Source organism: Pongo abelii, chromosome 1 (assembly GCF_028885655.2).
Source record: "Pongo abelii isolate AG06213 chromosome 1, NHGRI_mPonAbe1-v2.0_pri, whole genome shotgun sequence".
In the NCBI taxonomy this organism is placed as follows: Eukaryota; Metazoa; Chordata; class Mammalia; order Primates; family Hominidae; genus Pongo; species Pongo abelii.
In genome coordinates this window covers 210,224,884-210,296,972 of record NC_071985.2, presented here as the reverse complement: position 1 = coordinate 210,296,972, position 72,089 = coordinate 210,224,884, and the positions used below count along the sequence as shown (strand labels likewise).

The following is a 72,089-nucleotide window of genomic DNA, read 5'->3' as shown; positions in this document are numbered from 1 at the left end:
CCCATGCACTTAGTGTTAGTTTTGAACATAAGTTCTCACAAAGACTTGCTCATTATCCAAAAGACTCAGAGACCAAACAGTTTTCTATTCAGTGCCTTCATATATTTAAGATGGTTGTTGTCATCTTGTCTAATATGGGAAATCCCAATATTAAACGATTTCTTTCTTAGGGTCTGGAAGATTTTCTCACAATCTTCTAATTGAAACAGGAAATACCCACAGGAGTGGTAACTTAAATGCAAAGGCTTGGGTTCTGATATTTCCTGTCAGTTTCCTAATTATGTGATTTAGGGATATCACTCCCTTTGAGTCTGCTTTTCTTAGATGTCATCTGCTGCCCTCTTTCATAGGTTGTTTTTTTTTTTTTTTTTTTTTGAGACAGAGCTCTGTTGTCCAGACTGGAGTGCAGTGGCGCAGCGTCAGCTCACCGCAACCTCCACCTCCTGGGTTCGAGTGATTCTTATGCCTCAGCCTCCCAATTTGCTGGGATTATGACGTGCACCACCACACCAGGCTAATTTTTGTATTTTTAGTAGACATGAGGTTTTTGCCATGTTGGCCAGGCTGTTCCTGAACTCCTGGTCTCAAGTGATCTGCCCACCTCAGCCTCTCAAAAGTGCTGGGATTACAGGCGTCAGCCACTGTGTCTGGCCTGGGTTCTTATATCTCATGTCCTTCAGCAGCACCCATCTGTGGCATCAGCAGCTCAGGCCTGGCTTGACTCTCTTCTCTTCTTTCCTCAGCAGGGAGGGCTCTGCCTCAACTCCCTCCAGGGTGCAGCAGCAACTGTAACAGCAGGGAGTTAAGGCAGAAACAAATAGAATATGCCTTAAAAAGCTGATTAAAGACAAAATGAAAGCTGGTAAAAAAACAAAAACAAAAACAAAAAACTGGCCAAGGCTATTAAAATTGTTGAATTCACTATGAGTTATTATAAACTCTATAAAGAAGTAATCTAGTGAGTTAGCCATTAAATAAATAGGCTTGAAACCACCTCCCTGGGCCTTGATCTATAAAATGAAAACATAATAGCATCAATCTCATAGGGAAGTTCTAAGAATTAGATCTTTGAACAATGCCTGGTACTTGGAAAATACGCTACTATTGCTATTCCTAGGACCAGCAGGCACTATGATAGTTTGCTTCAATAACCTTCACAATACCTCAAGGATGTTAATTATTTTGCTCAAGATCACAAAGTTCTGACATATATCAGACTCCAAAGCCCATAAGTTAAAACACACACACACACACACACACCCTTTACTGCGAAACGTTAACACCAATAAAGTGCATGATGCTGCTCAGAGGCCTGAAGAAAAAAAGTGTATGAAACATACAGATTCATGAATAATTAGAATGCAAACATCCATGGAATCACCATTTGACTAAAAATAAAAACTCTGGCCATCCTGTGTCCCTTCCACCTTCCATACCACACGTCTGTCTCTCTCCTCTTTGAGCTTACCACTAGCCTGACTTGTGTGGAAATGTTGCTAGCTTTTCTTTTGTGTCCCATGTGGAATCATACTGTTATTTTTGTCTGGCTTCTTTGGTCAACATTATGTTTTTAAGATTCATCTATGTAGCACTGGTTAACTTTGTATAGAAATACACAATTATTGCATTATTTCTCACAGGGTCTGGAGCAACATCTATAGTCAAACATACTGATATTTCTATAGGAAGCATGGTCAATAAAAACTACGTGTAGCCTCATGTTCAGGTTTTGCCTCCAAATGAATTTTGTCTCAAACATGAATCTACGTTTGGGACTTCCTGACACCTGAGATATCAACAATCAGTATATTCCTCTTCCAGTGGACTTTTAAGAAACTTAATTCCTGAAAAAAAATTCAATATTTAAAGCAAACAAGCTTCAAAAATGTTCAAACCACCCTTTCTCACCTTGCAAACTTACATATTCTTGTCTCCTGTCTCAGAGGATGTTTTCTTTTCCAAGGTCAACTGGTTCTTCAGGGCCTTCCATCTCATTCACTCCCATCTTCTCTGGAGCCTTGGTACAAGTCATCATCCCCTCTCCAGTATCTTCAACATTTCCATTGGCCCTTCCGGGTTTTTTTTTTTTTTTAAAGCCCCCCAGCCCAGTCCCTTGTAGTTATCCCTATTTCCTCTCCTTCCTTTCTAAGCAAGTTTAAAAAAAAAAATTTTGAGCCAGGGTCTTGATCTGTTGCCCAGGCTGGAGTGCATTGGCACAATCACTGCTCACTGTGGCCTCAAATTCCTGAGCTCAAGCAACCCACCCACCTCAGCCTCCCAAAGGGCTGGGATTACAGGCATGAGCCACTGTGCCCAGCCACAAGCTTCTTAAGAGTAGCCCTCACTACTCCACTTTCTCACCTCCCACTTACTCCTCAATTCATTAGCATTCTGCTTTCCCCTACCATGGTTCCTTTGAAATTGCCTGGCAAAGGACCATCATATTGCAAAATACTGTGGACACATCTCAATCACCTTTCTCACACTCTGCTGTATTTGGTATTGTTAACCATTCCTCTCCTTGAATCTTCTCTCCTGTGGATTTATTGTTGTTGTTCCTGTTTTCCAACTTTCTTGGAGTTTTATCTATTGCCTTGACCTCTCACTGGAGCTTCAGAATACATGTACACGGACAGATTTCCAAATCCAACTTTCCAGTAACTCGAGACACATCTAATTGTGCTCAAATTTCTTAGTCACCTCTCTTGGGCCTAGGCCTCCTCCTGCATTCCTTATCAGTGAATAGTTACTATCTACCAGATAATCTAACTAGAAACCCGGTAGTGATGCCATACTCTTACCCTGCCTCCAAATCGATCCCCAATTCCTGCCTTTACTTAAATAAGTTCAAAATAGGAGGAAGATAATTCTCTCTTATCAGTTGAGCACTTTTTTTGTTTTAAGACAGTCTCAGCCGGGTGCGGTGGCTCACGCCTGTAATCCCAGCACTTTGGGAGGCCAAGATGGGTGGATCACCTGAGGTCATGAGTTCAAGACCAGCCTGGCCAACATGGTGAAACCCCGTCTCTACTAAAAATACAAAATTAGCCAGGTGTAGTGGCATGCGCCTGTAATTCCAACTACTCTGGAGGCTGAGGCAGGAGAATCACTTGAACCTGGGAGGCGGAGTTTGCAGGGTTGCAGCAAGCTGAGATTGCACCATTGCACTCCAGCCTGGGCAACAAGGGCGAAACTCCGTCTCAAAAAAAAAAAAAAAAAAAAAGGCCGGGCGCGGTGGCTCACGCCTGTAATCCCAGCACTTTGGGAGGCCGAGGCAGGTGGATCACAAGGTCATGAGATCAAGACCATTCCGGCTAACACAGTGAAACCCCATCTCTACTAAAAATACAAAAAAATTAGCCGGGCATTGTAGCGGGCGCCTGTAGTTCCAGCTACTCGGGAGGCTGAGGCAGGAGAACGGCATGAACCCGGGAGGTGTAGCTTGCAGTGAGCTAATATTGCACCACTGCACTCCAGCCTGGGCGACAAAGCAAGACTCCATCTCAAAAAAAAAAAAAAAAAAAAAAAACCCAGTCTCGCTATGTTGCTCAGGCTGAAGGGCAATGGCTATTCAGAGGCATGCACATTGCACACTACAGCCTCAAACTCCCAGGCTCAAGCAATCCTTCTGCCTCAGCTTCCAAGTGCCACTGGTGTGCATGACCACACCCGGTTTTAGTTGAGCAAGTACTGAGCACCTTATATATATGTTAAACATACTAGAATTCATCCTGGTGTAGATATTAAACTCCCTTTTAGAAAAATGTATGCATAGTGAATGATATATTTACATTTAGGTCAAAATGCTTTTGAAGAAATCACTATAGAGTATTAAAGTGTATCAGGAATCATAAATAGGTATTACTAAGTTGGCATGTCAAAGGTTAGCTTTATACCCTTAATAGGAAAGTAGCCTCAAATTCATCCTAAGTTTTGGCAACCAGCCTCCAAGGTGGCCCCGATGATTCTCACTTCATGGTATTCTAGCCCTGGGTAGTCTCCTCCCATACTGAAGAGGGTTGACCTGTGTGGTCAATGAGATACTGTGGAAATGGAGGCTTCCTATTCACTTTGTAGGGGAAGCCAGCTACATGAAAATATTCAGTATATGCAGAAGTCCACTTGCCTAGGAACTGAGGTGTAGTCATGCACGTGAGCCACCTTGAAAGCAAATCCTGCAACCCTCGTCAAGCCTTCAGATTAGTTTTTATTTTATTTTATTTTTTTGAAGACATGGTCTTCCTCTGTCACCCAGGCTGGAGTGCAGTGGCACAACCACAGCTCACTGAAGCCTCAACCTGTCAATCTGCTGGGCTCAAGCAGTCCTCCCGCCTGAGCCTCCCGAGCAGCTGGGACTACAAGCGTGTGCCACCATGCCTGGCTAATTTTTAAATTTTTTTGTAGAGACGGGGTTTCACTATTGTTGCCCAGGCTGGTCTTGAACTCCTGAGCTCAAGCGATTCTCCTACCTTGGCCTCCCAAAGTGCTGGGATTACAGATGTTAGTCACCGCACCCAGCCTGCAACCTCTTAAGAGTCAGAAACACTCAGCTAAGCCACTCTTGGATTCTTCACCCAGAGTAATTGTAGAGGATAATAAATGTTTGCTTTAAGCTGCTAAGTTTTAGGGGGGTAATTTGTTATGCAATAGGTAATGCATAAAAACCTGTCCAATATAACTCATGGAAATTTTGTCTTGCCATTTCATCTATTGGGGTGGGAAAAGATTGAAGGACTCTTAATTGTGAACAGTCAAAAGGTTGAAAATATGTTATAAGAAGCTGCTTTGAAGAGCAGCTCATAAATCAATCTTTGTAGGAAAGCTGACAATTTCCAAGTATGGGGTACAGAAGTTGGGCCTTAGAGTATACTAGGTAATTCATTTTCTTAAAACTGAGGACCAGACCAGGTACTCTGTACCTCCAGTAAAGATCAATGATCACAAGGGAGAGTCACACAGGAACTAATGGAAGAAGAAAACCCCAAACTCAGACTCCTGCTGCTCCCCTCTCCTTATTACTCGTCACATGCTTAGTTTTTTAGACCATTTCTGCCAAAGTAAACAACAGTAAATAACAGCTCAACTTACCTTTACATCTGTATTTCCTACTCCTTTCATTTCAGGCACCCATGAGTCAAACCAAACAGAACCAACCACCAGTCAAGAGAATTATGCCTTCTTAAAAACTAATCTATACCTCCTACCATACACCTATTTTTTATACAAATCACATTGTATTACACTTCAAATATCTCACTTGACTTCTAATTGTGAAGGCAGGGTCATGTTTTATGTTTTTGTATACCTGAGGCTTAACACAGCACCTAGGCATATTTCAGTAAATATAGCTGGTATACGTCCTGCCATTTGACTTCTGTATTTTAGTTCCTTCTGCTTTATTATCTTAGAACACGCCCTTCTCATATACCTCTGTATCTAGAATCCTGGCTTACTTCAAGTATCATCCCAAAGAAATATTCTAATTTCTACTACCACCTACCCCCATTGTCATCCTACCTCATATAAAACAGAAGTAATCCCTACCTCATCTGAACCCCCACAGAATCTAGATCTCCTACATTACATCTTAGTTGAATGAATAAAGAGATTGAGTTCAGGACTCCAGTCTCCTGGAAGTCTTCCTTGAATCTGCCCTCCTTTGTTCTATCCCAACATTCACTACAATGTATTAAATCATTTGTGTGCATCCTCCACCAGCATACCCTTCCTTCTCTGATGGCACCTAGAAAGGATCAACATGCTTGCAGAACACTATCAAAAACAGTGTTACCAGACTGACAGTATGGCCACTCTCACCTTAGAAATGCCTCTTTCAACTAAAAATGAATATTCTTTTTCTTTTTTGATAGCAGATATATCAATTTACATGAAGAGTTCGAAGGCTAGAACAATAAGCCCAGGTACATTAAGACTAATGGTAGAAAATCGGAGGTACCAAGGCCCTATGAAAACCAAAACCACTCCACCTTCTTTGCTGCTGGCCAGATTTTGGCAGCTGAACTCAGTTAAAGTTCATGTTCCTGTTTTCTTGATAGATGTCAAAATGTAATCTACAGTCTGCTATTCAGTATCACCTGGATGCCTGTCAGGAATGCAGACTCTCAAATGGTCCAGCCACCTTAGAAAATAGTTTCCCGATTCTTCAAAATGTTAGTTACCATATGACCCAATAATTCCACTCCTAGGTATATTCCCAACAGAAATGAAAACATACTTTCACACAAAATCTTGTACATAAATGTTCATAGCTGTATTACCCATAATAGCCAAAAAATGGAAACTGATGCAGGGACACAGAAAATGTGCTATATCCATACGATGGAGTATTATTCAGCCACAAAAAGGAATGAAGTACTGATACATGCTACAACATGGATGAACCTTGAACACTAAGTGAAAGACGCCAGGTACAGAAGTCTATAAAACGTATGAAATGTCCAGAAGATGTAAATTAAGGCAGAAAGTGGATTAACGGTTGCCAGATGCTGGTGGAGGGGAAAAGGGTGGAAGGGAGAGGGGGATGGGGAGTGACAGGTACAAGGTTTCTTTTTCAGCATGGTGAAAATGTCCTGAAATTAGAATGGTGATAGTGGAACAACTCTACATGCTAAAAAACAGTTAATTGGACAGTTTTAAAGTTTCAAACTACTTTTAAAAAAAGAGAAAATAAATTCAAATTCTCCAGGTTGACCCCAGACCTACTAAATCAAAATCTGCATTTTAACAAGATCCCTGGTGATTCCCATACACACTGAAGTTTGAGAAACAGTGATTTAAAAGACACATGGTCAAAATTGTTCCTCTGGTTAATCTCATTCACAGAATAGTTAACTTGATTTCACTAGGGTGAATTTTTTCTGCCACAATTGCTTGCTATATAATTCAATGCTCATATTGATTCTACAACTTCCGGTTTTTCCCTCAAAAATTTGCAAAGTTTTAGTACTGGGTGGAACCTGCACTGAACTAGGAGCAAAGCCTTGGCACTTTTTCTTTTTTCTTTTGAGACAGGGTCTCACTCTGTCACCCAGGCTGGAGTGCAGTGGCTTGTTCTCAGCTCACTGCAGCCTTGACCTCCCAGGATCAAGTGACCCTCCCACCTCTTAGCCTCCCAAGTAGCTGGGGTGAGAGGTGCACCATGCCCAGTTAACTTTTTGACTTTTTAGTAGAGATGGGGTTTTGCCACGTTGACCAGGCTGGTCTCGAACTCATTAGCTCAAGCAATCCTCCTGCCTGAGGCCTCCCAAAGTGCTAGGATTATAGGTGTGTGCCACCACATCCGGCACACATGTATTTTTTAATCCTCAACAGTACTAGGTATATAGAAGATGCTGTCACTTTAATTAAACCACCAGTTTTGAAGGGAGTGGCAATAACATACATAAAGTGAACAAAGAAGGTAGAGAATCTAATGGGAAATAAGACAAAAAAACTCACTCACTTCAGAAAAGTTTATTAAAGGTAAAATCAGATTTACAGAGTATAAAACAATAAGGGATAGAGGTGAAGAGGTTTCAAACAATGCGTACAACAGGAAGTAAATTACCTACCTGGGGTTCTCAGAGCACTTTTTCTTTACTTCTGCACGAAGCCTAATGTGTTTTTTAAAAAATCCTTGGAAAAGTCTCAGCAGTCATATATTCTCATGATTTAGCAGTTAAACAAAATGTCCACAATCCACAAAGAAAGCGGGGTGGACCTAAGTGACAGGGTACTAAATATATATATACAATGATAAGCTCTGCTTCCTCTGTTCCAGTTCTTTAAATTTTGTGTCTGTGTTTTTTGGGGAAACGGTTATCATGCAAAATGACTGTCTTGGAAGCAGGAGTTGAAGAAAGGAAATTTTGGGCTCTCTAAAAAGCCTTCTTGCCTCCTTGGTGCAGTAAGCAGCATGTCTTGTAAAAAGCCTAACTTCTACTAGACTTATAATCATATTATGCAATTGGTACTTTTTTAACTAAGCAAATTTTATAAAGAATTTGACATGTTTTGTGGGTACTTATAGCCAGGTACTGCACATAAATATCACACTCAAATTAAGAGTGCAGGCTCTGCAATCAGCCTGTATGGGTTCAAATATTGATCCCAGATCATAGTTATGCACACTTAGGCCAAGTTACTTAATTTTTCTGCCTTCGTTTGACAATAAGCTTTAGTATTAGTACTTACCTCAGAGAACAGTTATGAGAATTAAAAAAATACATGTACTTTAAAACAGTACCTGGCACACACAAAGTATTTAGTGTAGATGCACACACAAACAGAGCTTCTTTCATATAGAATGTGTCATATTCAGATTTACACACTAGTTATTAGTGTTAACGGGAAAATGGAATTAGCCTCATTTTATTAGATTTTGATTCCGTAAACTACAATTCTATCTGTATCATGTCAATAAAAATGAACTCCTTGAGCACACGAACTATATGCTAGTCTACCTTTGTATACTCCAGGATGGTGGAATGTGTCTTTTTACCACGTGAGGTGATACCATTAGTTTATTCCAGGGCCTGGCACTACACCTATTACATGGGTGTGTAATAAATGTGGAATAATTTATTTCTGGTAATTTATGGATTATCTACAAAACCAATATAAGTGGATGTTATTAGAGACCTTTAAAAACCTATAATTTTACTCATATTTGCTGCAAATAAGAGTAATGCAAATGTAATTCTGACTGGAACTTTGAGGCATTAAAGATTTTTTTCCTATATAGTGAGGAATAAAACTAAGACTCAATTGAAATAACTTTTTTAAAAAAAGGATTTGAGCACAACAGGACAACAAAAATTGGCACTTTGTACACTTCGGTGCAATTTCTGTCTTAGCTGCTGAGAAGCAGAGGAAAAGCACCACCTTGCTCAGAAACTACCTTCTCCATAATACTGAGAAACACACCGAGCCGGGGCAAGGCTTTTTGAAGCTAGGAATAAAGAAGTTGCCCATCTTTACTAATAGGAAACAACTGGTTTTAAGGTACCTAGTAAGAGTCTTTCTTCGAAACAGACATCTCACTTACCTTTTCAGTATACTTCCTAAAAACATTAAAGACAGATGTAAGGCTTAGCTGGTAATTTCCATGAACTCAGTCTTTTCCTCTGACTGTGGTGGAGCAGACACGATAAAGCAGGTTTGGAAATGCTAGAAATGAATTCCTACTTCCCCTTGTATTCTTCAGATCTCATTTTCCCCCAAATTTCTGCAGTGGTTGGCTTCCATTTCAGCATCAGTCACGAAATCTTGAAGGTCAGACACAGTAAACAGGGAAGGACATAAAATTAAGTGATTTGGGTGTAGTTTTGAGTCTCACAACTTTAACAGGGATGAGTCATACATTAAAGTATGTCGAAATAAATTACAAGTTCTGTTCCTTAATGAAAATCAACTCTTAGTCAAGCTAAAGGTTATTAGTTTGCTATAGTCTGAAATTCTGTATGTTCCTTTAATAAATGAAAAAAGATGTAATTCCCATGAAGACCAAACCCAAGTTGATCAATTCAGTGTGAGTCTTTGTCCTTGATTTATTTTGCAGTACAAATGTGTAAAGGAAAAAACAAAGGGAATAAAAAATACTAGTAGACTGTTCTAAGTGATTTTCCAATTTGCCAATCAAATTTGAAGTATTTTATTTACCTACCAATTAAGTCAGAAAAAAGGAAGTGAATGTTAAATGATTATTAGTAGTATAAGCTTTAAGTTTAAAAGATAAGGGTTATTTAATTCAACTGTTTTCTTGGTTATAGGAAATTAGCATTAAAATTAACTTCATTAAGATAGGAGAAAAAATATTGAATAATTCATCTGGACTTAGCCAGGAAATGTCTTTATACTTTGCAAAATTATAAATTGAAACCAAAATTTGATATACTTCTAGGTTAGCAAACAAAATTCTTTTTATTTGCTTTCTATAAATCATTAAACAGGTTTGCTGTACTCAATCAGTGACACTTCAACTCCCTTTGAAACCCAAGTGACAGAACTAGGTCACTACTTTGGGAATGGAATTGTGAGTAGCTAGATCAGAGAAACACTGAGACTGACAAAACTTGCTTTTTTGGAAAATGGAAGAAAAAGTCATCAGTATGCCATAAGAGTTAGAGCATTCTGACCATAAAATCAGGCAGTTATCCTTGCTGACTGGTCCTGGATTCCAAATGACACATTCCTTCTCAATGTATTCAATCCATCAGCAGCTCAGAAGCAATCCACACTGGAGACCATTTAAAAACGTGCATTTTGCAATAACCATTATCTATCTTAGCAGCTAGAAAGGCAAAACAAAAGTTAGCGTATCAAACTATCTTTAGGGGCTAGAGCAGAATATGAATTCATTAACAATAAATATAATTACTAGAAACAATGAAAATTGATCCAGAGGAATTTTAAGAAGAAAAAAAAAACCCTCAAAATGTCTATTATGCCAAGTATGGTCAAAGTATTCAAGTATCCTCCTCCCTCTCCACAACTTCTATTTTTTTCTCTCTTCTCTTTTTTCTTAAGGGGTGGGAGAGTCTTGCTATGTTGCCCAGGCTGGAGTGCAGTGGCTATTCACAAGTACAGTCATTGTGCACTACAGCCATGAAGGCCTGGGCTCAAGCCTCAGCCTCCCAACTAGCTGAGACTAGAGGAACATACCACCGTCCCTGACTTACAACTTCTATTTTCAGGTTAGCATTCCAGAAGTGTAAGAAATATAAAATATCATGGATGATATTCAGTATTCACTAAACTGGAAGGAGAGCCAATGAATTTACTTATACTGCCCAATTAAATAATCAACAATGAACTCAATACATCTTCAATCCCAGAAAAATCCATGAATGAAAACTGGACATAGCAACAATTGCTACTGATGCCAGACTGAAATAGCAAAGGGCAAGAAGAATTCATGCTACCTACTCTTCACTTTATAAAGAAAAATAAAGCAAAATTAAATTTAAAAAAGAAAAGGAATTGCATTTTTTTCTGAGGAAAAAAACTGAGAAATTAAGACAGAGTTTGCAAATATATGAATGCTGGGCTCAATGTTTCTTGGTTTGCAGTTAAAAAGAAACATTCACAATGAAAACAAATGTACATGTAAGTTACTTTCAAAGCAAAAAGATACTGCTTGGCCGGGCACGGTGGCTCATGCCTGTAGTCCCAGCTACTTAGGAGGCTGAGGCAGGAGACTCACTTGAACCCGGGAGGCAGAGGTTGCAGTGAGCCAAGGTCGCACCACTGCACTCCAGCCTGGAGGACTGAGTGAGACTCAGTCTCAAAACAAACCAAACAAATAAAACCAAAGTAAAAAGACACTGCTCAAAGCTAATCCGTGGGCAGTACCTGCATTAAAACTGTTATCTGCAAATAAGGCAAAAATAAATACTGTTTGTTGCAGAGTGGAAATACATCCTAGATTGGATTAAGCTAAGAAGTTTGAGAGTTGGCAACCACAGACTTCTGCTCTTAGACATCCTGGTTTGTAATATTTTGTTGTGACAGCCAACTTAAGTTGCAAAGTGTATATTTTGAAAATGATCATTCTTCCTCGCATTATAAATTTTCATAGTAAATCTTACCTTCGGGGTCAGTGGTAACACCTATAATACTTGTTTGTATTTAAAATCCTCTAATATCCAATACATTTAATCACAGCCTCACTGACATCTCAATTGCCCTTGAGACTCAAAACAGGGGGAACTTCTGAGAAATGTAATTATTATTCCTCTGTGCTTAGGTTGAAGACAACTTCATGATCTGGAGAATTAATTATTTTTTGTTTCTCTTCATGCCTGGTTTATAAGAAACTGAACATTGGACATGAGAAAAAGTAGAGGTCCTATCACTTTACAGGTGTTTTTATCATTCATTTGAAGTCTATTCCAAAGACATCAGTTATCCCACATATAAAGGTGCATATAAACTCTCACTTCAAAGTTAAACTACTCTGAGCTATTCATATTTGCATTCTTCTCTGATGGTGTAAATAATCAAGAACCAGACAAGTTACACCTTCATCGTTAACAGCCATATTTCTCTGGCCTATATAGCAAATCCAGTTACATTTTAAAGTGTGTGCATGGTTCTTTAAAATATTAATTTCAAACACATGAATAACATTATTGTTTTATTTAACCCAATATTCAGTGATCCCTGACTGGGTTGGGCTCAATAACATGTCTTTCAAAAACAAAAAAACACTAGACTCACATATATTTTTTGAGTAAAGCTGCTGGCTTTGTCTCCATACTTCCACTCTGTTCTCTTGACTCAGTTCTCAATTCAGGGCCACAGTCAAGAGCAAAACTGAACCTGTAGGCTAGTCCTTGGTAAAAGTAAGGCAAAATGGCAACTGACTTGGCAATCTCTCCCAATTTGGGGATGCCCCGGACATAGTAAGCAGAGAGTCAAATGTAAACTACGTCCTAAGAAAATGGCAATTTCTGTAGTCTCAGGTCATGAAAATGCATTTTTAAAAACTAATCAAGTGTCTGTTAAAATTATTTTAGTTGTGAAATGTTAACAATATCAGGATAAGGAGTTAGACAAAAAATCTTCAACATAATTTCCAGTTTTTTCCTATATATACTTTCTCAACAATCTAAAGCCACCAAAATTCTCTTCATGAAGGCTTATCCTATCTGTTGCCTAATGATGATGAAGGTGATCAGATTTGGGATTTACAGATGTTCTCCTCTGGAGACGCTTTTGCTCTGGGACTGATGGATACCAGTGCTATTAGTCATTTCTGCTACCTGCATAGAGAGCGTCTGGTGCAAATTTGTGCATCCAGCCTGGCTCCCCATTTTTCCCCAACTGCATGCTTAAGGAATGAAATGCTCATTTCATGTTAGTTGTAAGCAATCTACATACAAAGCATTATCAGGCTACAAATTACTTAGTATGTATTTTTATCATCTCCTACCTCCCTAATGCTGAACCCCACTCCATTCCCTGCAAACTTTTGTTTTAAATTTTAATTTGAGAAAATATTTTCCCTACATAATTGTCTTCTAACATCTGTGGACATTCTTCCCACTTTCTTTGAAAAAGATATTACATCATGCTTCTGGAAATTAAGGGGAAAAAATCAGTGTTGAAACCAGAGGTTGAAACTACAGGCAGATCTATAGTAGAAGTATGTATTACTTTTCATAAAAATTCTCACCCAAAAAGTCATACCAAAAGGGTTGAAAAATTTATCTGGTTACCACCCTCCTCCCTTTCTTCTTGCCTTTGGTCCCATGAGTGAGCCTTAGAAATCATGGTCACCAGCAGACTGCCAGGGACAAAGTGAATGGAAGTTACTTTTGAGAACGGGGATTCAGGCTGGGCATGCTGGCTCATGCCTGTACTCCCAGAACTTTGGGAGGCTGAGACGGGTGGATCACCTGAGGTCAAGAGCTCGAGACCAGCATGACCAACACAGTGAAACCCCATGTCTACTAAAAAGACAAAAATCAGCCAGGCATGGTGGCAGGCACCTGTAGTCCCAGCTACTCAGGAGGCTGAGGCAGGAGAACTGCTTGAACCTGAGACGTGGAAGTTGCAGTGAGCCAAGATTATGCCACTGCACTCCAGCCCGGGCGACAGAGTGAGACTCAGTCTCAAAAAAAAAAAAGAGAAGGCGGATTCCACCTTCCCTTTAGGTAGAGATGTGGCATGGAAGAAGTGACTGAAGCTACTGTAGTTTCATTGGCCAAAGGTTATAAATTTCTAGCCCAAACTTTCAAAGGAAAATGTCACCACTATCTTTTAATCATTGATAAATCAGTTATTGCCCTCTTCCTCTTTCATGAAAATACTAACATATGTACTCTAATACCATGATACAGCGCTATTAATCAGGTCCTTATTTTTCAATCTAAACTGAACTTTCAAGTAACTTTTTAAAAAATGCCAAAGCAAGGAAGAAGTGAGAAAATTTGTATTCGATATATAATCTGTGGGGGGAGTCACTTTCAAAATAAATGGACATTTTCATATGTCAATAGCCACACTTGTATTATTTACACCATTTCTCCTTGCTTTATGAAACAAAATTTATATATATCAGATGAAATTTCCTACTGACAACAAATTAATTTCAAAGATGCCTTACCATCTTTGTATTTTTTTAATTGACGAAACTTGTATATATTTACCATATGATGCTTACCATCTTTATTTCTGATTACTCTTAAGCAGCATCTTCTCCTTTCCTCCACTAACTTTTTTAAAAAGTAAATTCTTCAGTGGACTAATGGTTGCATCTGATTAGATACCTTGGGTGAAAGTCCTAATTTTATCTTGCTAACTTAGTTTACTATAATATAAACAGAATGTACAAAGTGGAATATTTTTAATATATTCTTAATCTCAACCTTTCCTAGAATTCCATCAAAGGCTTGTTCTGAAAGATATGATAAAGACAAATCAAAGCAGGAAGAGATCTAGGTTTGTAAAAATAAAGTTTAAAAAAAAAAGGAAGAGAGAATTTCTATTATGCATTTGCAGAAGCTCATGTTCTCACAGATTTTGCAGACATAGTCCTTTTCAATCATTTAACTAGGAAGTTTCTACTCCAAGTGAATAAAGTTTAAGCAAACTTCAAGTAACTCCAAGTAAAAGACATTGAAGATACCTAGTTTCCAAAGAACACTTGTTTGACAGAATTAATGACTAAATTAACCTTAAAATGTAAAAATCTGTGACATACCTTGTTAATATATTAAAATAAAGGCTGTTTTAAAGCAACTTTATGAAGCAAAAGAGTAAGTCACTTCCAAGGTTCCTTGGTCTTCTACAACTTCTAGGCATAGAAAAGAACTTACAAGGACATGCAAGGTTCACTGTGGTATGTCTGTCTCGGGTATGTGAGATATGATATGGGGCTTAAATCCAATAAGGGTTCTGGGGAAATAAGAAAGCATTTAGGGACAAAGCAGGCCTGATTCTGAAAAACTGAAACCATGTTTTAGATTCACGTTTGCTATTCACTTTACAATTAAGTAATTCAAGTCTTCTGGATAAAATTTCACACAGAAGGGAAATACTATGAAGTCCTAAGTATGTCCTAATGTAACATGAGATAACCTTTCTTGACCTTCGTGATTAAGGGAACTGATGCTCTATTTATAAAAATAAAAGAGAACTGAAATATAAATAACTGTTTTGGCTTAAACAATATCATTTAAATTGTTTTATAAACAATTTTTTTTCAGATTGAATATGCCAAGTATGCAACTAAACAATAAGAAAATTTTCACAACCCTAATGTTAGAAAATATTCCATTTTATACTTTTTACCTATGTCCTTCTTCAAGCCTGAGTGCTCCAATACATGCTAGTGGGAAAAAAAATCAAAATTAGCTTTAAAAGATTTTCAATACTATAAATAGAATCCCCAGGGGGAAAAAAGGCCAGAATAAAATAAACTCAAATATGTGACTGAAGTAACCCTTGAGACATACAAAATCAAACTGTATTACTTACCAAACCTCTACACCATCTCCTGACAGATATCCAGAAAAAAACTGGCAAATCTAAAATGTATCATAAATTGGCAGAGAACACTTTAATAGCCCTCCTCCTAAACAATATAATTCAAAATGGAAATTTCTAAAACAATTAAGTATCATTATTCTGAAGTGTCTTATATAATTTCTAAACTTATGAATACATTTCCAGAGTTTTCTGCTCCCAAGGATGCTAAAACCATTCAAAAAGAAAGGGGGAAAAAAAAGGAAGAAAAGCAAAAGTTAAAGCTTATATATAACGAGAAAAATCCAAAACAGATCATAGGGTAGAGAGAAGATGAGGGGAGAAGAAAGAAAGGGAAAGAGACAACACCAAAGTTAAAAAGCAAAGCAAAATAAAAACCTTTTATCTGTAGTACTTTGGGGCTCTATTTTATAAAGACTAGTTATTATGATTTGAATGATGGCTCAATGACTAAATACTTGCTGTAAACTTGAAAAAAAAAAATGGTGAATTAAACCTCCCTGCACCTCAGTGTCTTCATCTGTAAAGTGGAATTATTTTAAAGAACACCTAAAAAGTACTTTAAAAAATTTCAAGATGGCAATCCTCTCGCCTTGGCCTCCGAAAGTGCTGGGATTATACAGGTGTGAGCCTAAAAAGCAATTTAAACAGCACTTGGCACCTACTAAGCACTTAACAAATACTAGCTATTAGAATTAGACAGAGTATATATTTAAATAGTATTTTATACGCTACTATTTTTATTTTTGCAAGGGAAAAGCAGTGATCTCCCTGAGGGGCTCCCTGAATGGCTGGAATTTCAACTTCAGAGTTTGACAATGTATCTAATGATACTTAACTTTCAGAATAGCTTCAGGTACGTTCTGCAAAATACTCTCTTGACTAAGTAGCTGACCCAAATATGGCAGCACTCCTCTTGCCTGGCATCAATTAATACTACTTATATTAGAAAAGAGATGGAAGGCAGAATGCCCTTATATATAGTATCAGTACCTTTAATCATGGGTAAACTGAATGCTCAAGTTTGCTGTGGGGATAACCAAATCCACCAAGACATACTTAATTCAACCAACTTAATTTATTTTATTCCTTTCCTCTAAAAAACTCAAGCTCAAGCTTTTGTACATACAAAGAATCACACATATATCAATCACAAAATATGGAAAAGAAAGTATCCTGCAACGCTAAGGTCAGGGGTAATAGAAGCACACAACAGCAGATTAAATTTTAAAAATTTAAACCTTTAGAATAAACTTTCTGGTTTTTTTTTTTTTAGTTCTTAAATTCAAAACTCCCCACACAGTAAGTCTAACATAAAAAAATGTATTGTAACTAGCTCTAAAGAGCTAAATATGTATTTCTAGAGAAAGGTAAGAATGGGAAAAAAAAACCAGAAAGGTAAATTTTTAGTTGTAGTATCTATAGTTATCACAAACTAGCCATACAATTATCACTTAACCTTTCTGGGCCTCAGTTTTCTCACAGTAAAACAGGGATACTACTACCTAAATCAAGGTTATTGTGGATATAAAGATAATACAAAGCACCTAGCTTCGTGTGTCTGGCATATAATAGTACTCAATGAATGAGTACTATTCCTATAAATGGGGGAGGAAGGGTGTTGGATTAGATATCAAGTCTAAGGTCAAAATATCAAGAAGCCTTTCTTTCATACATTAATTTCCCCAGGAAGAGACAGCTAAGGCATAAACACCATAAGAAGGCACGTCTAACAGACTCCGTCTAAGGCAGTTTATCACCACAATTAAATAATTATTTTCAACAGTTTTACCTATAGCATGGATAACTACAGTGATATGCACATAGACCACAATAACATGACAGTACCTTTGCTTTCAGAAAACACAACAGAATACAATATGTACCCACCTATGCAATTTTTAGGAATAGAAACAACTGGGAAAACAACTGGGTTGTTTTCTGCCATTTGGTCTGTGAGCGTTCATGAAGTGGGATTTTGACAACTGTGAAACAAGAGACTGCTCTATAATAGTCAAGAGCAGGAAATCATCAGTTTTGCCCTCCAAACCTCTGAATGTAAACTCTCATATGGACTAATTCTAACCATTTTATATTTTCTATTTACAGATTTTGTTACCCACAGCATCCAGATACTAAGATTAGTCCAAATTTCCTGTCAAACTGTCACTTAAATGATTCCAAATACCCCCTGAAGAGGGCCACTGGTTGGAGCCTGTAAGTTATTTTGTACATGGCTCAACTATATATTTCTATTATTTCATCAGTGACAATACATTCCAATCTTTGTCTTAGGAAAATGAAATAACTGCCAAAATAATTGCTAAAAAGTAATGGGTTAAAGAAAGGTGGACCAAAGTATGGGGAAAAAAATCAGCATAACCTTCCTAAGGATGACAGAAAAGTCTTAGGCAGAATTGCAGACAGATTGGGAAATTAATAAAAGGTTTAAAGGAAACATAAGATGCCAAGGAAGTATATGAAAGGTCTCAAACTTCAAGAATTTAAACTTGACACCATGACATAGTAGGCACATGGGTGTCTGTGTGATGATTATGACAACTGTGTAGGACAAATAGGGTAGTATGAGGGATTGGGCAGGATGACGAGGAAGAGGAATAATAATCTAGGAACTGACTTTTAAAGCCCACAGCAGTGCTTCTTACCCTATTAAGTCTTGGATTTTGGAATATATTAAACAGACTAAATATGAATTAATTTTGTCTCCTTTAACAGAACATTAGCTCCATAGGAGAAAGCCTGTCTTACTCACTGACGTATTTTCAGTACCTAGAATATCTAACATAAAAATGACCTTCTAACATTCAATATAGTCTGAATCTGATATAAAAGCTGTTGTAATAAAATATAATTCACTTACAAAATACTGCTGAATTCCTAGAACCTTTTTAATGTAAGTTTTCTAATCAACTGATTACAACTCCAATCAAGTACTAAATTATAGCTGTTATTTCTTATGGCTGGTCTGGTATTTTTTTCTACATTGGTTCCAAGTCATTATCCTAAAATAAAGGTTAAAAACCACCACCTCAGGATACTGGATTAATGACTACAGATATTAAGAAAAAGACATCATAGAGAAGAGTCACCACGACTTAACAGAAAATTCAACAAAAGAACTATTAAGATTTCAATTGGTGGGATCAAAAGGTGCTTCTCAAACTCACAATTTTCATGGCTAAGCCTACAAGGTTTTGTTTCCTTTGCCAGATGTTCCCCCTGTATACCCGTGACAGCACAGCGCCAGCACCTGGAACACTGATATTCACTACATGTTTCTAAGTGAACAAATGTTTTTAACTGTCTTTTAACATTATCAAGTTTCACATGATCTACAGGCACATACGAGATTGTAGAGTGAAAGACTGGGGTTACAGATATGACTTGAGAGTATATTAAAATCCAGTAGAGCCCCAACCAATGGATGAAGCCCCTAATGAGGGACAAAAAGACATGGGAAGAGGTGTTATAGGGCCAACAAAATACACGGAATTATGGATGAAACAGAACCAGCAAAAGCTAGAACAGTTTGGAAGTTTATCCAACTGTGTCAAAAATAAAGGATCAAGAATAACAACCGGGAGGAAAAAAGGCAGCTGAAATGACCTGAAGATTACTGCTGCTATCACCCACTGGCTTTGACTGAACAGCAACTAAATTCTGTAACTAATCCCAGGCAGAACACAGCTAGATGGAACCCCAAAGCAACTGAGGCCACCTTGTAAGTCAGATAGATATCCATTTGAAATTCTGAAGTTGGTCTTGGTGCTAAATATAACTACAGCCAATCTGGCTTTCATTAATACCTTCCAGGTCATTAAGTAAGTCCCAGTTCTGATATTGCTGGCTATTTTCAATCAACAAGATATACATATGACCTGTCACTATTAGAGTACAAATTTTCTTGGCTGGGTGAGGTGGTTCATGCCTGTAATCCCAGCATTTTGGGAGGCCAAGGTGGGCGGATCACTTGAAGTCAGCAGTTCTGAGACCAGCCTGGTCAACATGGTGAAACTCCATCTCTATTAAAAATGCAAAAATTAGCCGTGCATGGTAGTGCACACCTGTAGTCCCAGCTTCTCGGGAGGCTGAGGCAGGAGAACTGCTTGAACCCAGGAGGCGGAGACTGCAGTGAGCCAAGATCAAGCCACTGCACTCCAGCCTTGGCGACAGAGCGAGACTCTGTCTCAAAAAAATAAAATAAAATAAATAAGACAATAGGTTTTCTCAAAGTTAACAGGAAACCAGGATGCCATTTAACTTTCCTTATGAATTCCACTACAGCCTTTCTCCAGGAATCAAAGTTAGTGAAAAACTACCAGGAAATAAATTCTGGTTATTCTTTTTTTTTTTTTTTTTTGGGACAGTCTTGCTCTGTCGCCCAGGCTGGAGTGCAGTGGCATGATCTCGGCTCACTGCAACCTCTGCCTCCCAGGTTCAAGTGATTCTCTTGCCTCAGCCTCCCGAGTAGCTGGGATTAGAGGCATGCACCATCATGCCTGGCTGATTTTTTGTATTTTTAGCAGAGATGGAGTTTCACTATGTTTTCCAGGCTGGTCTTGAACTCCTGACCTCATAATCCACCCACCTCGGCCTCCCAAAGTGCTGGGATTATAGGCATGAGCCACCGAATCTGGCCCTGTTTTAGCTTTCTTCTATGATGCATGCCTAGGCAAATCATAAAGTGAAATGGCAATGATGCCCCACTTCTTTTTTTTTTGGAGATGGAGTCTTGCTCTGTGGTCCAGGTTGGAGTGCAATGGTGCGATCTCGGCTCACTGCAATCTCCACCTCCTGGGCTCAAGAGATTCTCCTGCCTCAGCCTCCAGAGTAGCTGGGATTACAGGCGTCCGCCACCACACCTGGCTATTTTTTTGTATTTTTAGTAGAGACGGGGTTTCACCATGTTGGCCAGGCTGGTCTTGAACTCCTGACTTCAGGTAATCCACCCACTTCGGCCTCCAAAAATGCTGGGATTATAGGCATGAGCCACCACACCCGGCCTAACGCCTCACTTCTAAAACACACACACACAAACAGAAAGATAACAACTCAACTAGGGATAATTTGGAAGGATTTTTTTTTTTTTAAGGATGATTAACATAACACAAAACCATGGTTAATACATATGCATCCAGCATACTTCATTACCTTCCAGTAGCCACTTCAAAGATGTAATAGAAAGCCAGGGAAGGTACAAAACAGTGCAAAGGAAGTATTCACAGAAATAAAGTGGCTTTTGACTTCAAAGAATAAGAACTCCAATCTGGAGAGAAGAAGTTAAGGATAAAATTGAATTACACGTAAAACTGCAGTAAGTTGCAGATAAAATATCACAGCCTGGCTCAATTTTATTAAAAACAATTTGAAACAAATTCTGAAACACTCTAACTAGGAGATAATTGGAAACTGGCAAAAGTGTTGAATCACAAAATGTTTAGTAAATGTGTGACAAAAGTCACAAGCACAAAAAAAGCAGTTTGAGAAATTAGTAAAGTTTCAAAAAGGGCATTGTTCAACTAGTGAAGGCTTACTGACAGCACACAGTTTACAAAACGGAAGTTTCTGAGCTATTCAGAGGCTATCATTAATCTTAATATCACAACAGAAAATAATTTTTATTCTTATTTCTGGAATACCAGTTGTTGGCCCCACCTACAGTCCTGGGCTAGAGAAACTATTAGCATAACCAGCTAGTGAATAGTATCCCAGTTTTTCAAAGAAACCTAATGACATTTACCTGACTGCACAGAACAAGTAAAATCCAGAAGGCAGTACACAGTGGTGTTTAATATGAGTTCTGGGCCACGCACGGTGGCTCAAATCTATAATCCCAGCACTTTGGGAGGCTGAGGCAGGAGAATTGCTTTAAGCCTAGGAATTCGTGCCACTGCACTCCAGCCTGGGCGACAAAGTAAGATCCCATCTCGTAAAACAAACAAAAAATGAGTTCTGGTATCAGATCTACCTGGGTTCAATACTAGACGGGCGACTTCTAGTTGGCAGGCCTTAGACTAAAATATATGTGTCTAGTATCCATATTTATACTTACTTTACAGGGTTAGTATGAAGTTCAGTAAGTTAACATAAGGTATTTAAGACAATGGCAGCACGCTGGAAATACTCAGTATTAGTTAGCTTTTGAATGAAATTATAACCATTTCAATGTGTTAACCTCATTTTCTCATGCTAAAAGTTCCAGATAGCAGTTTATGGGTCTTAGAGCTCTTTTTGTTAAAGACGGGCTCTCGTTCTGTCATCCAGGCTGGAGTGCAGCAGCAAGTGGCACCATTACGGCTCACTGGAGCCTCAACCTCCCCAGCTCAAGTGATCCTCCCACCTCAGCTGGGACTATAGGTATGATCTACCACACCCAGCTAATTTTTGTATTTTTTGTAGAGATGGAGTTTCGCCATGTCGTCTAGGCTAGTCTCGAACTCCTGGGCTCAAGTAATCTGCCTGCATTGGCCTCACAAAGTGTTGGGATTACAGGTATAAGCCATTGTGCCTGGCTGGTCTTAGAACTCCTTAAAAAAGAAAATGTTTATGGGTGAAAAATAATAAATAAAGAATGAAGAGCTGAAAAGGCTGGTTTAGCCACCAGGCTAAACTATGTATTCTTAGGAGACATGTAGTCCTGAGTTTTGTTTTTGTTTTGTTTTTTAATAGGAGCTATTATCATTTATGTTTTCTTTCTAAAGAAATCAACTCATCAGTCACTGCTGTCAAATGTATTAATGTTCTATAATACAAAAAATGTATATCAGACACTAGATTAATCAGTTTCATAAGTCATAGTGAGGAATGGAAAAGCTTGATTTCATAGGGAACCTTACAAGTTACAGGAAATGGATTAAACTGTTATTTTTGGTAAATCTATTCCATTTTAACCAAGCAACATCTGTATGTCTGTTTTTCTTCAGGAAGGGAAGAAATGGTTCAGAAAAGTGATCATTAATGCAGTTCTGACCAAGGATTTCTCACATGAAGCCTTAAGTTTTCAGCAATGGAAAAATAAAAATATTAGGAAACCTACCTTCACCTTTGTTCCTTCAGATTCACACAATCACTCCACCTTTACATTTTAATATTTTCTTTAAATAAAATTTGAACTAGATAGGTGAAAATTCTTAAAAATCAAGTTACTTGATCATATCCCGTGAACATTAAGCTTTTTTAGTCAGCTAAAAAAAAAATCAGAATATACACATTTTACAAACTCTTCTGCTGTCCTAGAGTAATCTAAATCATATACATTATTCATGTATTGCAATTACAATCTGAATATTTTATTAGGAGCACAGGACACCTTTCAAACTTCCAATGGTGTTTCTGGAACATTTGGTGTGATGATTATCACTACTATTTATAAATCTTTTATTGTCTCCTACAATCTTCTCTAAATTATTTGAAGACAACGACCATAACTTACTAATTTTGTATTCCTAACTCCTGAAACAAATACACAATGGCCATGAAATTTAGAATGAATATCATATCAATTATCAATGTTAGGTATAAACTAGACTAAACATTTTCAATATATGGCTGACTTTGAACTAGTTATCTACATTTGGTTGATGATGTTTAAGATCAATCCATTTAATGATATCCCTTCCTAAGCATTAACAGGCTGCTCGAGATGTTACTGTACTTTCTGAAAAGAAAAGTTAATTACTTTTATAATACTTCTTAAGGACAAAAGCCAGGAGGGGAATTTCTGGAAATTCCTATTATCGTATCACACCATGAAGAAATAAACTAGCAATTGTCATAAAGGTCTTGCAATCCTCATTTCTAAGACAAAAAAACCCCATGTTACATCAATAAAAACAAGATTAGAATTAAGAATTTCCAACAATATTGCAAGCCATGATAAAGGTTTCTCAACAGAACTCAATTTGGGTTCTGTTATCTTATTAGAATTAAACATTTTTCTCAAATGTTTATTGGTAGGCAAGATCACATAAGTTATATACTAAGAATAATTCATGTTAAGTGTTCAGCTGGTGGAGTACTCACACTTCTTTATTCAAGGCTACATATATCTATATACACTTAAGCAATCTGCCACAGCCAGAATCTTTTTTTTTTTTTTTTTTTTTTTTTTTGAGACAGGGTCTCACCCTGTCATCCAGGCTGGAGGGCAGTGGCACAATCTCGGTTCACTGCAGCCTCTGCCTCCCAGATTCAAGTGATTCTCCCACCTCAGCCTCCTGAGTAGCTGGTGCTACAGGTGCACTCCACCACACTCGGCTAACTTTTGTGTTTTTTGGTAGAGATGGGGTTTCACCGTGTTGGCCAGGCTGGTCTTAAACTCCTGACCTCAAGTGACCTGCCTGCCTCAGCCTCCCAAAGTGCTGGGATTACAGGCATGAGCCACCATGCCTGGCCAACTACAATCTTTTGAATAAATTTTATGAAACATTTATCCTTGTTTTGACTTACTTTCCAGATTAAAAGATAAGCCGGCACAGTGGCTCACACCCGTATAATCCCAGCACTTTGGGAGGCTAAGGCGGGCAGATCACTTGAGACAACGAGTTCGTGACCAGCCTAGCCAACATGGTGAAACCCCATCTCTACTAAAAACACAAAAAATTAGCTGGGCATGGTGGTGCGCACCTGTAATCCCAGCTACTCGGGAGGCCAGGCAGAAGAATCGCTTGAACCAGGGAGGCAGAGGTTGCAGTGAGCCGAGATCGTGCCACTGCACTCCAGCCTGGCGAAAGAGCAAGACTCCGTCTCAAAAAAAAAAAAAAAAAAAAAAAGAGTTTTTAAAACCATCCTTCTTTCTGTATCAGAGAAGATAACATTTCCTAAAAGAATACATATGGAAAGCAGGTTCTCTACATCCACCAATTTTAGTGCCCAGCATAGTGGCTTCCGTTATGTGTAATTCTGTATCTTGCATACAAATGCAAACAGACACTCAGGTCTGATAAGTAAGCCTTTTAACAAACTCTTCTATAATGGCCTTGAAAAATATAGGACTAAGTCCCAGCGCACTGGCTCACGCCTGTAATCCCAGTACTTTGGGAGGTCGAGGCAGGCAGATCACCTGAGATAAGGAGTTCAAGACCAGCCTGCCCAACATGGGGAAACCTGTCTCTACTATAAATAAAAAAATTAGCCAGCTGTGGTGGTGCGCACCTGGAATCCCAGCTACTCAGGAGGCTGAGGCAGGAGAATCGATTGAACCTGGAAGGCAGAGGTTGCAGTGGGCCAAGATCATGCCACTGCACTCCAGCCTGGGCAACAGAGTGAGACCCTGTCTCAAAAAAAAAAAAAAAAAAAAAATGTATAGGACTGAAACCAAAAATTAGGTGATGGGATAGCTTAAAATATTTGCTTTTTGTTTTTGTTTTTTGAGATGATGTCTCACTATATTGCCGAGGCTGGTCTCCAGGGATCCTCCTGCAATCTTTTCTAGACAAGTATTAAGTTTACCTAGGTTAAAAACTTTTTTTGTTTTTTTTTTTGAGACAGGGTCTCACTCTGTCGCCCAAGTTGGAGTACAGGGGCCTGATCACAGCTCACTACAACCTCAACTTCCCGGCCTCAAGTGATCCTCCTACCTCAGCCTCCCAGGTCTGGGTCTACAGAGGTGTGTCATCATGCCCAGCTAGGTTTTCAAATTTTTTGTAGAGATGGAGTTTCGCCCTGTTGCCCAGGACAGTCTTGAACTTCTGGGCTCAAGCAATCCTCCCACCTTGGCCTCCCAAAATGCTGGGATTACAGGCATGAGCTACCACGCCCAGCCCAAAAGTGGCTTCCTAAAGACCAAAATCCAATACATTTTGGCTTAAATTTTTATAAATGATGAAAAAAGAGCAAAACAAATGACAATTATCAACATAAAACAAACAAAAAAGCCTAAGTAATCCTTAATTTCAGACAAAACTGTATTACTTTAAATTCTAATTAGGTTAGCTTTATTTTAGACATAAAGAGATTTTAAGTACCCATAAACTTTACCACTTAATTCTAACCTCACATTAGGTCTTTCTAATCTAGCAGTAAAGAATGTACACTTTAAGTCAGGCAGAAGAGGGTTTGAATCCTGGCCTTGCCACTTCATAGACAGGTGGCCAATAGCCACAAATATGTTACCTAACCTCAATCTTTGAGTTCCTTATATGTAAAGTAGGTAGGAATAATACCACCTACCTTGCAGGGTTGTAAACTACATGATATATACAGAATATAAAATGCCTCCTTAGTACAGAGCATGGTACATAGCACTTACACCATAGTAGGTGTTATTAATCTATCATTTTAAAAAAAGCTCACCATGAAAAAAGAAACAGCAGAATGTTTTCCACCCATACTTCATCTACACTATTTTTATTTTTCAAGATAAAATTCTAGAGCTGAAAATCAGACTTTAAAAAAAAATCACTGTTTTCAGGGATCATCTTATAGCTCCTATAAAGATGGATACATTTGTTGTCTCTATTATTCATGAGAATTTCCCAGCTGTTGATCTATGAAAATTGTTTTTATTTTATTTTTTGAGACAGAGTCTCACTCTGCAGCCCAAGCTGTAGTACAGTGGCGTGATCTCAGCTCACTGCAACCTCTGCCTCCAAGGCTCAAGCGATTCTCAGGCCTCAGCCTCCTGAGCAGCTGGGACTACAGGCGTGCGCCACCATGCCTGGCTAAATTTTTGTATTTTAGTAGAGACGGAGTTTCACCATGTTGCCCAGGGTGGTCCAGAACTCCTGAGCTCAGGTGACCCGCTGGCCTCGGCTTCTCAAAGTGCTGGGATTACAGGTGTGAGTGACAGTGCCCAGCTGAAAGTTGTTTTTAAAAAGTCGCCTTTAGGGCTGGGCATGGTGGCTCATGCCTGTAATCCCAGCACTTTGGGAGGCCGAGATTACTTGAGGTCAAGAGTTCCAGACCAGCCTGGCCAACATGGTGAAACCCTATCTCTACTAAAAATACAAAAATTGTTGGGGCGTGGTGGCAGGTGCCTGTAATCCCAGCTACTCGGGAGGCTGAGGCAGGGAGAGAATCGCTTGAACCCAGGAGGTGGAAGTTGCAGTTAGCTGAGATCACGCCACCGCACTCCAGCCTGGGTGACAGAGCTAGGCTCTGTCTCAAAAAAAAAAAAAAAAAAAAAAAAGTTAGGCCTGGCACAGTGGCTCACGCCTGTAATCCCAGCACTTTGGAAGGCCGAGGTGAGGGTTCACGAGGTCAGGAGCTCGAGATCAGTCTGACCAACATGGCAAAACCCCATCTCTTACTAAAAATACAAAAATTAGCCGGGCGTGGTGGCATGTGCCTGTAATCCCAGCTACTCAGGAGGCTGAGGCAGGAGAATCACTTGAACCTGGGAAGCGGACGTTGTAGTGAGCCAAGATCGCACCATTGCACTCCAGCCTCGGTGACAGAGCGAGACTCCATCTCAAAAAAAAAAAAAAAAAAAAAAAAAAAAGTCACCTTTAACAATTTTCTTCATTAGTCTGCTTTCACTTACTACCCAAGATTTACTTTGATTTTTTTTTTTTTTTTTTTTTTTTTTGGTGGCACGGGTGTTGGTTGGTTGGTTGTTTTTTTGAGACGGAGACTCACTCTCTTGCCCAGGCTGGAGTGCAGTGGTGCGATCTTGCCTCAGTGCAACTTCTGCCTCCCGGTTTTAAGTGATTCTCCTGTCTCAGCCTCCCAAGTAGCTAGGTACAGGTGCACACCCACCTGACCTCAAGTGATCCACCTGCCCTGGCCTCCAAAATGCTGGGATTACAGGAATGAGCCGCCGCCACACTTGGCCCAAGATTTACTTTGAACTAGTTAGTGAAAACCTTCCTGGGGAGACAAAGTTACAGATTCCAAAAATAAAACCACATAGGCATTTTTAGTAACCTATCAACCTTTCCTTTCTGAGCTTTAAGTTATTTTTATTTTTTCTATAACTCATGTAACTGTTTTCAGATCTAATTCCTAAATAAACATGCCATGACATTTTCTCAGCATCCTGATCTTTTCTGCATATTCCCTCCCATTATTTTCTAGCAATTCCTTGAAACTATTAAAACTTGTTTTTCTAAATTGATTTCATTTTCTTGCAGACAATGTTCCTAACCTGTCCTTGGGATCCCAAACACTATTAAACATTTGTGGCAACCTTTATCATAGTTTCAAATCTCAGACCAACTACATCCAGGCAAATCACTGCAAACATCTGTTGTTACCTTTTCTACTAAGATCATTCTCCAAAATCCCCCAAAATGTGAAATAATCTGTAACTCTGCTACTGAAAGTGTAGTCAGAAACACTGGCATCACCTATGAGCTTGTCAGAAATGCAGACTCTTGCCCATCTCAGATTTAATGAGTCAGAATCTGCATTTTAATCAAAATCCCCAGAAATTCCTACCCACTTCAAGTTTGAGCAGCATTTTTGAATGATGAATTCTGACCTAGACAGCTTAACTAGAAAATTTAAATAATCACCAGAAATTCCTTCAAAATCATTTGATATGTGCAAGAAATGGTCTTTCATCTTTTCTTTCACATTTAGGAAAGTAAAATAGAAATGACATTACAACTAATGAAGATATCCACATTACTACTCATCAATTAGAAGGAAGTTTCAATAAAAATATTTATTGCTGGTTGTATTTAGATCAAATCGTTTTCCATACCAACTCTATACAGATTATATTTAAATATGACTAATTTGGTAAGGTTCTATTTCTTAACAGGAAGCATGGAAAAATTTCAAAATGACAAGCCAATGCTAAACATGTACCACTTAACCAAAAATATTTAGTTATACGACAGCTAGCTAGAAGAATACCCAAGTCTTTCTGACCAAGCCAATTCAGGTACTTGAACAATAGCCAAATAAATAAGCACCATTATAATCAATAGGTTCAAATGAAAACAGAATGTTTTGATAATATTTTGAGTATAACACACAAAATTCTCAAAAGTGATTTGGCTGATAAAAATAGTGGCCTTTTAAAACTTATTAACGGCTGGGCGCGGCGGCTCACACCTGTAATCCCAGCACTTTGGGAGGCTGAGGCGGGCAGATCACGAGGTCAGGAGATCAAGACCATCCTGGCTAACACAGTGAAACCCCGTCTCTACTAAAAACACAAAAACAAAATTAGCCAGGCGTGGTGGCGGGCACCTGTAGTCCCAGCTACTCGGGAGGCTGAGGCAGAAGAATGACGTGAACCTGGGAGGCAGAGCTTGCACTGAGCCGAGATTGCGCCACTGCACTCCAGCCTGGGAAACATAGCCAGACTCAGTCTCAAAAAAAAAAAAAAAAAAAAAAAAAAAAAGTATTAACTTCTGCTTAATCTACTTAAAAACCTAGGCTGAAACTGAAGTTTACAGACTTAAAGGATTCCTAACTGAATACAGAATGATCTCCCAAGAACACGCATACAGGAATGTTTCCAAATTCTATTAAACAGTATTGAGATCTGCAATAACGCGGTATTTTTGTATCTAAGGAAATATTACCCCTTAACATACTTAAAAACTCAGCTCCTTTTCTCACCAATGTTACCATACTTGACAATACTGATCCTCACCTTCACCCCACGGGAAAGAATCTTAAAATGATCAAACTCCTTGTTATTTTAAAAGGCATGACTAAACTGTGTCTAATTTCATCTCTTGCCTCTTTTTTTTTTTTTTGGAGACAGGGTCTCGCTCTGTCACCCAGGCTAGAGTGCAGTGGCAGGATCACAGCTCACTACAGCATCTACCTCCCAGGCCCAAACGATACTCCCACCTTAGCCGCCACGGGGGCTAGGACTATAGGTGTGTGCCACCATGCTCAGCTAATTTTCTGATTTTTTGTAGAGACGGGGTCTCCCTGTGTTGCCCAGGCTGATCTTGAACTCCAGAGCTCAAGCAATCCTCCCACCTGGGCCTCCCACAGTGCTAGGATTACTGGCATGAATCACCACCGCACAGAGCCCCTCCTGCCTCTTAACAAATGGACATCTAGGCCTAAAAGTCACCATTTGTAATTTTAAGTAAACAGCTGAATAAAACACTACTCTTGCTTATGAGTTGGAGGAAATGTCTACACGTGGTCTTGATTTTGGTCACAACTTTCAATTCTAAGGAAATAGAAATGTAATTTCTTTTCATAGCTATAGACAGAAGATATCTCCCTAGGTGAATATAATATACTCCACAGGAAAATACCTAACAAAATCTTGTTATTTCTAAAACTAAACTAAATAAATTCAGGGCATTTCATAGAGCTAAAGCTTAAGCAACCCTTCATTTTTGGAAGAAATACATCGCAAATCAGTGAGCTGCCCCACCTTTCATTCTACCTCCCATTCTGCAAACATCTAAAGATGCCCAAGTTTAGATATTTCTGCTGTTAGAACATTCCTTCCTGTTTCAGTGAGTGATCTTTTGATCTTGGAACAAAAAGAATATAACAAAACAAGAACAGTAAATTCTGGAAAACACTAACCAAAAGGAAGTATACTGTCTACTCTTTATTACCTTGAAACAATAGGGTATTCACTTTTTCTTCCCTGTAACTCAGTTAACAGTCTTCATTTGAAAGAAACAAGGCAGAATACATTACTAGTCCTTCTTAATGCTTTCTTACTCAATGTGTTTATAGACTATTAGGTCCCAATCATCTTCCTTTTAAATATTTTTTGCTATTAACGGCACTGATTACAGAGGAATCACACATTACTTCAAGTGAATTTCCATTCTGAGTTGCAGAACTTCTATGTTTTTGACTGGTGAGAAACGAAGTACACCCTGAAGAAAAATAAGTCATAAGAAAAACCACTGTATTAGGGCTACCTGCAAGAGAAGAGGAAATCTTATAAAATTAACTTTAAGACATAAAGAGAGAACTCTTTATACAGTACTTCCTGCAAATTGGCAGTATCTCCCGATGATGCATCCAAACTGTCCAACAAAGCTTTCCTCAAATAATCCCCTCACCACTTCTCCTTCACTTGTGGCATGTCACATCAAGGGCACAAGGGCACTGGGGCAATAAAAAGCCTACTGAAAGCACTGTACAAGTGTTTATGTTTGCCCACCTCTGTAGATTCTCTAGGATCATTTCCAAAATGCCACAATTTCCTCAGAAAAACGCTATTGGCAGCCTGTTATGCCACAGCCAATATTCCTATCTGCCACCTGTAGATCTAGTTCTAACCTCAGTCAAGCTTCCTGACAATTTAATAAATCTCTGGGGAGTTCAGCCTTTTCATTTTTACTATCCTACTCCTTCACTACCTTCCTTAGAACAGGTACAGTATCTAGTACTAAATTTGAAGACAGAAACTCCATTTGACTACAAAAGCCTCAATCACATAACTACTAAATCTGTTTTGCACAATCAAACCCATCACACCCCACCCAAAATCACCAACACAACATTTTGAACATGTTAAATTTTATTAAAAATATTTAACATCGTACAAATATTCCAATACAGTTATGGTACATGAACACTGTACCAAAAGCATGATTTTTATTAAACTGATGATTAAATGGAAAAGGTCTTGCAAATGTCCCTATTTTGGTATTTCTTATGTTACTATATCCGTATCAGCAATTTATGTTTGCAGGAGCCTTCAGTCCAATTATAGAAATAGTCTTAGAACATAGTACCTAACATTATAATAGGATTCACTAAGTACAAGTCTACCTATGTTATCGAACAGGCTAGAGAAATCCCTTTTGCCCAACCCTCATATGTGAGAAATCAAGAAAAGCAATGTTCATGGGATCCTGACAAATCTACTATATAAAGTGAGAGCCCTTATTTAAATTTGAGCAATTTAAGTTTTTCCCCAGAATGTCTCCTTTGTTGGTTCCACGAAATGTATTTTGTTTTAAGTGTTTAAAGTCAACAAACTGGCATTGCATTTTCCTTAACTTACATAAACTCATCAGAATTACATGAATATTCCTACTGCTTACCTTAAAACTTCCTAAGGAGCATGCTATTTAGTGCAAGTTTTATACCCTGATCCTTTCTGTCACTGACACATGCATAAAATGTTACCTTAACACAACCCTGCAATCACTGCAATTCTTAAAAGTATTACGTAATTTCATTCTAGTGTTGTACAACTAGTCTACAGCAAACTTACAAGTAAGGGTTTATATTCATGACACTGACTAGCACGTTTAACATCTAGGAAAGTCTTTCTAGACTGATATTCTCAACCAATAAAGAAGATACAGTGCTGTAAGAATACTGAAAAGGTTCTTCAGGCATGAAAACCCATAATTACTTTTAATCAGTGTTTATACCATATTACAATTATTTTTTATATGGTATGTCAGAAATGCCTAGTTACTAAATTTAATTTCAATCTATACCTTACCATCACGGAATCCCCTACAGACTATAAGATGAGGGATTTTAATCTTTAGCAATAATTTAAATATTGACTCTTAATTCTACCAATATCTACTAATCCTATCAGCTATCCTAGCTTTCACACAAAACACAAGTTGTTCATAGGTTTATGTTTCTGCTATGTTCAAGGTCTTAATATTTCAGCTATGTAATTTCCTCTTGACCCAAAGTCATTGTCTCAACATCTCTCTAAATTGAGGCCATTATTGTCAAACTGCTAAAACTTTTAAAAGTTTCATTTTACAGTGTTAAGATTAGTTTGGAAGATTTTTAAAAATAGTATCTTTGGTGTTTAAGCCCTCCATTCTATCAATGTCTTCTTGTTTTCACTAAAATGAGTGTGCAATAAATATCTCTTTAAGAGGCATTATATGTTCATCTATCCAACAAAATATAGAAAATATAATACTAGACTGAAATGACAGTTAAAGCAAATTTATTGTCTCTCCAACAGACTTTTTAAGATTATAAGGTGTCTATTTTGCTCACTTAAAATACACCCTGAGTATTTCATTACTTCATACTTGCAGGCCTTTCCTGCTGATCTGCTACGAATTTAAAAGTAAGTGAAGTGTTATTATATGTTCCTATTAAGAACAAAATAATTTAATATTAAAGTCCTATTTTTCTACAAGGCTGACATAATTGCCCACTTATAGGATATGGGCATTCTCCCACACTTAATGCCCCACTACTGATAAAAAAAAAAATAGGAAAAAAAAAGTTCTTACCAACAATTCCACTGGTTATCGTCCCCAGCGAACCCCACCTAGCAAGTCGACATCATGACATGTCAGGTCAGGGCAGCCTCAACCTCGCTTCCCTGATAGTCAGGTGATAAAAGGAAGGAGTTAAAACAGGAAAAGTACACTTGCAGATTTCTGGATAACATCTGAAAATGATTAAAAAACAAAAAAACAAAACAAAACAAAACAAAACCAGAGCTTCTGGTAACCTCTAAATAAAAAAGTATATACATGTGCTTTTATTTAAAGAAAAAAAACTTTTCTAGAAGGATTAACAATAATTAACTTCAAATTAAATATTATTAAATTGCTGACCAATACATTGTATATGCAATATTTTTAAAGCTTGGTGTTTGCACTTGAAAATTAAGACCTAATCAACAAACTTCTAATATAAAAGTAAACATGTCTGGCTAATGGATTTGTTATTCTGGATTCTCCAGTCAGTCATCCAATCTACTGGTTTCCTCAGAACAACTCCACCCCTAAGTTAACAGAAGCTCCCATTCTTAGAGAAACATAAACACACTTATAAATCCAGTGTAGTCTTTCTATAAGGCTTTTTCTTAGCTGCTCACTTAAGACATTCCACATAATAACTGTCCACATAATAATGGACTACACCAATATTAACTTTGGTTAGTTTTCTTTAAGAATACTGGTAGCTCAGTATAATAAAATTCTCTTTGAAAAATCAAAATGACAAGTTTTAACATATTTAGAAGCCTTGATAATTGACAAGCAATAGCCTTATAGCAAGTATTTACTGGAAGGGTTTGGTTTTACAAATACACAATTAATAAAACGTAGGTATGATTATATTCAAATGGGCAGGAGGCAAATGATATAATGAGTTTCAAGAATAATATTATATGGCTTTATGCTAGGAGTGAAATTTTATGTCCCTTCTCTTTTAGAATTTAAAATATATAATTTTTTTTTTGCATGCTGACCTTTTTAAAAAGAATTCATCTCCTAAGTCAGATTTCAAAGTCAAAAGAGAGAAAAATTATCTCCTACTATCAGAAAGCATTGGGCTTTCTTATGCAGAATAACCCCAGTAACTAAAAAAACCTGAAAAACAATTATGCTGAACTCATTTTTAAAAAACTACAGAATCATAACTCATTTTCCTTATCTTTTCACCAAATAAACCTGGATTTATTAGAAATCTGGCAACTTATTAGAACTTTTTTGCTCTTAAAAATTAAAATACCTTCATATAAATACATACATTTAAGCAACTGCTATAAATGAGTGATCAAATAAAAATTAGTATTCCATTATGGGGAGGGGCATATTTGTATCAGTCTCACCAGGGTACCTACAAAGAATAGCTCTATACCTCAATATATTTCCCAACACACACTTTACTGTAACAGGCTCATAAATAAAGCCAAATCAATTAGCTTGGGGAACAAAAAAGATGGAAAGACAGGAGAGCAGGAAACCAAATTCCTTAAACTCATAATTTGTAACTAATTTAAAAAAAAAATGCCAATCTAGAATAAAGACCTCCCTCAATTGACATTTTTCAGGTTTATATATTACACTGTTAGATTTATTTATGTGAAAAGTTGAGCTCTGAATCTATTTTCTCTGAATGCTGCTACAGTGTTAATTTACAAGACATGAAAGAAGAAAAACTCTTGAGTTTTAATGTTTATAGGATTATGCTTTACAATTTAAAATAGCCACAAAACCCATAAACCAAATATTACAGGGTACCTCTGCAAATATATTTTTAATTAGTGAAAAGGACAGAGGAAGAGGTGGCCACTTTAAAATTCAAAATATAATTTGCAATTAAAGGAAAGGATTTTGACATGGAACCCAAGTTTTAATCTTATATTTTTGCGAGGGTTTATGTTTTCTCAGAATCATTTCTATCCCCATTCTTAGCATTCTTTATGACAACTTTGTAGCTTGTTAACACCTAATTAAGAAATACAAACAATTCAAATTTTATTTGTAGATTTTGTTCTTTCCAGGAAAAAAATCAGGGTTTTACTTAAGTCTAATTAGATGTATAGTTACAACTTCAAATTGTACTTTCAAAGTTTAAAAGCAGCATTTAAAGAATGTTTGGTGTCTTTACTTGCATACATGGGCATAAGAAAAACAACTGGATCTGTCTTACCAAAGAAATACCCATGTTAACTCAAAACTATCATACAACAGACCATAATTCCTTTATCAGTTTCCAAAAAACTAAAATATCAATAAGGTCTGTTAAATGACTACACTGTGTAATGAGTGTACTTTGAAAAAGAAATGAAATATATTGACTTTCATCAGTAAATGTTAATCTTACTTGAAATGAAAAGAAGCCATGAAACCCAATATGATCTAGCCAAGATTACACGGAATTAAGTGGCTTATGATTTTGAAATCTAATATTCCTATCACAAAGACACCAAACAGGAACAAAACACAGAATAATGGTGTATCCATTTTAATTATTCCCCAATGGCTTCTGATATTTTTATCATTATAAAAACATTTGAGAACCACGTAAGAATAAGATGCAGGGGAAAACTTAATAGTAATTTGAAAGTGATTCAGACTTTTCTGTACCGTAAAGCTTAGATTCTTTTGTTCCTCTCATTTTCAAGCAAAAAAGTCATTAGAATAAATCAGAATTTCTAAAGGAAATAGGGAAATAGATGTTATGTCTTGGCCAACAAAAAATTTAGGCATCAGGGATAGCAGATAAATAAAAATAAACGAGGTGTTAACAGAAAGTCAGAGGTATTACTACTGGATATTTTTAAGCCTCTCTTACAAGGCATGAATGTTTCTCAAAGCAAATTTACATAGTAATAGGAAATTATATTCCTAAACCAGTAACTGAAATGGTAGTCACGATCATTTTCACTAAAACTAAAGTCCGCAGTGCAATTGACGCCACAGTACTAACAGTTTTCCCTGTATGTACATTCATTTATCCAGCAAATAAGGTCTTCAGTCACAAATTATCCCTTATAAAGAATGTGGGTCAAAATAAATTGCAGTCTGCTTTCCCAGCCACATTTTATTTGTTTTAACGCAAATTATCCAATGCCTGCAAGAATGCTCAAAAGTCTATGAACCTGTTTTTTTTTTTTAAATAAAAGATAAAATTTCAAAATTAGAAGAGACTATGAGAGAACACCAATCAATGAAAGTGCTAATTGGAATAAATACTTGAATTTAGACTAATCCTCAGTCTAATATCCACAATACATGTTGGAATAGACAAGAAATTTTGCATGAATTTGATCACTCACATAGGCAGTTATACTTTGAAAACAATATTCCTTGCAAGGATTACGAATAAAATAATGTTTTAGGACACAATTGAATTTGAAATAGGTAATGTTTTGAATAGATTTTTTAGTTTTATTGAAATCTTACATGAACAAGAAATTGGAAATACAATCACATCAAAGAACAAATTGTCACGGCTTTTGACGTTTAAGCCAAACAAATTTTGTAGGGCAGATTTCAAAAAGGTGTGAAGTTATAACAATTTAAAAACACAGTTAACCTACTTCTAGGAATGCAAAACATACAATCATAGGTTATTTTCAATACAAGAAAACTTAAATTTGTTTGCTTTAATTTCTTAAAACTACTAAGACAAAGCACTAGCTTGTATTTTTATTTACAGCATACTCCATACTCCTATGTAATCTATCCCAAATCCAAAAAAATGAAACTGTCCAAAACCAAAGGTTCTGCAAAATCATGATTTAACAGTGTGCCCAGCTTGTTTTGAAGCTAAAATGAAGCCTGAAACGATAAAAGCATTGTAATCCCCAGAATAAGGGAACTCTGCAAGCCCAATAATGTCCAAGAGCATTTATGAAAAGAGGAAAAATAAAAAGACTTGAGTATATACACAATAGTGATTTCTTCAGCCCAATACAAATGGCAGCAAAATGCTACTTAAAGATGAAACAGTTAAGCCAATTTTTTTTTTTGAAGAATGTAGATCTAGAGCCAATCGTATCTTGCCAGTATCATTTTCAAGCCCTTACTTGTCTACTTCCACTGTTGCCCATAAGTATCCTGATAAAATTCCTGGTTGTCATTATTGTAACCATAGTTACCAGAATAGTCACCACCTTGCTGAAGCGGCTGCTGAGCGATGGGTTGGGAACCCCAGTTCTGTTGGTTGTTGGTCTGACGACGCTTAGAATCAGGCTGGTTGTACCCATCTGCCTTTCTCTTGCCTCCTACATTGCCCCCACGATTGCCCCGAGATCCACGGGAACCACGGCCTCTCTGCTGTTGAGCAGGACCCCCTCTGCCACCCCTAGAGCCTCTTGGTGGTCCCAAAGGTGCCCCCCTCTGTGAATAGCCAGCTCTACCTCTTGGAGGTGGTGCTCCCCTCCCCCTTGGTGGTGGTGGAGCACCTCGCCCTCCCCTTCCTCCTCCTCTTCCTCTTACTGCATAGCCATCATCATAGCCGTAGTAGGGATCTTCATAGCCTCCACGATAGTCGTGATAATCATAACCATAGTAATCATCATAGTAATCTTCATAGCCATAGTAATCTGGAGGGTAGCCATATCCACCTCTCCCCCCACCACGACCCCGACCTCTAATTGGAGGTGGCATGCGAGGAGGAGGGTGGTAGTAATAATCTTCATACCTAGCAAAGGAGAGAAGGGAGAAAAGAAAAAACAAATCAGTTTGCTTCAAAACTCTGATTTTGTTTTATTAATCTGATCTCCATTATCAAGTTATTCCTTGTCCAAAGATATATCTACTAAAATGTAGACTCACGCAGTGCTTCTGGAGGCCTGTCTAGCAGCCTGGCGCTCTTTCCTTTTCTTGTCTGGTGGCTTGGCTAAGACTATTTCAATTTCTTCTCCTTCTATTTCTTTGCCATTCATTTCATCCATAGCCTATAAAAAATTAGAAAAATTATTTTACAATGACATAAAACTATATTATGTTTTATATAGTATGTAAGCTATTATACTTGTGTAATTTAATATACTTAACAATTTACTTCACAATTATTTTAAATGGCAAAAGGTGAATCTAGCCAGAAAGTTAAATACAAACACACAAAGAAAATACGTTTCCCCTGACCTTATCTTTTTATACGTAAATTACATTTAGAACAAAACCGACCTCCTGATATTATATTTTAAAAGGTAAAAGGGCTGCCACCTATTGCTGCTCCTTAATTCCAAATAACTCCTTAAAAGATAAGCCATACCAAAGAAGTAAATCCATACCAGGGAAAAATGCCAGTATTAATACGAGCCAGACAAAGATTAACTTCTCAGGATTAGAATTTTAAAATAAACATGTAGCATACAGGTCTTACACTGTTCTTATACAACAATTTCAAGGATTTGAAGCACAAATGAGGTTACTGAGTGAGATTATCTGTAAAATTCAAGAAGATACTAACACAAAAAAGCCTAGGTTTCCCTCACAATGCTTAACCCAAAATGTACTTTGCTTGAACAGTTAAAAGTACAGAGCCAGAAAAGGCCTGGACTAATGAAGACTCAAGCAATTATGTAGAAAGCAGTAATCAAACATTCCATGCTCTAGCCCTTTGTTCATGTTGTTCCACCTAACAACCTCTGCCATACATCAAAAGGTTCAAGTACTCAGTAACAAAATGTCACCTCCTCATGATATTTTATTTTTTGCTTCCCTATACCTTTACCCACTCTGGGCACACATAAAAAAATGTTCTATTGGAGCTATCAGTGATTTATAAGTATCTAGACAAAAACGAAACTAGTCCTCAAGACTGCAATTTTCCCTTTTACCACCTCAGCTTTGCGTTGCTTCAGTTAAAGCAACTAAACAAGTTTACAAAAGCTTCCTGGCATAAATTAAAAAATGAAACATCTACTCTCTGCCCTGACCATCCTGGTGACTCCCAGTTCCTGGACTAGATATTTTATAATTTCATAGGCTTCTTTGGCAAACCATCCTATAAATATTTTCAATCAGGACAACCAGTTATTTAAAACCACTCAAGCCAGGAGGAATATTTGGAAAGCATAAAATTATTAGTTATCTGCATTCTATACCAGTGAAATTTCAGAAGCCACACATTAACAGATAAGAGTATAACAGCATAACAGGTAAGACTCCATACTTCAAAGCCAGATTATTACTGAGTTTGTGATCTTGGACAAGTTATGAATTTTATGAACAATACTGCCTGATTAATTATAAACCAGTCAAGGATTCTATAAAGCCTGTTTTAAAAGCAGTAGCCTGGGCAAAAAACAAAACCAAAAAATGCTCAAATTAGAGGTGGCAGTATCCCACCGACCAAACATGCAGAAAAAGAACCACGCCTGTGTCACTAAGCATTCTGGATCTGCCTTCCTAATAACATAAACAAGACTTTAGTAGTGTTTTGTCTTGCTCCCATCCCCCCAAGGAAAGAGAGATGAATAAAAAAAAGAAACTGAAAATTTCACCCATTAAAGATAGTCCTAAACCATTGTCAACAGAAAGCAGGTTTTGTGTTCCAGATACCGTATGAAAATACTTTCTTCACACTTTTCATTATCATCAAAGACTAAATCAACTATTATACACAAGTGATATCTCTAACAATTACCGATATCAGTAAAACATACCGAATGCTATTTTAACTCTAAAATGATTAAAGGTAAAACTAATCATACCCTCAAAATATATCTACTCAATTAAACATGGTATACTGTATGAGTCATGTATACCACTCAGTTTCCTTCATAGGTACACAAACTGAGGTAAACTAAGTAGTTATAATGCATTCATTACCTATTTAGTGTTTACAGCAGCTAATTTTTATACCTTGTAATACTTCCAAGGCATCATGCTATCGAATCTTACAAAACAATACAGAGATTAAAAATAACTTGCCTAAGATCACAAACTCAGTAATAATCCGGCTTTGAAATATGGAGTCTTATCTGTTACATACTATTACCACTTTACAGAGATTAAATAGAAAGAGTTCAGCAAAAGCTAACAACCAATTTTATTTCAGTTTTTAAAGTTAGTTTGTGTTTGGCAAGTTTCAAAAACAAAATTCAAATATCAAGGACCAAAATTTCAAAATTTCTACCTTAACAGCTGCTCCTCTGTCTTCAAAATGAACAAATGCATAATCTTTCAACTTCTTTACTCTTTCGAGTTTTCCAAATTCAGAAAATGACTTTTCCAATATTTCTTCTGTCACTGTAGTAGCCAAGTTTCTCACAAACAAAACTTTTACCTAGTAAACAACAAATAAACAAAACTGTCATTGGCTACTTAATTTTACCTGAAAAATGTTTCTTCCTGTCTTCATAGAATAGCTTTTCTCCTCTAAAACATTAAGTGCTAAAAGTGTTGTTACAGGTAGCAAGAGAAATTGCTAGGAAAATGACACTGATATCAATCACCGATTTATAAAAATTATTGCTTCCTGCCTTCTCCTATGTTGTCATTAAAGCACCTAACACTGAATAGAACCTTCAAGGAACCAACACATAATTATTATTACCAAGTTAATCAACAAATTTAACACGGTTTCCAAGTCCCTTTCAAAACAAGTTTTTCTGTTTCTTTCCTCTAAAACTGAATAACTTTCAAAAGTTCATATGAAAAAATAAATAAGCAAGAATAACCAGGAAAAAAAAGAGTGAAATTTAGAGGCTGGCCCTACCAAATATAAACAAACTATAATGCTTAAATCATTAAATCAGGTAGTGTTAATTAGAAAAAAAGGAGAAAAGCTGGTCCATGCCTCACACTACACACCAGGATAAACTCCAAATAGATTGAAAATTTAAATAATAAAAGGGTGGAGGGAGGACTGTGAAAGTATTAGAACAAGGATGATTCCTTTATGTAACCTTAAGTGGGGATGACCTTATGACTTAAAATCTAGGAGTGGGGATGACCTTATGACTTAAAATCTAGGAGCCATAAGAATGATATATTCAACTACTAAAAATAAATGACTTCTATATGGCAAAAAATACTATATGCAAAGACAATAAATATGGATGAAAAGTTTGCAACATGTATCACAAACAGCTAATCTCTCTTTTATATCAGAGCACCAGAAAATAAGAAAAAGCTCAACAACTGCATAGAAAAATAGGCAAAATTCCTGAATACATGGTTCATACAAAGAAACACATATGGCTCTTAAAATATATTTAAAGTTCAAACCATTCATAGTAAGAGAAGCAAATCATTAACCATTAATGGCACTGAGACATCATTTGCTATCAGGCTGGCAAAATTCAAAAGTTTGATCATACACTATTTTGTCAAGAATGAGGAAAATAATTATCTTGTATTTTGCTGGTAGGAATGTAAAATAGTGTTATCTCCTACAGACAGGAATATGGCAGTATCTTAACAATTACAGATGTATCTACCCTTTGGCCCACAATTCTACCCCCTAAGAATCTATCCTACAGATGTATCTCCACTTGTATCAACTGACATAAGCTTATTCATTCCAGCATTGTAAGAGCAAAAGATTAGAAAACAATATCCAGCTGGTTAAATACACTATAGTACCTCCACAGAACAGACTACTATGTAGTTATAAAAAATGAAGAAGAGGGTTGGGCGCGGTGGCTCACGCCTGTAATCCCAGCACTTTGGGAGGCCGAGGTGGGCAGATCACCTGAGGTTGGGAGTTCAAGACCAGCCTGGCCAGCATGGTGAAACCCCGTCTGTACTAAAAATACAAAAATTAGCCGGGCGTGGTAGCAGGCACCTATAACCCCAGCTACTCGGGAAGCTGAGGCAAGAGAATCGCTTGAACCCGGGAGGCGGAGGCTGCAGTGAGCCAAGATTGTACCACTGCACTCCAGCCTGGGTGACAAAGCAAGGCTGCATCTCAAAAAAAAAAAAACCCAAAAAATGAAGAGGAGCTGATAGAGATCGATAGGATACACTGTTTTTCCTGTTTTTACATCTCTGAAATAGAGAACTTACAGTCAATGTGATAAGCAAGTACTGTGCCATAGTTTAGCTGGCAGTGTTTTATAACTATTTAGTAGTACATATAATAATGGTGTATTTCCTCAGAGCTGATGAAACAGGATGGTGAATAAACAAAAGGTAGATCAGTGGATATAGTACGCTACCAACATTACTACCACTCATGTAAGAATTAAGGAAGTATATTCATATTTGCCAAAGGAAATACTAAAAGGAAACCAGCAACTATTAAAACTGGATGCCTTATAGGAGACAAAGGGGATTTGGTAGACACAGGCATAGGGGTAGAAAGGAAATTTCTTTGTCTGTACTTTTCTATATAACTTTTGAACTAAGAAAATATAGTACCTATCCAAATAAAAAACTAACATATTGAACAAATTGTTGCTTCAGATAAAGGGCTATCTAATAAGAAGATATTAATTTAAGGAGGAAAAAAACTAACATTTTCCACAAATGCTCCATCCCCTTTATTATTCTCAATTTGTCATACTAAGGTCCAGCCTCTACGTTACACAGACTCCCACTGGTTTAGTTGTTTTTTAAAAAAAATTCAACATGGACTTTTCTATGATGAAACGATAACATACTATATGAAAATTACTTACTGAAATTGTGTTTAAAATGTTCAACATGAAAAAGGGTCCCTTTAAGAGACATATATTTAGGCTTTTAGGTTTTGGTACATTGTAAAACTGACCCAACTTGGCAAAAAAATCTTCAGTGAATTGTAAATTGATAGTGTGAATAACAGAAGCTTTACTCAAATGGATAAACTTTTCTTTTCAATTAGGAAACAATAAAGGAGCTGGGTGCGGTTGCAAGCACCAGTAGTCCCAAGCTACCTGGGAGGCTGAAGTGGGAGGGACGCTTAAGCCCAGGAGTTCAAGGCTGCAGTGTGCTATGATTGCACATGTGAGCAGCTACTGCACTCCAGCCTGGGCAACATAATGAGACCCCATCTCTTAAAAAAAAAGAAAACAATAAACGGCTCTATAATATTTAATCCTAAGTTTATAGAGACCTCCTTTTCATTCTGAAACCTGTTTTAGATCTAGGAAAAAGGAGTTACCAGAATGAAATCTTGAAGTTTTCTAACCCTAAAAAAAGATTAGGATGAACTTCCATCTGAGCAGTTACTAAAGGTTATGTGAAAAGCGGCTGGTAAGCAAATTACAAGCTATACTTTTGGTTTTCATGGGATTTTATTCCTCTTTTATAATATGTAATACATCTATAATACTATTTTAAAATATTTTTACAGAAAAAACAATACAGGCTATACTTAGTTACTACAGGTAGATTCAAAGTTGTGGTGGATGTTAGAGATTGATCCAGGCTCAATAAAATAGATGACATCCATGTTCAGTAGTTTACCCAAAGTCATAGTTGTATTAGGAGAAGAAACAATAGGAATTAAAATCAAGCTAGTAAAAAATCAAAATAAAAACTCAGAGCTATTTAAATTCTCTATCCCTTTCCTAGACACCCATCTACTCAAGGAATATGAGATAAAAGATACTGAGTAGCACTTCTGAGACCCTGTCTGGTCCATTCTCAATAGAACTTATCTGCTTAACCCAAAGATGTCATTGCCTACCCAGACTTTATACAAGTATAAACCAGGGTTCTCCTCCAAACTACTTAGAACGAGGGTTTGCCTCCTCAAATTCTGGAATAAAAACCTTGACTTCTGACTTATCAAGAAGAATCCAACCATTAACTCATGGCCATGCAGAGTTTGCTGCCTCCCTGTGAAGGGAAGAGACAACTAAAATGCTCAAGAGCTCATTGCAAGCAGCAGAAATGCAACTCTGAGGCCGGGCACGGTGGCTCACGCCTGTAATCCCAGCACTTTGGGAGGCTGAGGCAGGCGGCTCACGAGGTCAGGAGATCGAGACCACCCTGGCTAACATGGTGAAACCCCGTCTCTACTAAAAATACAAAAAATTAGCCAGGCGTGGTGGCGGGCGCCTGTAGTCCCAGCTACTTGGGAGGCTGAGGCAGGAGAATGGCGTGAACCCAGGAGGCAGGGCTTGCCGTGAGCGGAGATCACGCCACTGCACTCCAGCCTGGGTGACAGAGCAAGACTCCATCTCAAAAAAAAAAAAACAAATGCAACTCTCATGTGTCCCAGAAGTCACCCAAAGGAAAGCTTAAGAACCAGTACTCAAGGCACCACTATTAAGATCCTGGCAACACAAGTACAGGAATCAGGAGGGAATTGAGGGCCCTTTATAGGACTTGCCATGCATATTTTGCCAGTAACGAGAGCAAACATGACAATCTTTTGCCTTTCTTCATGGGGACAATACACTAAGGGAATTTGATCATTTAAAAACAACAGGCGGGGCATGGTGGCTCATGCCTTAATGGGGCGCGGTGGCTCATGCCTTAATCCCAGCACTTTGGGAGGCCAAGGCGGGCAGATCACGAGGTTAGGAGTTCGAGACCAGCCTGGCCAATATGGTGAAATGCTGTCTCTACTAAAAATACAAAATTTAGCCAGGCGTGGTGGCAGGCGCCTGTAGTCCCAGCTACTTGGGAGGCTGAGGAAGAAGAATCGCTTGAACCCGGGAGGTGGAGGTTGCAGTGAGCCGAGATCGTACCACTGCACTCCAGCCTGGGCGACATAGCAAGAATCCGTCTCAAAAAATAATAATAATAAATAAAATATTTAAAAAAAATAAAAACAACTACAAAAAAAGCTTAAAAAAAGAAAAATTAGTTATAAATCTAAATAAAACATAATTCATGGCCAAGTAATAAAAGTCACAATATAGTCAATGAAGACTATAACTTATAATCTCCAAAACATTCTCTCCTTACTCAGGACCTTTTTTTTTTTTTTTTTTAAAAAAAAACACCTCTATCCGTCACAGTGCCTAGCACTAAACAAACACCCAGTGTGTACGGAAATACTTAATTGAAGGAATTTCATTTCGGTTCCTTTTGCACATTTAATCTGCAGGAAAACGGATGGTTAATGGAAATTCCTGGATACCAAGACAGGCTGTTAACTTTAGTGTTAAAGCCGCTCCTTGCCAAACAATTGAAGTCTAAAGCTACAATTTGTATTTATCATAAAACTCAAAATATTTGAGCTTTATTCTGAGTATAAAATTTAAATGATGACCCTATGCCCATTCCGAGCAACTGTATTTACCTTAGCCATGACTTCTGGATCTGGTTCTTCCACAGGGTCAGCCCATTCAACTGTAACTACATTTCCCCACACTTTTACTTTTCCACTCATCAGCCGGCGTCTGGCTTGTGCTGCTGACTTGTGATCCTCATATTCAAGGAAGCAGAACCCCCGATTCTTCTTTTTGTCATCGGGTTGATGATAGAGAATAACGTCCACCAAACCCTCTGTTAAACCAACAGCCAGATATATAAGCCAAAAGCATCCACCACACATCTAGCGATTAGGCAGACCTAAATCCGCTTGACGATGAGCAAAATATAAGTGAAGCAGCCTCAACATGAGTCACTAATTTTGTAGACAATTAGATCAACATAATTAGATATGGAGTTTGGGACAGTATTTGATGTTCCTTTTTAATTTTAGGGGTTCTGAAGGTACAGCCATATACAACAAATCTACTATATTCTGACATTTAACATGCTACAATGTTTTAGAGCGTTTGATATAACATGACTTTATAAAAGCACTAACAAAGATCTTAAAAACAAAATTAGTAATATAAACCCAAGAGAACTAACTTTTGACAACTAATCATGGCCAAAAATCTTCCTTGAAGCTAACTTAAAAGTTACTATTTTTACCAAGAATGGAAGTGATCACTAAATATTAGTGTTCCTCTGGTCTTAGTCCTTTGCCCTTATCTCTCCGTATGTGTTCTTTCTAAATAATGTCAGCTAGCCCTACTTTTAAATGTTACCTATACCCTTATAAACACTTAGATTTTTTTCCTACCCCGGACTTCTCTAAGCTCTAGATGTGCCTACGTTCTTACCTGAGGTATCCTCTTTGATGTCTTAAACATTGCAAATTTAACTTGTCCAAAACTGAACCACCATGGCCAAAATCTGCCTTCCCTAGACTTCCTATCTAATAAACAGTGCCATCCACCTGGTTCTGAAGCCAGAAATTGGTTAGACATTCTTGATTTCTTCCTTCATCTCTCCTATCCAATTCCAAACTCATTTACTTCTTTCTATCTCCACTGCTATTACCCTCGTCTAATCCTGTATCTGTACTAGTATGACAGCTTCAACTAACTTATCAGCTTCCACTCATGCCCCTTCTCTCCAAGCCCCTATCCACAGAGCGGTAGGAATATCCCATAAACACGAAATAGGTGTTATTTCCTGCTTAAAACCTTTAAATACCTTCTCATTATATATACAAAAAAAAACCTAACTCCTTACAGGGCCTACAGAAGCCCTGCCTACTTCATTTCATACAATTCTACTCCTAATTCTACCTTTTAATAACACTGGCCTCCTCAGTTACTGTAATATACTGACTTCTTTCTTGCCTTGGAACCTTGGCATGTGTTGCTGTCTTGGAATGCACTTCCTTTTGCTCTTTGTATGCTACATCCTCTTCATCCTTCAGGTGCTGGTTGACATGCCATCTTATCAGAAAAGTCTTCCAGAACCATCGAAACAGGGATGGTAGCTATTCTCTAGCTAAATATCTTGTATTTCCTGCTTCAGTGTCTTATCACAATGTCTAAACATTCCTTTAATTTTTATTTTTTATATTCTTGGTCTTATCTCCTTTCTCAGGATATAGGATCTATGAAAGTAGAGAATATGTCTCTTAGCCACCAGTGTATCCCAGGCACATAGCACAATGCCAGCACTTAACAGGAACTTTAATAAACACCTGCTGAAAGAATGAATAAATGATCATGAAGCCAGAAGGAGCTATAGATAATAAAGTGATGAGGTCAAAGAACTGTGCCAGCAGGGGTACCTGACAACATAATATAGCAGGTGGTATCAGTGGTTACAAAGTGGGACGCTAGAAATCAAGAGTTCAAAGTGCACAGAATTTCTGGTGACTAGATCCAGAATGTAATCTGGATATGGTGGAGCTGAAGGACTAAAGATGAGGTAGTCATAGAAGTAGGTAGGAGTCTAAAGCCCTAGATGGTTCACCAATGTAGATGTTAAAGGTATTAGAAAGAAGTCAATTTAGGGCAGAAGAGGAAGACAGTGAGCCAGAAGCAATCTTTAGATTAATGAAAGGCTGAAACCACAAGAGCAATGAATGACAGCTTCAACAAAAGGGAAAGGATATGTCTGAATGATAAAAATGTAAAGGAACAGTGGTTTTTACAACGGGAGGCAGCGGTCTAACGCAGAGTTTTTAAATCACAGGTAGTATTAGATCACAACTGGCATTTTAAAAAATGAAATAGAATAAGAAATATCAAAATAAAATCATGTATAATAAATAAAAGCACAGTTTTGTTAAATTGTTTCAGTTATATATAAATGTGTATAGAACTGTGATATAAAATCTACTTCTCAATCAATTCCATGGATTTAGAATTGGATATTTAAGTGGCTCACGCCTGTAATCCCAGCACTTTGGGAGGCCGAGGTGGGAGGATCACCAGAGGTCGGGAGTTCGAGACCAGCCTGACCAACATGGAGAAACCCCGTCTCTACTAAAAATACAAAATTAGCCAGGCGTGGTGGCGCATGCTAGTCCCAGCTACTCAGGAGGCTGAGGCAGGAGAATTGCTTGAACCAAGGAGGCAGAGGTTGCAGTGAGCCGAGACAGTGCCACTGCACTCCAGCCTAGGCAACGAGCGAAACTCCGTCTCAAAAAAAAAAAAAAAAAAAAAAAAATTCTGATCTAGACAAGGCAACACGGAGAGAGTAAAAACTTTTATCCTCTTGGTCCTACAATACACTAATTGTCAAGGGGAAAAAAAGCATTCACTTCAGGGCTATAGAGCAAAAGCTCCAGCAAAAGCCAAGGTTCAATTAAGACAAAGAAGTAAAGGGGACATTCCAAGAAATGAAGGATATAAGGGAACTTGCTTAAACCCAAACCACTATAAAGCAGAAAGGAAGCAATTTAGATACTTCAGACCTGAATTCTTAATCTAATACATACAACCCCTCAGTTTTTTTGAGCACTTGTAAGTAGTACAACATACTTCGCAAAAGTAATTTCTAAATACATTTTTGTTTTACCTGTGACTTTACTGAATTCTTCCAAAATGTTTTCTTTAGTCTTATTCTTCGGAATGGATCCAACAAAAAGTCTGTTGTTGGCCACAGAAATGCACACTCCAAGGTGTTTACCAGGGCGAATTTCATAGCTGTCACACTGCAATAAGAAAAGAACCAGAGACCCCAAAACCACCCCAAACTCAGGACAATTGATCTTAATCTAAAAAATTCAACAATTTAAGGCCAAACGCTCCCTGCTTCACCAACTCACCAAGTTCCCTCATGCTTTCCATAATATGAATGTGTATTTTAAACTTCATTGTTACAGTCTCTTGTTTTAGTTTGGTTTTGTTAAGCTTCACTACTCTTCCATATAAAAAGGACTCACTTTATTGTTCAAAATATCTTATTTCATATTTTAATTTTATCTGAAAATGTTTTTCCACAGATTTTTCAGAAAAAAATACCTGAGCCTGATCATTCAGGGTCCTTGGAAATGTAATTGCATATAGGTAAGCCATAGTCAAAATAACAATATGTAAAGGGTAACAACTATGTTTAATCAATGCAAAGATATTAGAAAAATTTCAAATTCTACAGAAGTCACAGAATTCTAAATATATAGTTTTAAATTGTCTACAAAACACAATACTTTCAAAATTTTATAAAATTTTGAAAAGTGTTTTATTTAAATCACTATAGCGGATTTTCTTGATAAATTTTAGCCCTTTTTTTTTTCTTAAGACGGAGTCTCGCTCTGTCATCCAGGCTGGAGGGCAGTAGCACGATCTTTGCTCACTGCAACCTCCACCTCCTGGGTTGAAGTGATTCTCCTGCCTCAGCCTCCCAAGTAGCTGGGACTACAGGCGTGCGCCACCACGCCCAGCTAATTTTTGTGTTTGTAGTAGAGACAGGGTTTCACCATGTTGGCCAGGCTGATCTTGAACTCCTGACCTCAGGTGATCCACCTGCCTCAGCCTCCCAAAGTGCTGGGATTACAGGCGTGAGCCACCACACCTGGCCAATTTTAGCTTCTTATACTTTAATATTATGTAACCATTAGTTTACTAAGAGATATGATTATTAAAAATAAAATCATCCATATGCTGCCAAAAATGAAAACTTAAATAAACAAGTTTGAAGGAAAAATCCATAATAAAAACTAAAATCTGGGTCAAGCTAGGAGTGGAACTGATTCAGACACCAGTAATGAAACCAAAGCCTTGATGAAAGAGGTTGACCATTCTACAAAGGCTAGAACTAGACTTAGTGAGGCCCTCAGAAGTCAGGCAAGGGTATGCCAAAAAATAATGACATTGTTATTTTAAGATACTGAGATAGCTGTGTCTTAAATACAGCAGGAGTGAAGATACATTTGAGTTGCAGAACTTTGTTACTACTACTACTGGTCTGAAATGAGCACCAAGTGGTTAAAGGCCCTAGAGAAAGGAAATTAATATGAGACTGGCTATAAATAGTAGGAGAGGAGAGAAAGATTAAAGACAGAGAAGACTCGAGGGCCAAGAAACATAAAGAACAAAAATACACTTAGAAAATATGAAATAAATCGTATGAGTAGGCTGTAACAAAAATAAAACAGATTCACAACTATTTTCTGAATTGAATCCTAAAAGTCACTGTCATCTACTATTATGTTCCCCATAGCCCATTCCAGTCTTCATTATACTTTAAGAATCCTAAAGTTTAATATCAAGAATTGACATCCTTTTGCCTAAAACCAAAAGACAGAAATGCATAAGCCAAATACTCATATGAAACTTCTGATATTAATCAATCTAATAGATAACTTCTTAAATCAATGGGAGACTTTCTATAAAACATTACTTCTTGGGTATTTTCAGTTCTTTTTTACTTTTATAGTCAGAAAAAAATAAATGTCACATACCAATTTGGTCAGTATAAAAACATTCCAAGCAACAACTGAAGAAATCAAAATAATGTTAACTACGAACATTTTTGAATTAAAGTTTATTTCCTCAAATAGTGACTTGCTAGACAGTGGATAATTATCACATACCAGTTTCACGGCTTCCTGTGCAGCTTCCTTTCCACAGAAGGTGATAAATGCATACCCTCTATTCTGACCAGACAGTGGATCCATCATAAGACGTAGATCCCAAATGGGTCCGGCCTTCTCAAAAAGGGGCACCAATTCATCCTCATATAAATCTCTTGGTATTTTGCCTACAAATACCTGAAATAAAACCCCCTTATTAGAATCCAACATAAGCATTTGATTTTAGAGCCATAAAGCCTACTGCCTTTTTTTTTAAAGATGGGGGCAGAAGAAGATGGTTAAGAATGGAAACAATCTGAAACAGCTGACTTGCAGAGCTAATCCTAATTTTCATTATAATGACCTCAGGGTTATCAAAGAACAAGTCTCTTGAAAAATAGAAACTGACTAATAAGAGTGTAAAACTTGTACTTACTCTAAATTTTACATTTTTATAACTTGACTTTTTCTCATAAAAACAGAATAAAGGAGGCTGGACGCAGCAGCTCACGCCTGTAATCCTAGCACTTTGAGAGGCCAAGGAAGGTGGATCACTTGAGTCCAGGAGTTCAAAACTAGCCTAGGCAACATGGCGAAACCCCATTTCTACTATTTAAAATAAAAAAATTAATTTATAAATTAAAAATAAATAAAAATGAATAAAAAAATAACTGAATAAAAGATTGACATAGCCCTCCTCAAGTTATCTCCTCAACTCTAAAATCTTTACTACTTAAAAAGCAACCTCGGCCGGGCACGGTGGCTCACACCTGTAATCCCAGCACTTTGGGAGGCCGAGGTGGGTGGATCACGAAGTCAGGAGAGCGAGACCATCCTGGCTAACATGGTGAAACCCCGTCTCCACTAAAAATACAAAAAATTCTCCGGGCATGGTGGCAGGTGCCTGTACTCCCAGCTACTTGGGAGGCTGAGGCAGGAGAATGGCGTGAGCCCGGGAGGTGGAGCTTGCAGCGAGCCAAGATCGCGCCACTGCACTCCAGCCTGGGCAACAGAGCAAGACTCTGTCTCAAAATAAACAAATAAATAAATAAATAAATAAAAAGCAATCTCAATATTTTTCAGAAACTCCAGTGCTTCGATCTATTCCTTTCTCTATCCAGATATTAAATATTAAATTTTAAGGTATGAAAAAAAACCTCCTCATCATTTGAAGAATTTGTGATCTATCCTTAATTACAAAATTATATACGATTAAATTATAATATACAATGATAAATTAAAAATTATACAGTCAAAAACCCTCATTTGATACCAGATTACAATTTTCTTCAAGTTTTTCCAATGTAAGCAACATTAAAAATGTTTTATGTTGGCTGGGCGCGGTGGCTCATGCCTGTAATCCCAGCACTTTGGGAGGCCGAGATGGGAGGATCACGAAGTCAGGAGACCGAGACCATCCTGGCTAACACGGTGAAACCCTGTCTCTACTAAAAATACAAAAAATTAGCCGGGCTTGGTGGCCAGCGCCTGTAGTCCCAGCTACTCAGGAGGCTGAGGCAGGAGAATGGCGTGAACCCGGGAGGCAGAGCTTGCAGGGAGCCGAGATCGCGCCACTACACTCCAGCATGGGAGACAGAGCGAGACTCCATCTCAAAATAAAAAAACATTTTATGTTAAAACATTTGTAATCCACAAAGTCTGAATGAGTAAAATTAGTATTTGCATGACAAATTTTCTAGTGAAACTCATCTACATCACCATTTCACAGTCTGAAAAATAGCTGGAATAATAGGCAAATAATGAAGTAATAATAGCAATCCAATCCAAAATATGCCGACATTATTATGGACATTAAGTTTCTGAAGTTAAGCTCTACAACAGATGTACTATCTAGAGATAATCCTTTCCAAAATAATCAAGACTCACTTTCACTGCTATCTGGTAAAACTTGAGGTATTCTTTTGACTCCTTAGCATGATTCTCACACAATAGTTATTGCAATTCTTCTACCTCCTTAAGGTCCCCAATCCTCATTCACTAAACCTCATTCTAAGGATATCACCTGAGAAAGTCATTGGTTTCTTCATATTCTTACCTCTCACAATGTCTACTTTCACGTCTATCGCACCTCAGAGAAAGAGATCTACCTCCTTTCTAAGGTTAACTCCTTAACCACAATAAATAAGCCCATTTCTTCTTACCACTTTCTGGAAATAACTGCAAACTGTTATTCCTTCAACTCTCATATTTTGCTCAGTACCATCCTTCCTGTCCCACTGGTTCCTTCCTGTCTCCAAACAATCCAAAAACAAAATACAACAAAACACCCCTTACTTTAGCTTGTATTATATTTATTTCCTTTCACTGATAAATGTTTGGTTTGTTTTTGAGACAGGCTCTCACCTTGTCGCCCAGGCTGCAGCGCAGTGGCATGATCATGGCTCACTACATCCTCACACTCCCAGACTCAAGTAATCCTCCCACCTCAGCCTCTCAAGTAGCTGGGACCACAGGCTCTTGTCACTATGCCCAGCTAATATCTGGGGGTGGGGGTTGGGGGTAGAGAGAGGCTCTCGCTATGATGCCCAGGGTGGTCTCGAACTCCTGGGCTCCAGTGATCTTCCTGTTCCTTTCTTGGCCCTCCAAAGTACTGGGATTACAGGTGTGAGCCACTGCGCCCAGCCTGTTTTGAACACACCGTCCGTATGTTTTTTTTTCACTCATACAGTTATTATTTTCAACACATCTACTACATGCTTAATACCGCGAAGCCAAAGAGAAGTAGAAATAAGACATCTACGGCATCATCACAACTAGGGATACAAGATGCTGTTATATGTGATTTAAGTGATGTCCCTGCAGAACAATCTTAACAAAAACATACTCGGAAAAGCACACAACATCTATGTTCTCTTTAACCCTCTATAATTGGCTTCTTCCTCTAACTCGAACTGTGTACACAGATGTCACTAATAAACTTCTAATAACCAAATTAAAAAGTCTTTTTCCGGGCCAGGCACAGTGACTTATGCCTGTAATCCCAGCACTTTGGGAGGCCGAGACGGGCGGAATACCTGAGGTCAGGAGTTCAAGACCAGCCTGGCCAACATGGTGAAACCCCATCTCTACTAAAAATACAAAAATTGGCCAGGCATGGTGGCAGGTGTCTGTAATTCCAGCCACTCGGGAGGCTGAGGCAGGATAACTGCTTGAACCTGGGAGGCGGAGGCTGCAGCAAGCTGAGATCGCGCCATTGCACCCCAGCCTGGGTGACAAGAATGAAACTGTCTCAGGAAGAAAAAAAAAGTATTTTTCCCCCTCAGTTCTCATCATCCTTGCCTTCTCTACAAGTATTAACACTGGGGATGCAACTACTACTGTCAAAAACTTTTCTTCCCTTAAGTATTCAGAATATCAATCTCATCTTTGTACTTTGAAATCTATGATGAAGACATGTTTCTAACAAATGATTTTTTCTAAAAATCAAAATGATTAAAACCCAGCCTTGTCAACTGGCTCCTCTGATTGCCCCCGTCTACCTTTAGAAGACTATAATTTCTGTTTCTCTCCCCTCCTAGCCCCCACCTCCAGGTGACTGAGGAACTACTTCCATAAACAGACATCTCAGATGTTTTCACTTCCTCCCATTACCACCCATATCCAATTAATCTTTAAAGTATCTGCTTGAAGTTGCTCCACGTAAATGCCTAGCCTATACCAACGCATGGCTCCCACCCTACTCAAAACTTGTATAATACAAATCTTTCATGAGACAAGTGATTAGATACACCTTGGACTCATGTGCCATATATTTTTCTAGATTCTAGAAATATAGTGACTACCACAGACAAGGTCTAGGCATTCATGAAGTTTATATTCTACTGAGAGAGACAGACAAAAATTAAGAAAGTAAACAATATGGGTCATGCACAGTGGCTCACGTGTGCAATCCTAGCACTTTGGGAGGCCAAGGTGGGCAGATCACTTTAAGTCAGGAGTTTGAGACCCACCTGGCCAATATGGTGAAACCCTGTCTGTAACTAAAAATACAAAAAATTAGTCAGGCATAGTGGCACAAGCCTGTAATCCCAGCTACTCTGGAGGCTTAGGCAGAACAATCACTTGAACCAGGAACGTGGAGGTTGCAGTGAGTGGAGATCAAGCCACTGCGTTCCAGCCTAGGCAAAAGAGTGAGACTCTGTCTTAAATACATAAATAGTGATTATATGATTTTAAGAGGTATTAAATGTTAAGAAGAAGGAAAAAACAGAAAAAGGGGATAAATGATGGGGCTGAGTTTTCACTAGGAGGGCTTCCCTACAGGGGTAAATTTGAGCTGAGATGTAAGAAAAAAGTAAAAATCTGAGGAAGGCGAGGGGGCAGTGTCTCATGCCTATAATCCCAGCATTTTGGGAGGCCAAGGCAGAAGTATCACTTGAGGCCAGCCAGGAGTTCTAGACCAGCCTGAGAAACACAGCAAGACTCTCTCTCAAAAAAAAAAAAAGAAAAGAAAAGAAAAAAGAAATCTGAAGAAAGAGCATTCCAAGATGAGAACAAGTACAAAAGGCCATGAGATGTGAGATAGGAGTACACTCGACATACGTGAAGAACAGCACACAGGCCAATGGCTAGAATGAAAGTGACAGTGGTGGGAAAACAGAGAATGGGGCCAGAGTAAGTTAAACCATGGTTAGGCATTTCTGCTCCCAGATGTGTTGGGAAGCCATCACAGAGTTTAGAGCAGAAAAATGACTGGGTATGACTTATGTTCTAAAAGGTACATTTCAGCAATTGGGTAGAAAATGGATTGTATGGAGAAACAGGCTGACTAGTCAGGTGAACAGGGCAATCTGGGAAAGAGATCAAAGTAGCTTGGTATAGTAGGGTGATAGCTATGAAGGTGGTAAGAATGTGAGCAACAGGGACTTTTTGGTTATACTGGATTCAAATCTACATTTTAGTTACCTTCAGCAAGTTTCGTTTTTTGTTGTTGTTGTTGTTTTTGAGATGGAGTCTCGCTCTGTCGCCCAGGCTGGAGTGCAGTGGCGCTATCTCGACTTACTGCAACCTCCGCCTCCCGGATTCAAGCAATTCTCCTGTGTTGGCTTCCTGAGTAGCTGGAATTACAGGCATGTGCCACCACGCCTGGCTAATTTTTGTATTTTTAGAAGAGATGGGGTTTCAACATGTTGGCCAGGCTGGTCTCGAACTCCTGACCTCAAGTGATCTGCCAGCCTCAGCCTTCCAAAGTTTTGAGATTACAGGCGTGAGCCACTGCACCTGGCCAAGTTTCTTAAGCAATGAGTCTCAACTTCCTCGTGTGGGTTGGGCATGGTGACTCACACTTGTAAACCCAACGCTTGAGGAGGCCAAGGCAGGAGGACTGCTTGAGCCCAGGAGTTTGAGACCAGCCTGAGCAACAAAGCGAGACCATGCCTCTATAAAAATTTTTAAAAATTGGCTCAGTGTGGTGCCATGTACCTGTAATCCCAGTTACTTGGGAAGCTAAGGCAGGAGGTTCCCCTAAGCCCAGGAGTTTGAGGTTGCAGTGAGCTACGATTGTGCCACTGTACTCCAGCCTGGACAAGAGTGAGACCTTGTTTTTATAAATAAATAAATATACAAGAAACATCAACAAATCTGTGGCCAATAAAGTCCCCAATACTATAGTCACATGAGTCCATGAAGAAACAGACCACAAATCGAAAACACTGGTTTATCTAAGAAACAGGAAATATCTTCATTTCAAGATCAATTTAACTTAGGACTTAAAAAGAAATCAAAAGGCTAAAGTTTTCAAAAACTAATTCAGCACTGTTCCTTTTAAAGTTTTTAAGCTCAATTTTTAATTAACTAAAATGAAATAGGAATACTTTCCTTTTATTAACTTTTTAGTCTCTGAGTCATTCTGGATCCATGTGAGCCCTTTCAGACTAAGCACCCAGTCATCTTCAGGTAACCCTCCTCCCTTTTCAGAACCAACAGAATCTAGTGAATACCATAACAACACTTCTTTCTTCACTCACTGGCCATGAAGACCCAGAAAAAGTTTTAGCTGTCTACAATTTATCCATCAAGTACTTCAACAGTAATAAAGGAAGTAACCAAGTCATTCAACAGTCTTTTCTTTTTTCGAGACAAGGTACTTGCTCCGTCACCCAGGCTGGAATACAGTGGCACAATAACAGCTCACTGTAGTGACCTCCAGACTCAACTGATCTTTCCACCTCAGCCTCCCAAGTAGCTAGGGCCATAGCTGTGCGCATGCCACCATGCCCGGCTAATTTTTTATTTTTTATAGAGACAGGGTCTCCTTATGTTAGACAGGATGGTCTCAAACACCTGGGTTCAAATGATTCTCCTGCCTCAGCCTCCTGAAATGCTAGGATTACAAGCATGAGCACCACATCCAGCCAACAGAGTCTTTTGGGTATCTATTAGGATTCTTACATATCTAGCTCCTACTTACATTTGCTATCTTGCAAATATATCAGTTTCTCATACATAATACAATTCAGGTGCCAAAAAGTCATATACTTTAGGTCTCTGTTAAATACACTGGGGTTCTGTGACACCACCATGCATAAACCAAAGAATGAGATCTCAATCTACCATTTCTTTTCATTACTCTGCAAAACATCAGTGGTATGCTCTGCAAACAGATAAGAATTTATTAGATACAGTCATGACCTCCATGAATACTGCTTACATTAATGGAAACAAATAAAAACAGAACTTGGCCAGGCGAGGTGGCTCACGCCTGTAATCCTAGCACTTTGGGAGGCCGAGGTGGGTGGATCACGAGGTCAAGAGTTTGAGACCAGCCTGGCCAACATGGTGAAACCCCATCTCTACTAAAAATACAAAAATTAGCTGAGCATGGTGGTGCATACTTGTAGTCCCAGCTACTTGGGAGGCTCAGGCAGGAGGATCGCTTGAACCTGGGAGGCGGAGGTTACAGTGAGCCAAGATCATGCCATTACACTCCAGCCTGGGCGACAGAGTGAGACTCCATCTCAAAAAAACAAAAACAAAAACAGAACTTGCTTCCCAAAGCAGCTTAACAATACTAGCTGAAGAATACAAAAATACTACAACTAGAGTAGGTCTGAGAGCTTAGACACACTAAAAAATATATTTCAAAATTACTACCTATGATCCTTGCATATTTCCCATCTCAGAACAATACTTAGCAACAATGTCTGTTAATGAGTGCTCATCTAATGGGTTAATTTACAGATTTTACCCAAAAATGAGATATCATAGTCCTCTTACAATTTTAATACTGCACAGTCTCAGGCACTGACTCTAACTTCAACCTCCTCAATCAAGACCTAAAAATGTTTAATGATGACTGAAAGAAAATATAAAAGAACAAAATCCAAACCTCACAACATCAAAAATCATAACAATTAAAACCAATTTATTATATCTACTAGCAACACATTAAAAACCTATTTTTCCTGAGTTTTCAAAATTTTGTCAACAAATACTTGCACAATCTCATGAAATCTAACTTTATGAGAGAAATCTGAAACTTTACATTAGGACTTTGCTGAAAGTGATTGCTTGACAGGAGTGGTTTTAGCCTAGTGATCACATATAGGGATTTTGCTGGAATCATAACTGCTGTATATAACAACATTTAACATACAGAAGAATGCATCTTTCTCCTAAAGGAACAATGCAATCTAAGAGAATGTATATGTGTTTTACAATTAACATATCAACTATTTGTTTCAAATTGGTTATCTCCAAGTTTATTAGGCCAGACATGGTGACTCAGCCTGTAATCCCAGCACTTTGGGAGACCAAGGTGGGAAGATCACTTCAGCCCATGAGTTGGAGACCAGCTGGGCAACACAAGGAGACTCCATCTCCACAAAAAATTTTTAAAAAAGACAAAAAATAGCTGGGCTTCACTTTCGGAGGCTGAGGCAGGCAGATTACCTGATGTCAGGAGTTCAAGACCAGCCTGACCAACATGGAGAAACCCCTCCTCTACTAAAAATACTAAAAGTACAAAATTAGCCAGGCATGGTGGCAGATGCCTGTAATCCCAGCTACTGAGGCTGACGTAGGAGAATCCCTTGAACCCGGGAGGCAGAGGTTGCAGTGAGACAAAATTGCACCATTACACTCCAACCTGGGCAACAAGAGCAAAACACAAAATAGCTGGGCTTGGTGGCATGAGTCCATAGTCCCAGCTACTGGGGAGGCTGAGGCAGGAGGGCTGCTTGAGCCAGGAGGAGTCTGAGGCTGCTGTGTGCTATGATCACACCACTGCACTCCAGTCTGGGTGACAGTGAAACCGTTTCTTTAAAAAAAAAAAAAAAAAAAAAGGTCCCTGGTATAACAGGTTACTTTTCAGCACATAGTTTTCTCCATTTGAAGGATTAGCAGGAGTTCGTGACCCGCCTGGCCAACTTGGCGCAACCCCGTTTCCACTAAAAATAGAAAAAGTGGTGGCAGGCATATGTAGTCCCAGCTACTCGGGAGGTTAAGGCAGGAGAATCGCTTGAACCTGGGAGGCAAAGGTTGCAGTGGGCTGAGATCGCACCACTGCACTCCAGCCTGGGCGACAGAGCGAGACGCTGAATGGAAAGAGTGCAGAGCGGAGAGGGGAGAGCGGAGAGGGGAGAGGGGAGAGGGGAGGAGAAGAGAAGGAATAGAACAGGCTAGCAATAAGGCAAATGGAAAAAGCTTTATGAAGACAGATGGGGAAAGAATTGCTTCTTTGTTCAAGTATGGACTAACATACTCAATCTTTTATCTGATTCCACATCCTTCCCTTATGCAATCCACGCCCATCAATAATATCTCTCTGTAAATATTAAGTCCCTTCTGAGTGACAGGTGAGGCAAGGGAGAGGACAAGCACAGTTCTAAATTATTGACATTAAAAAAAAAAAAAAAACTTGGCTGGGCGCGGTGGCTCACTCCTGTAATCCCAGCACTTTGGGAGGTCAAGGCAGGTGGATCACCCGAGGTCATGAGTTCAAGACCAGCCTGACCAACATGGTGAAATCCTGACTTTAGTAAATACAAAAAATTAGCCAGGTGTTGTGGTGCATGCCAGTAATCCCAGCTACTTGGGAGGCTGAGGCAGGAGAATCGCTTGAACCTGGGAGGCAGAGGTTGCAGCCAGCCAAGATTGCACCATTGCACTCCAGCCTAGGCAACAAGAGCAAAAATTCCATCTCAAAAGAACAAAAAACAAAACAAAACCAAAAAAAGACAAAACAAAACCAAAAAAACTTGGTTGGGCACGGTGGCTCACGCCTGTAATCTCAGCACTTTGGGAAGCCAAGGCCAGCAGTTCAAGACTGGCCTGGGCAACACAGTGAGACCTGGTCTCTACAGAAACAAAACAAAACAATCCCCAAAAAGCAAAAACCAAAATAAAGCAGCCGGGTGTGGAGGCTAACGCCGGTAATCCCAGCACTTTGGGAGGCCAAGGTGGGTGGATAACTTGAGGTCAGGAGTTCGAGACCAGCCTGACCAACACGGTGAAACCCCATCTCTACTAAAAATACAAAATTAGCCAGGTGTGGTGGCACGCACCTGTAATCCCAGCTACTCGGGAGGCTGAGGCAGGAGAATCACTTGAACCCAGGAGGCCGAGGTTGCAGTTTGCCGAGACCGCGTCACTGCACTCCAGCCTGGACAACAAGAGCGAAACTCCATCTCAGGGGAGGGGAAAAAAAAACAGAATAAAGCAATTGCGTCTTTCAAATAACTTTACTCCAAGTATCTAAAATGGTGTGTTGCTAGTAGCATGGTTTTAGCAACCTGTTCCAAGAACTCTATATTATATTCCTATATAAAGTGTTTGGGTATCTACCAGTCACAAGATTATCCATCCTCATGATGGCAGCAAAATACACATGGATATCTAAAAACTAACAACAGCTACACTTTGAAAGGGATCAAAAATTTTCCCCCGTCTGTACAGTATCTGCATAGTAGATAAAACACTTTCCAAACTGGAAAGATCTTGGTAAACTGCTAAAGAACACTTACCTCCGTTCCAATTCCAGGTTGCACGCCAGAGTACACACTGTCTGGTGGAGGACCACCATACTTCCTCTGTCCTGTGGTTACATCCAGAGTATAACCAGTTCTCTCAAGCAAGGCCTAGAGATAATTATACATCTCTTTATACTTGAATACTGAATCTCACACACAAGCATCAGTGTATTAATCTTTTCCAAAAAGGACTCCAACTTCCTAGGAGATATATTTTTATGGTTAGGTAAAAAAAAAAAAAAAGTCAAAATTCACACTAGTTCCCCATACATGTTTCTACCGGTGAGTCTTCTCAAATAAAATGTTCTCTATCCTTAAAAAAATTAGCACAAGTCTTACCTCCTTCATGCAGCTTCTCTCATTCACTATTACTCACATCCATTTCTCCCTACTGTCTTTTCTTCTTGTTTTTGAGATGGAGTCTTGCTCTGTTGCCCAGGCTGGAGTGCAGTGGCATCGTCTCAGCTCACTGCAACCTCTGCCGCCCGGGTCTAAGCGATTCTCCTGTCTTAGCCTCCCAAGTAGCTGGGATTACAGGCATGTGCCACCACGCCCAGCTAATTTTTGTATTTTTAGTAGAGATGGGGTTTCACCACGTTGGCCAGGCTGGTCAGGAATTCCTAGCCTCATGAGATCCGCCTGTCTTGGCCTCCCAAAGTGCTAGGAGTACAGGCGTGAGCCACTGTGCTGGGCCCCCACCGTCTTTCTAGTGTACCTTTTTTTCCTTTTTGAGACGGAGTCTCGCTCTGTCGCCCAGGCTGGATTGCAGTAGCGTGATCTCGGCTCACTGCAAGCCCCGCCTCCCAGGTTCACGCCCTTTTCCTGCCTCAGCCTCCCGAGTAGCTGGGACTACAGGTGCCCGCCACCACGCCCAGCTAATTTTTTTTTTTTGTATTTTTAGTAGAGACGGGGTTTCACCGTGTTAGCCAGGATGATCTCAATCTTCTGACCTTGTGATCCACCTGACTTGGCCTCCCAAAGTGCTGGGATTACAGGCGTGAGCCACCACGCCCGGCCTCTAGTGTACTTAAAGTTCCATAATTTAAGCTTGATTTTGTTTGATCCTTCTGTTTTGTACTCCTGCCATATCATAAGCTCCACAAGAATCAGACAATCAGACAAGAATCATACAGTACAGACTAAAAATATTTGGCAATTACCAAATGAGTATAGTCAGGTTTCGAAAAATAAGTAAAATCTTGTGTTTCCCGATTATCAACCTTCCTTACATTCTATTAGGTATTAAGAGCAATCATAGAAAAGAAGATAATCTCCTTGCTCTCAGGAATTTATGTTATAATTGAGGCAACATTTATATAAAGAGCCTACAGAAGAAAAGATACAATGGTAAACAAAGAAACACAATCTACCTAGAAAAGAGAAATTTACACTTCAGGCTTTTTTTTTTTTTTTTGAGACGGAGTCTCACTCTGTCGCCCAGGCTGGAGTGCAGTGGTGCGATCCTGGCTCACTGCAAGCTCCGCCTCCCGGGTTCACGCCATTCTCCTGCCTCAGCCTCCCAAGTAGCTGGGACTACAGGTGCCTGCCACCACACCCGGCTAATTTTTTGTATTTTTAGTAGAGACGGGGCTTCACCATTGTTAGCCAGGAGGGTCTCAATCTCCTGACCTCGTGATCCACCCACCTCAGCCTCCCAAAGTGCTGGGATTACAGGCGTGAGCCACCGCGCCCAGCCAGGTTTTTAACATTACACAATGTCAGAACAATAAGAGACTTTAAATATCATCAAGTTCAGTGAACACTAGGATTTCACAGGGATGCATGCCTTCGGCCTTCCATTCTCACCTTTGACTGAAACAGAGCCATAAATGTAATATAAAACAGGGGTCCCTACACCCGTACTGGTCCATGGCCTGTTAGGAACCAGGCTGCATAGCAGGAGATGAGTAGCAGGCAAGTGAGAACAACGCTTCATCTGTATTTACAGCCACCCCTCATCCTCCCTATCACTGGCATTACTGCCTGAGCTGTGAGCTCCACCTCCTGTCAGATCAGCAGCCGCATTAGATTCTCACAGGAGTGTGAACCCTATTGTGAAGTGCACATACAAGGGATCTAGGTTGCATGCTCCTTATGAGAATCTAATGCTTGAAGATCTGTCACTATCTACCAGTATGCCCAGATGGGACCATCTAGTTGCAGGAAAACAAGCTCAGGGATCCCATTGATTCTACATTATGGTGAGTTGTATAATTATTTCATTACATATTACAATGTAATAATAATAGAAATAACTTCAACATAAAATAACTATTTCTAATTAAAAAGTCTATTACAGGCTGGATATGGTGGCTCACACCTGTAATCCCAGCACTTTGGGAGGGTGAGGTGGGCAGATCCCCCAAGGTCAGGAGTTCGAGACCAGCCTGGCTAACATGGTGAAAACCCCGACTCTACGAAAAAATAAAAAAAAATTAGCAGCCGGACACGGTGGCTCACACCTGTAATCCCAGCACTTTGGGAGGCCAAGGCATATGGATCACGAGGTCAGGATATTGAGACCATCCTGGCTAACACAGTGAAACCCTGTCTCTACTAAAAATACAAGCAAAAAAAAATTAGCCGGGCGTGGTGTCAGGCGCCTGTGGTCCCAGCTGCTCGGGAGGCTGAGGCAGGAGAATGGCGTGAACCCAGGAGGTGGAGCTTGCAGTGAGCCGAGATCGCGCCACTGCACTCCAGCCTGGGTGACAGAGGGAGACTCCGTCTCAGGAAAAAAAAAAAAAAAAAAAAAAAAATTAGCTGGGTGTGGTGGCGCATGCCTGTAGTCCCAGCTACCCAGAAGGCTGAGGCAGGAGAATCGCTTGAACCCAGGAGACAGAGGTTGAAGTGAGCTGAGATGGCGCTATTGCACTCCAGCCTGGGCCACAGAGTGAGACTGTCTCAAAAAAAAAAAAAAAAAAAGTATACCACTATAGCAAGACACGAGTATCCATTTAACTAAGGAATTAGGTTCACTGGTCTTTCATTAAAAGCTGTATATTTACCTTTCAAAGCTGTTTATCTAAGTGATAAAATGGTAATAATAATAATGGTTCATGGTTATATAGTTCTTGCTACATTCCAGGCATTATTCTAAGTGCTTTATATATGTTAATTAATTTATTCCTTACAATAACTCTGTAAGGTAGTCACTATTACTATTCCCATTTTACAAATAAAGAAACTGAGGTAACTGAACATTCAAAAGGAGGAAAGCAGTTATAACAACTTTTTATCAAGTTATAACCTTTTTATCAAGAGAAAAGAAACAAAGTGGCTGGAAAATAACTGAACCAAGAGACATTACTGGATCAATCCAAGAAACTACCAGCGAAGCATCAATAAATATACGTCATTCATGGCCACAAAAGAGTGAATGAGGAAGAGTATGAATTAGGGCTTTTCATTAAACATGCAATTGAGTGTCGATCCCCAAAATTATCCTTCTTATGTAATTCCTCTAAATTATTTCATTTCTAAACACTAGTTTTGAAAAGTGAAACTTTCGGCCAGGCATGGTGGCTCACGTCTGTAATCCCAGCACTTTGAAGGCCGAGGTGGGCGGATCACAAGGTCAGGAGATCGAGACCAATCTGGCCAACATAGTGAAACCCTGTCTTTCCTAAAAATACAAAAAGTTAGCTGGGTGTGGTGGTGCATGGCTGTAATCCCAGCTACTTGGGAGGCTGAGGCAGGAGAATGGCGTGAACTTGGGAGGTGGCGCTTGCAGTGAGCCAAGACTGCACGACTACTCCAGCCTGGGAGACAGAGCAAGACTCCATCTCAAAAAAAAAAAAAAAAGTGAAACTTTCTAGGAAACATGGAAAGAGGCATTTGACCTCATCATTAAATGCAATTTCATTACAACTACCCAAGTCAAGTTTTACCTTGATCTTCGCTTCATCAGGTCCCTTTGTGGACTCTTGCACCTTGCTCCCCTGTTTCTCTCTCTGCCTGTAGGTCTTCATAACTCCACATAAAAATGCACTTTTGTTCTACAACAGACAATTAATTCAATAAAAACAATCACCAAAAATATCTGAAGGGTCAGATACATAATTAAATTTAAATTTCAGAAAACCAGGATTTACTGATTCATTCAACAAGTATTTGCTGAGTGCTTACTATGTGCCAGAGACTGGAGCAGACAGCAGTAAGGCAGTATAGACCTCAGGGAGCTTACCTTCTACCCTGGGAAAACACAGTCTTCCACTTGTTGATATGTGACTGCATCTAGACTGTCTTTGCCAGATGTCGGAAACTATTCCTCCCACCTACATTTTCCTCCAAGATAATAAAACAGGATCAAATAACCCCCAAATGTTAAAAAGCTGAGTAACATGTAAAAACCTATAGTAACAACCATCAAAACTTGGCTTTAATTTTAAGTTTTTAAAATAACTTACTGCACAAGGGGGTGGGAGGAAACTTTTGCTTTATACTTGGGCTTCTGAAACTCTGCCACAAGCAGATCTTTTTTTCCTTTAAACTAATTTTTTAAAAGAAGAGGTAGTCGCAAACAAAAAATACCACTTCTCCACAGGAAAAAAAGTAATAGTAAAATAATTTCAGATCACTAATTGTTCAAAGGCATTTCTGAGTAATGACCTTACCTGAACATGTGATAAATCACTTTCCTTGAACTGCTGTAGTACAGACAGAGCTCCTTCTTCATTAAATTCCCTGAGAGCATCAATTGCTCTTTCATCAAGATCGACATAAGCTACCAATCCTAAAAATTAAATTGAAAGGGGTAACGTTATTGCAACAAAAGGGGTAATCTAAGCTCTACTGATGTTTAATCAAGAACTGTTACATCCAATATGATCACTAACAAACTATATTTTTATTTAACTATATGCATATACGCAGCTATCCAAATACTACATAGAAAGGTCCAGGACAAATATGAAAATAAAGATAAAATGTCAACAACCAAAAACATGAATTTCAATCTCCATATCCACAAACCTCCCCCGCCAAATCCTAACATCCATTTCCCACTTCCCCAAAGGTATAAGTCTTGAAAGTTAAATCTGACGTACATACTGTATTACAGATTATGCATTAATATAACAAATTTTGGTTTATATTAGAGTGATAAGAATACACTGTGTTTTCCAAGGATAAACCTTCAAATTACAGACGGTTACAGTTGATACTAACCATGTAAGAGGTGGAGGAAAATCTGAAAACAAATTTTACTAAGTAATTCTTTCCACTCTCCAAAAAGTGTCAAAAGGCTTTCCCTCCTGAACACCAAAGATAAACTGAAATGCATTTGTTTATCTGAGCATCCACTTTGCTGCAGTCAGAATGTGGAAAGGCATAATTTTAAACTTCTACAAATGCAAGTGCAGCTTGATTAATCAATTCTGAAAGTCATACTTTATAAGGCATTCCTTGTTTTTCTGAAGTGACAAGCTGAGATTTAAAAGATGCTGTGGCATTCACACTGACTGTCAAGAATGACAATCTTTTTCAAATGGCAATAAAGACTTTATGGTCTTACAAGTAAACTTGACAGAAAATATATACACTGCATTTCATATATGTAGTATATTCAACTGCACACAGAACATCTACTAAGTTTAAAATATAATTTCTTAAGTCTGTTCAGTTTGTGTCATATTTATATATGGAATATATTTCAGAATTGATCCAACGTAAAATGGAAGTAGTTCGTAGATTAAAACCCCCAAGTTCATATGAACATGAAAAGTGACTCCATTTTGATAAAGCCAAAAAGAACTTTATTCCATATAGTAAATTTTAAATAAATGTAATGCCACTTCCAAAGTTACTTTTTAAAAAAGTTGCCATGATTTGTCTCAAAAGCTCGAAATGAGCATGTGCAAATAACTGGAGCTGCCTCACTTGAACATTCCATACCACCACCCAAAGCCACAACTCAGGACACCCATCAATCCATTTTGTCAAACCAAGCCTACGCCCAAACCATCAGCCTTTTATCGATAACAAAACACTCTACAAGAGAGCATCTCTAAGCAGATCACTGCCAATTCTCTATGGCAGAATGTCACAGAAAGTTCCTGAGGACTGATTTTCAAATGCAACCATGACCCAGGAGTCATTTTTATAAGTCATTTTAATGTCTAAAATTATGCTAAGCTTCCCAGATTTAAAAATTTTTTAAGGACAAAAAAAACAGCTATTTGTTACTACTGTACTTAAGACACATTTGTGAGTGAGACAATTCAATTCTCTCTCAGAATCTGAATAGGCACACACAACACAGAGGAAGAAAGTTTCCATCTATGTCCCCAAAGGAGGAGGACACATTGATTTATGAACAACGCTCCCTAAGGGTAAATATTTCTCTCCCTCTTTAAAACTTCAAACCACTTACAACCAACTATATTAAGATGTTCAAATTTGCTTAAGCACTTAACCATGGCACTTCTGGATTTAAAAAAAAAAAAAAAAAAAAAAAAAGCAGCTGTTACAAACCAAACACTTCCAAATTACGGAGAGATGTGGATTTCTATTAGAAACTAGACAAGCCACAAACTCTCAAGGAGTCTGACACATTATGGTTTCAGACGATACAGTCTATCCTCTTATTATGCCACCTAATCAGACCTAAGCTGATTTAACAATCACTTTAAGAAGGTAAAAGTAGAAAAGCAAAAGCAAAATGATGACTGATTTCGATTAAGAAAAAAATGTAAAATTTGGTATGCAGAAACATACATTTTAATGGGTGGTAAATCTAAGACAAATCGATGTGCTGTTCTGAAACAACTAAGACTGCATATTCAACACTAAGAAGGCTTCAAAATAATGAAATAAGAGTATCAAAGTCAAACCCAACATGCCTTCAATGAAGGGAAAGTAACAAACATTCAGCTCTACAGATCAGAAACAATAAGTATTATTTAACCTTAAAAATCTATAAAATTCAAAGTGGTTTGCCCTCACTTTCATAACCAGTCAGAAACAAGAAATGCATATTATACCTGTCTGAAATATTTCATCAAGTCTTTCTGCCACCTTCTGTGGGAGGCCTGCCTCTATCAGTGTCTTGTAGTGTTCTGTGTGAGTTACACTGGAAGTATCCATTGGTTCTTCCTCTTCTTTTAACTGTACCGCATTACCATTCACCTGATTAGCCATTTTATTATGCTGCTGGAAAAAATTCAGGAGCTATATTACATTAAGCCAGAAATAACTAGTTTGTAGGACAATGCATGATTTATCTAAACTAATTTGTATACATGCTGCTAATAACCTCCATCAAAATAATAATTTATTCCTCCTGTGATGTATCTGACCTAAATTGGCAATAATAATCCTGTAAAACCATAGAAAATGTACATGGAAGCATTAGATCTTTAAGGAACTTCATGTACACCGGGTAAAATAAAGTCTTTAATTTACTGAAGGTAGAAGTGCTGATTAACAAAAGCAGCTGTTCTGTCCTGGTGAAAAGATCAAAATCACTACAAAATCCTTTACTAAAAAGCCCCTCAGCTCTCGGGTCTTACACAGTTTTAAAAAGTTTTGGTTTAAAAACAGAATGAACACCCACAGACCACTTAATCAAGATTTAAGGACTTTCAAATTTTCCTGGCTCTGCTTCAAATACAGTATCGGTGTGAAATAAGTGCCCTGTTTTCTCTAGTTCAACATGCTGGTGGTTTGGGTTTTCTCCACCTAACAATACAAAACGAAAACAAAAAAAAAACAACTTGACATTAATTTTTGTTCTAAGATTAATTCGCTATTCCCACAGATTTAAAAGAAAAAATGACCAAGTTTAAAAGCGAAACAATTGTTTTCAGTCCAAATAAAATACTAAGTGAGCTATAGTTTAGGCTGCTTCTTAAAAAAAAAAAAAAAAAAAAAAGTACATGTTGAAATTTTCATATCAGTAAAATAAAGATGTAAAAACATACTGAAGAATGGACAACTTCTTCCAAATATTTCAAAAAAACGTTACCTAATTAGGCTAAACTTCAGCCAGATTTCTCAGATTAACCTATCAAAAATAATTTTGTACATTCAGCCTGTATGTAATGCTGAAATGGACTGATTCCCTGAAGAGAGAGAGTAAACAATAAACCATACAAGGCCAGTCTGTATACTGCCTCAAAAGACAGGGAATTAAAGTGCATTTGTCTGTGGTGAAATTATAATGTGATGAAGATAATAGGCAGCAGAACAAGACATTGCAACACATACTAAATAAAAGACATAAAGGTGGATCTCAAGAAAAAGCCTACTTTTCTTGATGAAACTCAAGATACCTAGACATCTATAAAGAAAATACAAGTCTCCTACAAAGTACTAAGACACATAAGATAACCACACTTCCAGGCAGCTTATCGAACATTGTGCAAATGCACCAGGTGCAGTTTTCTGGCTTAAAACAACTTCTTTTCATTTCAAAGTCCACTGATACTTAGTTGAAGTTAACGAAAGAGGGAGGAAGACCAAGAGGGGAAGGAGGTAATAGAGAGTAGGAAGAAGAAAGGAAAATGCAAAGGGTTACTCTGAAAATGAGATAAACATGACTCCTCACAATTACAAAACACTATTAAGACTCGATAGCCCTTAATAGACGCAGACTGTGGTTAAATTCTGGGTGGATGTTTCTCAAGGCAAGCTTCAAATTCTGATGAACTAGCAAAAACGGAAACATTCGAAACTGTCACACTTTTGATCAAGAAACTGTATTGTGTGAGATGAATACGTTTACTGATTAACACAACCTATTTCTATAAAGATGCATCCTAAAACCCAAAATCTCCTTGCGAACATAAGGTTCTGTTTTCCCATGCTCCCCCATCCCCACATACTACCTTAAGATCATCAGAACTCAAAAGTTCTCAGTATCACAAGACCCTTACAGCATTGCACCTAGGAATACTATTAGTCACAGAAAAGAGGCAAATTTTTAACAGAAAAGTTCAATGAACATCTGTTAAGGTGGGGTTTTTAAGTATGTGTAAAGCAAAAAGACAAGTTGTGTATTAAGCACAAGACAGAAATATTTATGCCTACCATTTCATTGCAAAGGCTCTACAAGTTGATACTGAAATTGGTTAAAATTTTCAAAAAAAGTTTGTAAATTTTAACAAAAAAACCGTAAAATAATTAGATTCCAGAAAATAAAACCTTCGGATCAAGGAAAGCCCTCTCTCTTCAAGCCAAATACAAAGTGCTCATTTTAAAAAGACTTTTTATGTCATTTGAGACCATTTGAAACTCATGTCAATTCAACACAATGCCACACAGCCAAACCATATTTCTGGATGCAGCAAATATACTAACGTGACTGGAGTCATTTGATCTAAACATTTTTGCAAAAAAAGGAGACATTTAAAGATTTAAAAGGGCTGCTGGGAGATTCGGGATGTCAGCACTAACTCCTCCCTGACTTTTTCTGAACCTCTCTGTGCAAATTCTTCATATTAAGAGACGGGCTTTAAAAGAACCAACGAAATGAGACTAACGGTTATCTCATGGCTTAGGAGTGTCGAGCTCTCATCCTACGACTGACTCATGAGACATCAATTCAGCCACTTGAGGACTGCAAAAATCTCAAACAGGTAGTGTGAAAGGACTGAACCTTCCAAGAAGCCCTGGGCTTTTTAAAAAATTTGGCAATACGGCCACTACCGTATAAGAAAAAGGATCGCCTTTCCAATTTGGTGTGCCTCTGACAGTCTCAGAATTATCCATTTCAGGCGCCGCTTGGAGCCTAAGTTCCACGGCCTCTAGTAGTCATTTTTTCCTTCAAATCTCAGCCCGCGGCATGCAGAATGTGGGAGGGGAGGGAGGCTTCCCACACAAATCGGCCTTTCGGTTTATGCTCACACCAAACTTTTCTCCCGGCTCAGATAACCCCGGGATCTGCACCCCGCCTTCCGCCCCCCACCCCCATCCCCTCAGGCCCGTCCGGATCATCAGCACATCCCACTCGGGCTAGGCCGGCCGCGGCAGGAGAGAAGCGGCTCCGGCGGGGAGAAGCGGCAGGGCCGCGGGCGCCTCAGGCCCTTCGCGGGGTCCGGCCGCATGGAGCAGCGAGCGGAGGCGGGAAAAGCACGGCCGGCCCCGGCAGGCCGCGCGGAGAGCGCCCGGCGGGCCGGACCGCGGGCTGAAGGGGCAGGGGGAGGAAGAGCGAGGGCGAGAAGCGTTTCGGCCGGGCTAGGCCCACAGCCGCGCGGCCGGACTAGACCGAAGCCGCCCCCAGCCCGTCCCCACCCCCACCCCGGGGCCTCGGAGCGCAAACGAAACGGGACCAGGCACGGAGCCCGGGCTGAGTCGGGTCGGATCGGGGCTCCCGGCCCCTCCCCCCACGGGCCGGCGCGAGACTCACCAGGGCAGAGCGGGGGCCGGCGGCCTGGCCCGTGAGAATCAGCGCGAGGCGCTTTGAAAACGACTAGAAATGGCGCGCGCGCCACCCCCTCCCCCCACTCATGGACTGAGACGCGATCCCGGCAGCACGCGGGGTTTCCCGGAACTGCTTCCAGGGACTCCGAGCTACGGGGCAATCGCTTGGCGAGGCGGCCTGACAGGCAGCTCAGACGACCAGTAGTATCGAGGCAAAACGGACGACGCCGGGCGACTCCCTAGCCAATCGATGAAGCTGTCGGCTGAACCAATGAGGGTGCTCAGCGCCGCTGGCTGGGGCGCCTCCGGGGCGGGGGCAGGCACACAAAGGGGTCTGTGGTGGAAGCCCTTGGTGGCTGCGAGACTTGGGGGCACTGGGTCCTGGGTGGACGAGGCTCCTCCCTCTTCGGCTGCCGCCGATGCGAGGCCGAAAATCTAGGCCTCGAGCCGCGTGGCCGCCTCCGGAGCCCCGCCCCCTACGGTCAGCGCTGGCCCCGCTCCGCCATGGCGCTCGCGTCCCGCCACCGGCCGCGCTTAGCCCCCGAGTCCTCCCTCGCACCCCCGCGGCCGGCATTCGCCCCAGACACGCCCATAGCCACGCGTTCGGGCCTCTTTCGGTCATATTTTCGCCTCTAGTGAGCACACGATTTAAGGATGATTTGGCTCGTCATTTTGCTGAGGATTTTTGTCTAGATAATCATTCCTTGGAACGATCGGAGAAATGCTTCTTTCCCTCCCTGGCTGCCGTCCACACATCGTTGGTGGCAGACTGTGAGGGAAATCGTTAAAATGACTCAAAAGCAATGTGTAACACAAGTGATAGAGCAGGGAGCTTTTTCTCACAGGGTTTGGCGCTACTTGATATTCATAAAATAAAGCAGCTATATCCATCTCTGAAGCCAAAAGAGCCATGCAGGGGAAAGGGGTAATTCCCAAAGGACACTATAATTCTTGTTAGTCCTAAACCTATTTCTCACCTGCCATTCCTATTGATTTGTTCCCTGTCCTTAGTCCAAACCTGTCTCGTCTCACAGAAACCTTCCAAACTCACTTCTGTGGTGCAAGCCCTTTTTTCCCAACCACAAACTCCAATGCCCACCCTTAGGAAGTGGAGGAAGTCAAGCAGTGGTCTGCAGGATTTCCAGATTCACTCAAGGATGATTAAATTTCTCAGAACCTACAAACCTAGATTTAATTATTGAAAACGGGCGGGGCGCAGTAGCTCATGCCTGTAATCCCAGCACTTTGGGAGACCGAGGCGGGTGTATCGGTCAGAAGTTCGAGACCAGCCTGACCAACATGGTGAAACCCTGCCTCTACTAAAAATACAAAAATTAGCCCGGTGTGGTGGCACGTGCCTGTAAACCCACCTACTCCGGAGGCTGAGGCAGGAGTATCGCTTGAACCTGGGAGGCGGAGGTTGCGGTAGCCGAGATTGTGTCATTGCACTCCAACCTGGGCGACAAGAGCGAAACTCCTTCTAGAAAGAGAGAGAGAGAAAAGAAAAGGAAAGAAAAGGAAAAGAAAGGAAGAAAGAAAGAGAGAAATGTTGGGAGTCTTTAAGAAAAATCATATTAAATGACGAATACAAATTTAGGAACAGAGTCTTGGAAGGGCATTGTAAAAGTGAAGGAGGACCCCGAAGCTTAACTTTTTTTTTTTTTAATAGAGACATGGGAGGTGCGGAGGGAATCTCGCTATGTTGCCCAGACCGGTCTTGAACTCCTGGCCTCAAGGGATCCTTCTGCTTCGGCCTCCCAAAGTGCTGAGATTACAGGCGCCCAGCCTGAAGCTTAAATTTTACTAGCTTCACATAAATCTGCCTCTAGCGCCATAATTCTTAACCTATTTTGTGCCATTTGGAAGTCTGGTAAAAGCTATGAATCTCTTCTCAGTTTTTAAATGCATAAAACAAAATACAGAGCAATACAAAAGAAACCATTTATATTGAAATACAAT

General features: G+C 39.0%; 1 protein-coding gene across 1 annotated transcript; it reads right to left on the bottom strand.

The window, feature by feature from the left end:
* Positions 1–35,998: 35,998 nt before the first annotated feature.
* Positions 35,999–70,212, bottom strand: HNRNPR (heterogeneous nuclear ribonucleoprotein R; the record flags this gene model as incomplete). Its single annotated transcript, NM_001133159.1, is given in 11 exon segments — positions 35,999–37,278; positions 37,413–37,534; positions 39,724–39,873; positions 44,770–44,975; positions 47,787–47,922; positions 49,804–49,980; positions 59,766–59,879; positions 63,659–63,766; positions 64,385–64,503; positions 66,752–66,917; positions 70,117–70,212. Coding segments are annotated over 10 exon segments (1,902 nt in total). The 3' UTR covers positions 35,999–36,665.
* Positions 70,213–72,089: the final 1,877 nt, after the last annotated feature.